The sequence below is a fragment of the Aegilops tauschii genome, chromosome 6 (genome assembly GCF_002575655.3).
Source record: "Aegilops tauschii subsp. strangulata cultivar AL8/78 chromosome 6, Aet v6.0, whole genome shotgun sequence".
Taxonomy (NCBI): domain Eukaryota; kingdom Viridiplantae; phylum Streptophyta; class Magnoliopsida; order Poales; family Poaceae; genus Aegilops; species Aegilops tauschii.
The window spans coordinates 291,206,995-291,278,925 of NC_053040.3; the positions used below are offsets into that span (position 1 = coordinate 291,206,995).

Consider the following 71,931-nt stretch of genomic DNA (forward strand, 5'->3'; position numbering starts at 1 on the left):
AAAACAGCAAGGTAGCAAATAGTAAACGGGCACAAAAACGGTATTGCAATGCTTGAAAATGAGGCCTAGGGTCGGTACTTTCGCTAGTGCAATCTCTCAGCAATGCTAATATAATTGGATCATATAACCACCCCTCAAAGTGCGAAGAAGAATCACTCCAAAGTTCCTATCTAGCGGAGAACATAAGAATAAATTGTTTGTAGGGTACGAAACCACCTCAAAGCTATTCTTTCCGTTCGTACTAAAATAATACAAAGCTATTCTTTTCGTCCGATCTATCCTAGAGTTCGTACTAAAATAACACCAAAGCAAATTCATATTCATAATACTCAATCCAACACAAAGAACTTCAAAGAGTGTCCCAAGATTTGTACCGGGGAAACAAAGACAAGAACGTGCATCAACCCCTATGCATAGATTACCCCAATGTCACCTCGGAAATCCGCGAGTTGAGTGCCAAAACATATATCAAGTGAATCAATATGATACCCCATTGTCACCACGAGTATTCAATTGCAAGACATATATCAAGTGTTCTCAAATCCATAAAAGTATTCAATCCGATAACAACGAAATCTCAAAGGGAAAATCTCAATTCATCACAACAAGATAGAGAGGGAAAACACCATATGATCCGACTATATTAACAAAGCCCGCGATACATGAAGATCGTGACATCTCAAGAACACGAGAGAGAGAGAGAGAGAGAGAGAGAGATTAGAAACATAGCTACTGGTACAAACCCTCAACCCCGAGGGTGGACTACTCCCTCCTCATCGTGGTGGCCGCCGGGATGATGAAGATGGCCACCGGAGATGATTTCCCCCTCCGGCAGGGTGCCAGAAAGGGTCTAGATTGGTTTTCGGTGGCTACAGAGCCTTGCGGCGGCGGAACTTCTGATCTAGGTTAACCCCGAGGGTTTTCAGAATATTTGTGAATTTATAGGGTAAAGAGGGGGTGCGGGAGGCCACCGAGGTGGGCACCCACCTGGGCGCGCCTGGGCCCCCAGGCGCGCCCTGGTGGGTTGTGCCCCCCCCCGGGCACCCCCAGGTGCTGCTCTGGCCCATCCTAGGTGTTCTGGTCCATAAAAAATCTCCAAAAAGTTTCGCGGTGTTTGGACTCCGTTTGATATTGATGTCCTGCGATGTGAAAAACAAGCAAAAAATAACAACTGGCACTAGGCACTGGGTCAATAGGTTAGTCCCAAAAAATGATATAAAGTTGCTATAAAATGATTGTAAAACACCCGAGGATGATAAAATAACAGCATGAATACTTCATAAATTATAGATACGTTGGAGACGTATCAGCATCCCCAAGCTTAATACCTACTCGTCCTCGAGTAGGTAAATGATAAAAGAAATAACTAATGAAGTGTGAATGCTAGCAAAGTGCACAATTTTAATCAATGAAAATTTCAATCACTTTTCCTAGCATCCTAACAGCAATTCTTTCTTATAAAACTTCTCATGTTATAGTAGGAGCCAATTCACATGTTAAGGTTCAAACAATGAATTCTCTTGAAACTCAACAACCTATGCTCTTAGTCACCAAGCAATTGCAATTCTACTTATTCAACGGAGTTTAAGTAAGAGCTCCACATACTCAACCATCTTATAGTCTTCTATGATTGCTAACACTCACCGCATACACATGAACAAAACATTTCAACAAGACACATAGAAAGATAGGGGCTTATTGTTTTGCCTCCCAACGTATTCACCTCAAGGGTGATGTCAACAATAATAACTCATGCTACCCATATTCAACTAGACATATGTGCCTAGATCTTTCCTCACCACATGATGCTAGCCAAAAGAGAAAAAAGAAGAAATAGAAAGAAAAAACTTTGACTCTTTGCATAAAAGTAAATACTGTAAATTAAAAGATAGGCCCTTCGTAGAGGGAAGCAGAGGTTGCCATGCGCTTATTTGTTTGTATGCTCAACCCCTTAGTGCAAAAGAACGTCACGTTATATTGCCCCTTATGATAGCAACCTTTATTATGTAGTCTGTCGCTTTTATTCTTTGCCATCACAAGTTCGTACAACGCTTGATTTTCTCTTACACTAAATGATCTCACACTTTTAGAAGCAATTTTTATTGCCTTATTGCACCGATGACAACTTACTTGAAGAATCTTATTCAATCCTTAGGTAGGTATGGTGGACTCTTGAAAAATAAGATTTGGGTTTAAGGGTTTTTGGATGCACAAGTAGTATCTCTACTTGGTGCGGAGTTTTTGGCTAGCAAAGATGGGGGGCAAGCACCACATGTTGAAGGATCTATGACAATATAACTTCTGTGTGAATATGAACAAACATAAATCATTACATTGTCTTCCTTGTCCAACGTCAACAATTTTTGCATATAATATTTTGATGGGGGCTCACAATCACAAAAGATTTCCATGATATTGTATTTGCATATGAAAGTTCTCTTCCTTCTACTAATCATTCACGAATTGCTTGTATGACAAATATTGTGATTGTCAAGCTTCAAAAGATTTCACTTTCTAAACCCAGTGTGAAGGTACCACTAGGCATGATATGATTTCAACTTCATGACATTCAATTTATTCAACAATTTACTCATAGGATATAAGTGAAGCACAATAGTAAATGACAAACTACTCCAAAAAGATATAAGTGAAGATCAATCGAGTAGTTAAGTAAATAGATAGCTATGCGAGGACTCTCACTTATTTAAAACTTTCAGATCTAAGTATTCTATTAAAACAGCAATCAAAACAAAATAAAATGACATTTCAAGAATAGCACAACTCATGTGAAGAAGCAAAAACTTAGGCTCAACCGATACTAACTGATAATTGTTGAAGAAGAAAGGTGGGATGCCTACCGGGGCATCCCCAAGCTTAGATAACTGAGACTTCTTGAAATATTATCTTGGGATGCCTTGGGCATCCCCAAGCTTGAGTTTTTGTGTCTCCTTAATTCCTTTTATATCACGGTTTCCCTAAATCTTAAAAACTTCATCCACACAAGACTCAACAAGAACTCGTGAGATAAGTTAGTATAAGCCAATGCAAAAACCTTATCATTCTCTACTGTAGCAAATCACAATAATTATTATTCAACATTGCATACTAAATACCTCTGCATATTTAATACTCATATCCTCAAATAGAATCATTAAACAATCAAATATATGCAAACAATGCAAACATAACAGCAATCTGCCAAAACAGTACAGTATGTAAAGAATGCAAGATTCATCATACTTCCCTAACTCCAAAAATTATGAAAATTTTACCACACTGTAGAAAATTTATCAGAGCTTATTATGCAAAAAGTTTCAATATTTTATCACATTCTGACTTTTCTAGGGAATTTTTGCAACAGCGGTAAACTTTCTGTTTTCAAACAACAACATGTATACTTGCAAAATAAGCATGGTGAAGGCTATCCTTGACATTTTTATTGAAAATAAAGATGCAAAACATTATTCTAAATAACAGCAAGCAAATCCTAACAAACTAAAATGACGCTCCAAGTAAAACTCATATCATGTGACGAATGAAAACATAGCTCCAAGTGAGGTTACCGATAATGTTGGAGACGAAAGAGGGGATGCCTTCCGAGGCATACCCAAGCTTAGTTGCTTGGATATTACCTGGATATTAACTTGGGGTGCCTTGTGAAGGAAATATGCCCTAGAGGCAATAATAAAGTATTATTTATTTCCTTATATCATGATAAATGTTTATTATTCATGCTAGAATTGTATTAACCGGAAACATAATACATGTGTGAATATATAGACAAACAGAGTGTCACTAGTATGCCTCTACTTGACTAGCTCGTTAATAAAAGATGGTTATGTTTCCTAGCCATAGACATGAGTTGTCATTTGATTAACGGAATCACCTCATTAGGAGAATGACGTGATTGACTTGACCCATTCCGTTAGCTTAGCACTCGATCGTTTAGTATGTTGCTATTGCTTTCTTCATGACTTATACATGTTCCTATGACTATGAGATTATGCAACTCCCGTTTACCGGAGGAACACTTTGTGTGCTACCAAACGTCACAACGTAACTGGGTGATTATAAAGGTGCTCTACAGGTGTCTCCAAAGGTACTTGTTGGGTTAGCGTATTTCGAGATTCGGATTTGTCACTCCGATTGTCGGAGAGGTATCTCTGGGCCCTCTCAGTAATGCACATCACTTAAGCCTTGCAAGCATTGCAACTAATGAGTTTGTTGCGAGATGATGTATTACGGAACGAGTAAAGAGACTTGCCGGTAATGAGATTGAACTAGGTATCGAGATACCGACGATCGAATCTCGGGCAAGTAACATACCGATGACAAAGGGAACAACGTATGTTGTTATGCGGTCTGACCGATAAAGATCTTCGTAGAATATGTAGGAGCCAATATGGGCATCCAGGTACCGCTATTGGTTATTGCCCGGAGACGTGTCTCGGTCATGTCTACATAGTTCTCGAACCCGTAGGGTCCGCACGCTTAACGTTACGATGACAGTTATATTATGAGTTTATATGTTTTGATGTACCGAAGGTTGTTCGGAGTCCCGGATGTGATCACGGACATGACGAGGAGTCTTGAAATGGTCGAGACATAAAGCTTGATATATTGGACAACTATATTCGGACACCGGAAGTGTTCCGGAGAAGTTTCGGATAAAACCGGAGTGCCGGAGGGGTTACCGGAACCCCCCAGGGAAGTATTGGGCCTTAGTGGGCCTGAGGGGAGAGAGAGGGCAGCAGCCCAGGAGGTGGCGCGCCCCCTCCCATGAGGAGTCCGAATTGGACTAGGGGAGGGGGGCGCGGCCCCTCTTTCCCTCTCCCTCTCCCTCTCTTTCCTTCCCCCCTCTCTTCCTAGTTGGACTAGGAAAGGGGAGTCCTACTCCTACTAGGAGGAGGACTCCCCCTCTCCTTGGCGCGCCCCAAGGGCAGCCGGCCTCCCCCTTGCTCCTTTATATACGGGGGCAGGGGGACACCTCTAGACACACAATTGATCAACGATCTTTTAGCCGTGTGCGGTGCCCCCCTCCACCATATTACACCTCGATAATATCGTAGCGGTGCTTAGGCGAAGCCCTGCGTCGGTAGAACATCATCATCGTCACCACGCCGTCGTGCTGACGAAACTCTCCCTCAACACTCGGCTGGATCGGAGTTCGAGGGACGTCATCGAGCTGAACGTGTGCTGAACTCGGAGGTGCCGTACGTTCGGTACTTGATCGGTTGAATCGTGAAGACGTACGACTACATCAACCGCGTTGTGTTAACGCTTCCGCTATCGGTCTACGAGAGTACGTGGACAACACTCTGCCCTCTTGTTGCTATGCATCACCATGATCTTGCGTGTGCGTAGGATTTTTTTTGAAATTACTACGTTCCCCAACACCTTGGGCATCCCCAAGCTTAGGGTATTGTCACTCCTCATTCTCCTCATATCGATATCTTACCCAAAACTTGAAAACTTCAATCACACAAAACTTAACGGAACTTTGTGAGATGGATTAGTATGATAAAGACAAATAATTCACTTTGGTACTGTCAAGGACAAGATTCATAATTGTTTCCACACAATTCCTACTGTAGCATACCATTTCCACAATTTATATTGAGCAATATAGGCCAGAGAAACTAGAAAACAAGCAAACTATGCATTGAAAACAGAATCTGTCAAAAACAGAACAGTCTGTAATGATCTGGATAACTACCATACTTCTGCTACTCCAAAAATTATGAAAATTTTTGGACCACGTGAGAAATTTGTATATTAAACTTATTAAAAAAGAATCAACTCAAAAGCACTCTTCTGTTAAAAATGAGACTTATTTTCGTGAGCGCAAAAGTTTCTGTTTTTCAGCAGGGTCAAATCAGCTATCACCCAACATGATCCCAAAGGCTTTACTTGGTACTTTATTGAAACAAAAGCAATAAAACATGATTACTACAGTAGCATAATCATGTGAACACACAAAAACAGTAGGTAAAAGTGTTGGGTTGTCTCCCAACAAGCGCTTTTCTTTAATGCCTTTTAAGCTAGGCATGATGATTTCAATGATGCTTGCATAAAAAATAAGAATTGAAACATGAAGAGAGCATCATGAAGCATATGACTAGCACATTTAGGTCTAACCCACTTCCTATGCATAGGGGTTTTGTGAACAAACAACTTATGGGAACAAGAATCAACTAGCATAGGAAGGCAAAACAAGTGCAACTTCAAAACAATCAACACATAGAGAAGAAACTTGATATTATTGAGATATGTAAGAGCATAAATTCCTTCCTCATAATAATTTTTGGAAACATCATGAACGGATTCAACAATATAACCATCACATACAACACTCTTTTCATGACACAAAAGCATAGAAATTTTGTTACTCTCCACGTAAGCAAATTTATTCTCATGATTAGTGGTGGGAGCAAACTCAACAAAATAACTATCATGAGAGTAAAAATTAAAATCATGATGGCAAGTTTTATGGTTATCATTATTCTTTATAGCATAAATGTCATCACCTTAATCATCATAGATAGCAACTTTGTTGTCATAATCAATTGCAACCTCCTCCAAAATAGTGGATTCATCATTAAATAAAGTCATGACCTCTCCAAAACCACTTTCATCAACATAATCATCATAAATAGGAGGCATGCTTTCATCATAGTAAATATTCTCATCAAAACTTGGGGGACTAAAAATATCATATTCATCAAATATAGCATCCCCAAGCTTATGGCTTTGCATATCATTAGCATCATGGGTATTCAAAAATTCATACTAACAACATTGCAATCATGCTCATCATTCAAATATTTTGTGCCAAACATTTTATTGACTTCTTCTTCTAACAATTGAGCACAATTTTCCGAACCATCATTTTCAAGAAAGATATTATAAAGATGATCAATAATATGACGCAACCTCAATTCAATTTTTTATGTAGTTTTCTTTTATAAACCAAACTAGTGATAAAACAAGAAACTAAAAGATTCAATTGCAAGATCTAAAGATATACCTTCAAGCACTCACCTCCCCGGCAACGGCACCAGAAAAGAGCTTGATGTCTACTACGCAACTTTATTCTTGTAAACTCGTGTTGGGCCTCCAAGCGCAGAGTTTTGTAGGACAGTAGCAATTTTCCCTCAAGTGGATGACCTAAGGTTTATCAATCCGTGGGAGGCGTAGGATGAAGATGTTCTCTCTCAAACAACCCTGCAACCAAATACAAGAATTCTCTTGTGTCCCCAACACACCTAATACAATGGCAAATTGTATAGGTGCACTAGTTCGGCGAAGAGATGGTGATAAAAGTGTAATATTGATGGTAGAAATATATTTTTATAATCTGAATAAATAAAAACAGCAAGGTAGCAAATAGTAAACGGGCACAAAAATGGTATTGCAATGCTTGAAAATGAGGCCTAGGGTCCGTACTTTCGCTAGTGCAATCTCTCAATAATGCTAGTATAATTGGGTCATATAACCACCCCCTCAAAGTGCGATAAAGAATCACTCCAAAGTTCCTATCTAGTGGAGAACATAAGAATAAATTGTTTGTAGGGTACGAAACCACCTCAAAGCTATTCTTTCCGTTCAATCTATTCAAGAGTTCGTACTAAAATAACACAAAGCTATTCTTTCCGTTCGATCTATCCTAGAGTTCGTACTAAAATAATACCAAAGCAAATTCATATTCATAATACTCAATCCAACACAAAGAACTTCAAAGAGTGCCCCAAGATTTCTACTGGAGAAACAAAGACAAGAACGTGCATCAACCCCTATGCATAGATTACCCCAATGTCACCTCGGGAATCCACGAGTTGAGTGCCAAAACATATATCAAGTGAATCAATACGATACCCCATTGTCACCACGAGTATTCAATTGCAAGACATATATCAAGTGTTCTCAAATCCATAAAAGTATTCAATCCGATAACAACGAAATCTCAAAGGGAAAAACTCAATTCATCACAACAAGATAGAGAGGGGAAAACACCATATGATCCGACTATATTAACAAAGCCCGCGATACATCAAGATCGTGACATCTCAAGAACACAAGAGAGAGAGAGAGAGATTAAACACATAGCTACTGGTACAAACCCTCAGCCCCGAGGGTGGACTACTCCCTCCTCATCGTGGTGGCCGTCGGGATGATGAAGATGGCCACCGGAGATGATTCCCCCTCCGGCAGGGTGCCAGAAAGGGTCTAGATTGGTTTTCGGTGGCTACAGGGCCTTGCGGCGGCGGAACTTCTGATCTAGGTTAACCCCGAGGGTCTTCGGAATATTTGTGAATTTATAGGGTAAAGAGGGGGTGCGGGAGGCCACCGAGGTGGGCACAACCCACCTGGGCGTGCCTGGGCCCCCAGGCGCGCCCTGGTGGATTGTGCCCCCCTCGGGGCACCCCCAGGTGCTGCTCTAGCCCAACCTGGGTCTTCTGGTCCATAAAAAATCTCCAAAATAGTTTCGCGGTGTTTGGACTCCGTTTGATATTGATTTCCTGCCATATAAAAAACAAGCAAAAAACAGCAACTGGCACTAGGCACTGGGTCAATAGGTTAGTCCCAAAAAATGATATAAAGTTGTTATAAATTGATTGTATAACACCCAAGAATGATAAAATAACAGCATGAATACTTCATAAATTATAGATACGTTGGAGACGTATCATCCTTCAACACCGCCTTTCACCCATAGACCAGTGGACAAATAGAGTGAGTAAATCAGATAGTCGAGGATATGCTAAGAACTTGTGTCTTAGCTTATGGAGCCAAATGGGAAGATTGCCTTGGCAGAATTTTCCTAAAATAACACTTACCAGTCTAGTATCCAGATGGCACCATTTGAAACTTTATATGGATGGAAGTGTTGGACCCTTCTCAACTGGTCGGAGCCCGAAGAGAGCACCATTTTCGGGCCTGACATTAAGCAGAAGAACAAGTGCAGCTGATTTGGGAACGTGTGATGACCGCCCAATCAAGACAAAAGGCCTACACCGATTCTTATCGTTGCCCCATAATCTTCCAGACCGGAGATCACGCCTACCTAAAGGTCACCCCGCTCAAGGGAAATCAACGCTTCCATGTCAAAGGAAAGCTTTCCCGAAGATATATCGGACCCTTAAAGATCACCGGAAGGCAGGGAGAAGTTGCCTACCAACTTGAGATACCTCCAGAACTAGCATATGTGCACAACGTCTTCCATGTCTCTAAACTTCAAATATTTCTTCAAGTCCCCAAGAAGCCAGATCTCTACAAAGAGATCGATCATCACACCATCGATCTTCAGCCAGATCTCACTTATCGCGAAATCCCAATTCGCATTCTTGACGAAGCCGAACAGCGGACGAGAAGACGCACCATCAAGTATTTCAAGGTTCACTAGAACAACCACACTGAAGAAGCTACGTGGGAACGCAAAGACTATCTCAGATCTGAATTCTGTCTTTCTTTAGTGTCTAGCTAGGGAATCTCATGGATGAGGTTCTTCTTAGGGGGGGAAGGTCTGTGACACCCTGAGTTTTATGATCTTGTCTTGAGTCAATAAAGAAATTTTTGAATATTTATGATATTTTAGTTTCAATTTCCATTTATTTTGTTTTTCTTGCATTGCTTGAATTGTTTGATTTCCATGTGCTCGTAATCCATAGAAAATCCCTAGGACAATTCCCTTCACCTTGTCTCAAACATCACCCAAAGATCATCACAAGTGGTCAGGACCTAAAAGTATTTTATTTACAAATCATTTTGGCCCCAAAAACTTTAAAGTCATTTTGTTGCCTAAAACCATAAAACTATGGTTTGAACTACAAGTATTTATTTTTACTTAATAGATGCTCCTTAAAAAAATCATATTTAGGGTCTACTATATATAAAGACCACTATTTCCATGATAAAATATGTTTGAAAAGTTTAAAACCCCCCTTCTTAATTATTTCTGGAATGGCCAGAAATGGCAAATAAAGGAAAATATTTTTTTGTATACAAAATATTTGGGAAAATTTGGAGACACTCATATGGTACTTGGACATGAGTATAAGTGGACCAAATCACCCATAATTTGTGTATGCAAAATTCAAATATTTGAAATACTTACATAGGGATGTTTCTCCAAACATTTCCAAGTAATTCTCATAGCCATGTTTTGACCTCATCTCCTAACCTACCAAATTTCACTTGATTTAGATAAGTATTGCTATTACTTTTGTGAAGTTCAGACGTGTGCCACGCCGACTCAACATTTAATGTCCCTTTGTTGAACCATTGAAGTTGAGAGCATACTCCTCCACACACTCCGTTTCTTCAAGAATCACCCTCATCTTCGTCGTTTCATCCTCATATTCGTCATCATTCAACGAATATGAAGGCATGACGTCGGTGTAGAAGTACTCCTCATCAGAAGCCAACATGTTTGTTTTAAAGTAAACAACGAGAACATAAAAATGCACTTTGGCATTTGTCTGTAAGATGTCTGTCATGGACGGCGTGGCAGGGGCCGAGGGTACCTAGGCGATGACCCGATTCAGGGGAGTACGACGTCCGTGTGCGGCAAGGCCTGGGCAGTGTTTGTCTTGAGAAAGGAGTGTAGGATTGTGAAGAAAATGTGAGCTGCATGGGATTTTGGGTGAGACATAGCTGTCGGAATCCAACATGGCAGATGGCTGGAGTTTAAAAGGTTTCGTTCAATTTGATGCCAAAAAAATGTTTGAAGGATTTTGATTTCCAAACCAGTCCAACCCAATTTGATGAGCCGCCTTGAAGGCGTGAAAGTGTCTAAGGCCAACTCCACCGCGCGACCCCATCATGTCCACGCGCGTCCGTTTGGGGTAAAACTGACGAACCAGACGGCCCAGCGCGCGGGCGCAGACGGACTTTTGTTCGTTTTCTGTCCACTTTCGACCCATCCCCGGGCCAAGTTTGCGCCGCTTTTGGGGTGAAACGGATAGCACGCGGACGGGTGGGGCGTCCGCGCGTGTCCTCCCTTGGCCTGCCCGTCGGTGGCACAGGGACGCCTTTTTCTATCCGCCCCCTCCCTCCCTCCGGCCGCACCCCCTTCACTCTTCTCCACTCTTCCCCACGCCGCTGCCGCTGCCATTGCAGTTGTGCAGCTCGGACGCGCGCTCGCCCTGCCCCTTCCTCCCGGCGCCCCTGAGCTACCCAACCACGACCACCTGATTTGCGCACCCGCCGGCCAGATTTGGGGCGGATCCGGTCGGTCTTGAGCTCGCCCGACTGTGGGAGGCCGCGCCGCGCCATGGACTGGCCGAGCACCAGGCCGGAAGGCCCTGGCAGGGCCGCAAGGCCACATGCAGGCAGTGGCTCCTCCTCTAGCCGTTCGGATCTACACTGTCGGTGGTTCGCCGGTAGATACACGAATGGCGGTCGGCCGGGCTCGGTGCTAGCCCAAAAGCTCGTCGGCGCTCCGTTGCCACTCATTAAGTGCGACCACTGCCCAAAGAAGGCCGTGCGTCGCGTGTCTACAACGCCGGAACATCCCGGATGGGTGTTCATCAAGTGCTTAAACGATGGGGTATGTGCTCTTTTTAGCTTCGGTTGTGCTCTTTAGATTTGACTAGTTGTGCTAACTTAAAAAATTTATTGTGTAGCATGGATGCAAGTTTTGGTATTGGGAAGAAGAGTACATCAATATATTGATAGAGCGTAATTTAGTAGATGTTCGTGCACTTTTAGATAGCATAGGCTAGAGATGAGACTAGTGCACTTGTTGCTAGATTAGAGGCCAGACATGAGACTAGATGCGAGGAAGCAACCTCTACTTCTTTAGACTCAAAGAAAAAAGAAGCACACAAGATCGAGCCTCCTCCGCAGATCAATAATGAATACATCGAGAAGGCACTAATCCAACTTACAGGAGCAGTTATGGAAATTGGATATCTTCTAAAATGTATTCTTGTGGTTCCTGTTTTCTTTAGTCTTACTTTTCTAGTCAAAATTTGATGATGTATTCCCATATATCAAAAATGAATGATGAAAAAAGTTAAGGACTTACAAAGAAAAATGTACGCGCACAGAATGCGGCCAGGATGCGTCCGCGCGTTGGGCGCACGGCCACCTCATTTTAAAAACAGCCTAAACATGACCCCATTATTCTATCCAAACGAACAGAATCCGAACAAAACAAACGTCCGTTTGGGTCGCGCCGTCGAGTTGGCCTAAACAACCCGACTGGGCCTAGTCGGCTCTCGATCCTTCTTCCACGTGTACGGGGGAGGACTGATTTGTCGCTTGTGTAGTACAGATCCACTATGCCCGCATGTGTTGTGGCCTTAAGTGGCGTGCTGGTAGGTCCTGGTACAGCCCAAGCCCATGAAGCTAGCCGGTCCGGTCGGGTCGGCGGAGCAGGACAAGCACAAATGTGGCAACGGAATTGGGTGGGCGCACAGTCGTTTTTTCTATAATCACTTCCCCACTTTATTAAATTAAACCAGGAAGTTCATCAGACACAATACTCAGAATACAATCTGAAGGATAAGTCTCCCACGGAACTGAAACGCTATTACAAAAGCCGAACCGGGCGACCTCATGAGCCGCTTTATTCGCCTCCCTCCGCGCCCATGTAGCTTTGAACTCCCCCAAATTTGTAGCCAACCCCTTGATCTCTTCCACTATGATGCCCACCGCCGACAGATTTTGATCTTTCTCGTTCAGCATTCGGGCCACGTTCAGACAGTCGATCTCCAGGTGGAGTTTGGGTACTCCTCTTTGTAGAGCTAATGCCACCGCCCTCCTGCATGCCCGTAACTCGGCCATTTCTGCCGTTGTGATGTCCGGAAAGAAAACAGCGTTCGCACCTCTAAAAGCTCCCGCTTCATCTCTGAACACTACCCCAGTGCCTCCTCCCTGCCCCGTCCGCGACATAGCTCCATCAACACTGGCCTTTATCCTGCCCGATGCCGGTGGCTCCCATCTTGCTCGTTGGGTTGGTGCAGTCAAGCTTTCTGGCCGCATCCGCACTTTCTTCCATTCATCCATAAGCACTGCTACTCTTCTCGCCACCATCTTGGCCTCTTCTATTCGTTTCCCATCTCGGGTGTCATTTCTAGCCAGCCATATAGCATATAATCCTTGCACCATCGCTGACTTGTCATCCTCCGAAGCATCGGACATCCACTGAAGCATCCATGATGCGACCGAACCCTGAGTGCACATCGAACTAGGTGGGTTCGCCACCCTCGCACCCAATACCGAGTTCAGCTCCTTCCAGAAAAGCATGGAATGATAGCAGCCCCAAAATCTGTGATACATAGTTTCTTCACGTCCACACGCTGGGCAAAACACGCCAGGCTTGATCCTTCTACGAAGAAGTTCAGATCCGACCGCCAAGCCGTTCTTGATCAGCCGCTGCACGTGTATCAACACCTTCCCCGGCGCGTCGGTACCCCACAGCGCCAGCTAACTCCGGTGGTTCACCGCCGTAGATGACGAGCCCGGCTGTCCAGTTCTCGCCCTCTTCTTCTCCATGCATAAGTGATAAGCTGATTTTACTGAGAATTTCCCATCCTTCGTAAAGTTCCATGCTAAGAAGTCGTCTGTACCCAGGCCACCCACACAAATCTGAAGTATATCTGAACATCATCTTCTGTAAACATTGCTTCTAGCTTGTGTCGATCCCATCCTGATGCCGCGTCATTTAGGAGGTCGCTCACCCTCGTCATCCCCGTCACATACCCTTGGCCCGGTGGCCTTAGGCTACCCTTACGAGGGATCCAATTATCATGATGAATGCGGATGGACGACCCATCACCCACCCGCCATATAAGACCATCCAAGAGAAAGTTTCTGCCATGCAAAATGCTCCTGAAGGTATATGATGCACCACCGGGGCAGGTTGCATTGAGGATAGACCCATGGTCATAGTAGCGGGCCTTGAGGACGCGGGCGCATAGAGATGAAGGGACCTGCAACAGTCGCCAGGCCTGCTTAGCAAGTAAGGCCTTGTTAAAAGCTTCCATGTCTCAAAATCCCATTCCTCCCTCCTGCTTACTGTCACACATTTGCTTCCATGCAATCCAGTGAACCTTTTTCTCACCATTAGCTTCACCCCACCAAAAGTTAGAAGAGATAGATGTCAGATTCCCGCACAATTTCTTGGTGAGCTGAAAGCAACTCATGGTGAAAGTTGGGGTTGACTGGAGCCCCGATTTGACCAAAACCTCACGAGCCTTCTTAGATAGATCTTGCCCCTTCCATCCCGTGACCTTCCCTTTTGCACTCTCCCGGGCATATTTAAAAGTTCCCTCCTTTGATTTCCCCACAGCTGTGGGCAGCCCCAAATATTTCTCACTTAGAGCTTCGGATGTGATCCCGATCACTGCCTTAAGGTGGTCTTTGGTATCATCTGTGCTTCCTTTGCCAAAGAAAATAGAAGATTTTTGCAAGTTAACTTTCTGTCCCGATGCCACCTCATAGTCTCCGAGGATTGTTTTAAGGGCGAGAAGATTACTCTCAGAACCTTCAAGGAACACAATGCTATCATCCGCAAAGAGGAGGTGGGTGACCATGGGGCCAGTGCTCCCAAAAGACACCCCCTTAATGTCTCCAGAACTTTGTGCATTCTTAAGCAGCGCCGAGAATCCCTCCACACAGAACAAAAATAGGTAAGGCGATAAAGGATCACCTTGCCTGAGACCCCTTGTCGGCAGAAAAGAATTTGACACCCCCCCATTGAGTTTCACCGTGAACCTTGCCGACGTCACACACCTCATAACCATTTGAATCCAATTTGCATGAAAACCAAACCTCTCCAACACCCTCCCCAGAAAGCTCCACTCCACCCTATCGTAAGCCTTCATCATATCTAACTTAACCGCGCACAACGGCTTCCTCCACCTCCTCATTCTGATAGCATGCACACACTCATATGCCACCAGAACATTATCCGTGATGAGCCGTCCCGGTACAAAAGCGCTTTGCTCTTCTGAGATCAAAACCGGAAGGATCCCCTTGAGCCTATTGGCAAGAACCTTTGTTGCTATTTTGTAAAGTACATTACACAAACTGATCGGTCTAAACCGAGACATCAACTCCGGTGAATTGATTTTAGGTATCATCACAATAATAGTGTCATTGAAACATTCTGGTGTCGCTATCCCATGCAGAAACTCCTTCACCTGACTTGCACACATCCTCCTTGACTAACGACCAGTGTCGTTGATAGAACAAGGCCGGAAAACCGTCCGGGCCCGGTGCTTTCGTAGGGCCCATCTGAAATAGAGCAGTCTCTATCTCAGCATCAGTGATCCCGGCTGTAAGCTTCCCATTCATCTCGTCCGAGACTACTGCAGCAATGTGTTGTAACACACTGGCCGCTGCATGTGAGCCCTCAGACCTGAACAAAGTAGCATAGAAGTTCGCAGCCAAAGCACGCATATCTTCATCAGAATTGCAGAGCGTGCCATCCTCCCTACGAAGAGCTTTCACGTTTTTCCTTCTTCGATGAGACGCCCGGTTCTGGAAATATTTTGTGTTTTGATCGCCCCACTACAGCCAGTCAATACGTGAGCGCTGTTTATAGTAAATCTCCTCCATCTCATACAAATCATGTAGCTGACTCTCCACATCCTTGACCTCCTGAAAGTAACCGGTCACCAGCGCCCTTTCTTTCGCGTCTTTTAGCTGTACCTTTAGCTTGCTGATCTGTTTGCGGAGAGAGCCAAAAACCTCGCGACTCCAAGTCTGCATGGCCTTTGACAAGGTGCCCAACTTGCTGCACATCCCCGCCCGCTCCCCATGCTGCAGTTTTGCTTGCTCCCAGGCCCTCAGGATCATTTGTTCATAATCATCGTGCCGTGTCCAGGCCTCTTCAAACTTAAACCCCGTTTGTTTCTTAAACCTCCTAGCATCCAGTGATGCCGCCGCCCGGATGACCAATGCCGCATGGTCGGACTCCTCCGTGAGAATGTGCTTGACCATCGTTTCAGGGAAGAGGCTCAAGAACTCATCATTGCATGTGTCCCTGTCCAGCGGACCTGAATATTTGGGGATGCAGGCCCGCCCAATGCGATGTAGGAGCAGAAGCGCACGTCCGGACACCCCGGCCTCGCCCCTTGCTCCTCTGTACGTGGCACCGTTGGGCTGCCCGCATCGCCCATTGGCCAACGGGACCTATGCGGTGGGTGTACTCACTTTGTCGTTTCCTACTTCACCTCCTTCACTCCTCTCCTGCCTCGTCTGGTTTTGGTTGGCGCACACACTTGAGGCCAACTCCACTGCACGACCCAAAATTTATACCCATTTTGTTCGGATTTTCTCTGTATGGATAGAAATAATAGAAATAAGGAGAACAAACGCCGGATAGAGACCGGACAAACTCACTCCACCCAACGCTGCTACCTTATTTTCATCCCATTTCACCAGCTGTCCGTCCTCGTCATTTCTTCGAACACGTAGCAGGCATAACGAACTCGCCGCCACGGCCGCTCCTGCTCATGCACGCCCTCGCCCCCGTCGCGACCGCATGCCCGCCGTCACGCCCGACGCGTCGCCGTGCTTGTGCCCTCGCTCTCGCCGCGCCCGCGTGCACGCCTCGTCCGCCCAAGCTCGCTGCCACCCGTGCGGCCGGACCCTCGCGCCTCCTCGTCGCACGCGTCTTCCGCGGCCGGCCCGCCGCAGCGGCGTCTTGCCTCGCGCCCAAGCACCGGTCCCCCACGCGCTTGCGCTCCGCTCGGGCCGCGCCCCTCCGCGTCCGCGCGTCGCCCCCGCGCGCTCAGCCCCACCGCCCGTCGCCCACCATCGCGCCCGCAGCCCCGCCCCGCGCCCGCGCACGCCGCCCCCTGCGCGCACCCGCGCCATGGCCGCCCGCTCGCCCTCTCGCCGCGGCGCCCGCGCGCGCTCGCCCGGCCCCTCCTGAGGCCGCGCCCGCTGGCCCTCTCGCCGCGGCGCCCGCGCGCGCGCCTGCTCGCCTCGCCGCGCCCGCCCTCGCCCTCGCCTCCCCGCCTCGCCTCGCCGCTGCCTCTCCTTCGTCCTCCCTCGCCTACCATAGAAAAGGAGAGTGTGACAGGTGGAGTCGAGGGCGGACACACACGGACGACGAGGACGCGAAGACGTCCGCTTTATGTCTGCTTTGGCCCCAAACCAAGAGCAATCTTGATCTGGAAATGGGGCAAAAGCGGACACAAACCGGACGAAACGTCCGTATGCTCTCATGCATTGGGTTGTTGGGTTTGTCCGTTTTACCTCAAAAGGACACAAACGGACGATTTGGGGTTGATTTGGGTCACGCGGTGGAGTTGGCCTGACATTATTATAGTCTGATTTGAAGTGCACTGATTTAGCTCCCAGAGCTGTTAAGTGGCGTGTCCAGCCGCGATGTTCCTTATCAAGTTTGTTGAGAAAAGCATTAGTATTATCTTTTGGCAAATCCACACAAGATATCACAGCATTTTTATCAAGCACAAATGGAATTCTTTTTGCAAATCCACACAAGAAATTTGGCGCTCCAAGACAAGACCATGGTGTTGATGTGTCACTGTAGCATAAGATGCATTCCTCTTCCTACCTTTATACTTCAACCGTTTCTTTTTAGTCTGTATATAAGATTTGGTCAGAGCCAAACATTGTAAAGTTTGACTAAATTTATAGAAAAAAGTATCAACATCTACAATAAAGTTATATGTTATGAAAACTAATTTCATCATGCATCTAATAATATTGATTTCATAGTGTGAATGTCCATATCTTTTCCTACAAAGCTAGTTAAATTTTACAAAGTTTGACTTTGACCAAATCTTATATGCAAACTAAAAAGAAACAGAAGGAGTACTCGTGGGGAGACTAGGATACCACGCATTAATATGTCCACGCTCGCTCTCACAGCGTTCAAAAACTGTCCTTTTATTTGCTTTCTTTTACTTTGTTCAATTCCTACCCGACCAATTTTCAACAAGTTTGTGTGTCAGAGGCGAACGAACCCGTGGTTGGATGGTTAGAGGGACAGTGATATCCCTAGCTCATCAGGGTTCAAGTCCTGGTGCTCGCATTAGATTTATTTTATGATTTCCGGCGATGCGCTTTCACTGGGAGGAGACGTTCCCGTCGACGACGAGGTGCCTACGGTGACTTCGTAAATCTCAAGATGATATGCCGGCTCAGTCTCTCGAAGGTCCTCATAGGGGTGAGTATATGCGCGTATGTATGAGCGCCTGCGTCTGTACTATGTTAAAAAAAAGCATGTGTGCCAGAGCTAGAAAATCAAAAATGGGACGAGAGGGGTTACAAATTGACAGGAAGCATGTAATTTTTTCTTTTCTTTTCTTGTTAGAACTGCAAAGCAACTTACTGCTGACCGTCAACAACTGCTAGTAAGCAGGAGTACCACTTACTGAAATTGTACGAGGGCCAGATCAATTTTTTTTTAGAAAAGGCCAGATCTTTTTATTAGTGAATTCAAGTCAATGTATTCAGTTTTTTTTTGCAGAAAAAAAACCTTTTTTTTCAAATGTATCGGCAGATCTAATACTGAATCTCCGACAATAGGCTGTCGTGACAGGACTATTCAACTGTCCAACACTAGATGAACCTGGACACAGAGAAAGAGGTTCCTAAGGGACTTGTTTTTGAAGTGTTTGTTAGAGAGAAAAAAAGTACTCCCACCGTTTCAAAATATTTGTTTTTTTAGAGATTTCAACTAGTGACTATATACGGAGCAAAATGAGTGAATCACACTCTAAAATATGTCTGTGTATATCCGTATGTAGTAGTCCATTTGAAATCTTTTAAAAGACAAATACTCCCCGCCCCAAAATTCTTGTCTTAGATTTGCTTAGATACGGATGTATCTAATACTAAAACGTGACTTGATACATTCATATTTAGACAAATCTAAGACAAGAATTTTGAGATGGAGGGAGTATTTAGGAACAGAGGAAGTACTTGTAGGTTCTCTACATCACTTAGCATACTAGATGACCTGGTTGCGCCAACGGCGCAAGAAGCGAATTAGAAAGAATGTTAGTAGTGAGTAAGTAGGAGATGTAACTGGAAATATAATGCAATGTGGATTGTATTACGTCATGTATTAACCACAAATCATGAAATCAATACCAAAGAACCAAATAATGTCACCACCTCTGTACTAACAACCAACATTGTAGCATAAGGAGTATCACAGGAGTGTTTACTTGCACATCAGGAGTATCACAATTACAACTAAAGAGGCATAGTCCTCACTGCTGTCCCTGAGCCCTTCACAAGGAGAGTTCCAAGCCTCGCAACTTCTTCCTCCAGCTCTTCACATGACCCTCAGTTACGAACCTCGTCCCTCGGCTATGATTATTTCAAGATGAAATCAACATGTTATTTCTCTCACATGGAACATGTTCAGAATTTAGTCAGTCTCACTAATCCTTCAGCTACAAAGGCAGAAAGAAAAATGGCATGATCAATAACTAAAAAAAACTGGAACAATAACGCTTGTAGCATTAAAAAACCGAGAAAGTGAATTGAGAACAACAGAACAATTATTTGTAACAACGGCAAGCTTGGCTGATGTAAAATGATCACTCAGAAACTATATCTTTAGAACCAAATTAAAAAGGAACAAAATAATCTAATACTCCCTCCGTTCAAAAATAACTGTCTCAACTTTGTACAAAAACATCATGTATCTTTAGGACCAATTTTTAGACCATGGTCCCACATAAATCAAGAATTAGACATATCAGATTGCAACATATTCATGGTCAGTTACCAATCATGTCACACCAAGGATTTGCACATATAACCTGAAATAACTGCAGCTAGCTTGAAGTCTAAAATCTACCGGGTGACAGACAAAAGCAATACCACCAAACCTTATTCTTATTGGACGAGCACAAGATTTATGAGAAGATAACACATAAAAAATCCTATTTGGTTTCTGGATGCATGCACTTTCTGGATTGTGCACATCAAAGCATGGAAGGACATTCCTAGGAGAGCCATTGTAGCACAACGAAGTAAACCAAAAATCAAAAAAGAGAAGTGAGTTTGTATCATGTAATTTAGCAATGTATCAGCCCATATCACCATTTATTTTTCAGAGACCAAAGAAAATGACAGAAGTTTCCCTATTCTTTCCTGTACCTTTCTACCAGAATGCTCTCTATTTACGAGCGCCACACAGACTATTTCCACTTGGCGGCTAGCCACTTGGCGGCAGGTTGGACACAGCAATCCTCGCCGCGAGCTGCAGAAGAACCACACACGCACATACGTCAGGCCAGGAGACACGAACACGGGCGCCGTGAGGGGGGAACGGAACGGACCGGAAGGGGAGAGACAGATCGAAAGAGGGAACGTACGGAGGCATAGTCAGGCTCGGAGACGTGGAGGGCTTTCTCCTTCCTAGCAGTTCTTGAGGGTTTCTCCTTCCTAGAGATTTGCATAAATGGACAACATAGCCATGCCCTTCGTTTGGTGGGCATGTTTTTTTTTCAAAAATTGTGTTGCTGGTGCTCTCAAATAATTAAATGGATTAGTTTGAAATTCCAGATTAATCTAATGAAACTCCCAAATATATCTATAAATATTCCAATTTACCGAAGCTTAGCTTTGAGCCATAGGTTTTACATAACATTTCAGTAAACGTTCTTTTACACAACTTCCATAGTATACATGACTTAAAAATAGCTTGAACCGACAATAAGTTTTCAGCCCAAGATAAAGAAACACACAAAAAAGTACTATGAGATCAATGGAAACAACATATTGATGTATAGGTTAATAAATAAAGAATCGTCTACTCAAAAGGAAAAACATGGCATCATTATATGGATGTGAAAAGCGTAGATAGGATATGTATGTTAGTTAACGAATCTCGAAGGTGACCTAGTAAATACCAAGAGGCCTATGCAGAAACAACTAAAAAAAATTTCTTTTAGTAAATTATGTATGGATGTAGATCGACACTTTGGGTGAGTGTGTTCCGGTAATCAGCTGCAACACACCGAATCAAAAATCATGAACTGAGAAGTAGGTGATCTAAAATGCATTTGTTTAAACTAAGCCAGCAAGAATAACACATTAGATTTTAATCTGGATCCTTCATGTAAAGAAATAACATAAAAAGAATCAAGAATTTCTCAATTTATTCAACAAAGAGCAGTGAAAGTGAAACATAGCAGGCACACCAAATAAATCTGGGCACATATAGAAACATTCCTAACATTCTCACACATAAAAAAGCAGCTAACCACCCGTTGCGCCGATGGTGCAAAGGGCGACAGCAAACCAAGCATTCAAATCATGCACGTAAAATTTGTTTAAGGACTGATAATAAGATCCTTAATGTATAAAGAAATAGATACTTAGGTAGCATGTTAATACATAGTGATATATGTTACAGTGCATGCTAGCATGATAGCCCAAAACAAAGTTGTCAGCAGTTCATGATAGGAAAGCAAAGCTATACAGGTAGCCTGAACCATGATTGGACTTGGTCCAGTGGGGTTTGTATAAGCAGCATGCCCAGCATTTACAAAAACATTAGCCTACAAAATAAAAAAGCTATAAGAATACTTAAACCTTGTGAATCACTTGTGTGATAGTGACATAGTAGAAAAATGCATACAGGAGATGGCCCCATTCTAAGCGTCATCATTGTCCGTCCAAGCTCAAAAGCATAGCCCCCAGATGTTGTATCGCTATTCCCAACTCTGTCGACTCATTCTGGATCTGGCTTCGCACAGATGTATCACCAGTGGCAGCATCTCTCTGAATACATTGTGCGAGATGCTGAAATAGAAATCAGGTGAATGGAGGTAAGTCTACACAAAAGTACGCATTTAGCTCTTCCGTTGTCTAATAAATTATTTGTGAGTAAAAAATAATTTAGAAGACACAAAGCTACATCATAGCACTGCATAATCAGTTGCCGAAAAACAAAGCATGAAATTCTAACAGCAGAAAAGCATCAACAGTCCTATGAGCATTGTGTTCAGAGAGTAAGATGTGTTATCAGGAAAAAAAACACATAAAACTGAAAGAGGCATGATTGTATATAGATAGATCGATACAACCTTGTACAGGCGGTCTTCGGGCAAGCATCGCCTGCAGGTTCACTTCAATTACAGCGCCTCACATGAAACCAACGATGAAAAGTCTACCATCAACTGCTAAGCTATCCAGAGTGCCTTGGAGGTAAGATCTGCCTACGTTGTCCAGAATGACATCAAGGTCTTGTAGAGATATTCCACATATTACAGTTATAATGTATATGAAATTGACGGGTATAACTTGGTAAAGCCAAATAATTTTATTTTACTTTTGCATCAGGGCATCAAGCGTCACAAGAGGATGGCAGGATAATACCATTTCCATTAGTTTCTTCTTCGATACGTGCTACAAAGGTTTTGTAGTTTCTGCATATATCCACACCTTAAACGTCGCAAGCGGTTAGTTTCTCTTTGGCTTTCTAGAGCGGCATAACAGAGTTGCTTCCGGAAAACAACTTTGTACCATATATACTGTATCTATCTGAACCAATAAACCTGCAGTGACAAAAATCTTGATTCCAAGGCGCTTTGCAATCTGTATAGCAAATGTGCCAATTCCGCTTGATCCACTGTGGATCTGCATACGACTGGAGATAGGTCGACATGGAAAAAAACATAGGCATGAAAATTCCGTTCCAGTTCAATTCTCACAACATCAAATTGTGCACCTCTTTTTGCATACAAGTGATTACTAAACCATTTCATACTCCATTCGAGTAGCACCATTCAATACTTTGTTGTTTTTCAGTTAGTCAGAGCATGTCAATTTGGTGATGACTAAGGAAGATTCACGTTCTGCAATCCTAACAAACAAATTAGCTAGATAGATTTTCCTAAAGGGAAGGGATTCACCTGGGGAGATGGCTGGTCATGAAGACGTGCAGGCCACCTCGGGCAAGCCGGCGGCATCGGTCAGCGACGCCCTCTCTAACACCGGGAGCAACAGCCTCGGCGGCACCACCACCTTCTCCATGTACCTGCGTAAGCAACGAGAGCAGCTGCATGACCTCAAGCCAATACAAAATATTCAAGAAATCAATCAATCAATCAGTACACAATATTCTCTTAGTTGTCCCAATCAATCAGGAATTGTGTACCTTTTGAACAGTTATCGGAAAATCCTCTTCTAGCCACTTTGTATCTTTGATGACTTCTTTTACTGGCCTCCCATTAATTTTGGCATTCAAGAAATTAGGAACCTACTCAAGTGGAAATCATCAAATCAGTACTCCAAAGCACTACCAACAGAGTAGCCATGTTTGTAATCATATCTTCACCTGAGTTGTTGAATGGTTTCCCCAAATAGTCATATTTGTCACTCTGTTATAAAACACATCAGCTTTTAATGCTAGCTGCAAAAACATTGTGAATGACAGATTAGTCTTGTCATTTGTTGAAATAAAATAACTGAAACATATCAGAAATAATTAAGATTCATTGAGAGTATAACACAGCAAGCAAATGGCAGTGCCTGGTCCTTTCAACTATCTACTATTTTTTTTACTGACGACACAAGTCATAAGTTTCTTTTGCAGCTAGATGAACATACACAAGTTATCTGTTGGCCTACATATGACAAAAAATTTAACATATGGCAGAAAAATTAACATTAGGACCAAGGCAGAATAAAAGGACTAGAACTTGTAGTTTTGGGAACCTGGCTGGCAAAGACTAATGCAAACTTTATCCATGACTGCAGGATAAAGTTGGCAGTGGATAAATTCAAGAGATAACAGAGTCTCTGCATGGCAGCTCAGAAGCAGGTATACACCATTAACCTGTCCGTGGAAATTGATAAGCGTATGATTATTCGAAACAAGTGTATGATCATTGGTCACATAGCTGACACAAATTTGATTTTGCAAAAATGGAGGGATATTAGGAGATAAAGTTTCAGTTTTTTTGTCACACCTAACCTTCTAATTCAGCCAGAGCAAAGAGCAGAGCATGAGAGACTTGAAGAGTCGGAGAGGAGCGGCGCTCTTGTCCTGTAGGTGGTGCTGACCTCCATTTCCAGATCCAGCAATCTCCTCTCTCGTCTCCTCACTGAAGAAACCAACATGCCATGTAAATGCTTCAGTTTTGAGAATCAGTGCACATGAACTGCACATGTTCGCTTGCATACTGAAACTGAACAAAAGGGAGGGTGCTACCTGCAGCAGGGAAGGGAGCAGGGACCTTGTGCGGTGCATTGTGCGGGACATAAGAGTATTGAATATTGTGCTGAAATATGGAACATTGGATAATCTGATGTTAACATTGCACAGCAAAGAGGAACCATCACAGTTTTAGTGGCACACCACTGAATTTCTACTTCTGAATATTGACAGTACAATATACTCAGAAGTTTAATTTCTGCTACTGAATATTAACAGTACACCAGTATTCAGTTTATATAAACAACAATATATTCTCTGAAGTTTTAGTTGCTTTCTTCAGTCAATCTTACCCGATGCAGTCAAAATTTTCAGTTTTGACAAGTCTTGTGATAATTCTAGCAAATTAATTGTCAAGATTGATGGCACTGCTTACCATCTCTCTCGGGAGCACATTGTCTTCTGCTTCCTTTGCAGTTTTTTCAGATATACCCACCGGCATTGACGAACATGACACATTCATCTTCATGAGAGCAGGCACTGAAAGGGTAATAAGAACAGGGAGCAGTATAAGATGAAGGTTTCTTCGCAGGGAGCAGTACACAAAAATGAACCTGATCGGAGGGAACAAAAATGAAGGCTTTTTAGCAGGGAACAAAAACTTCAGTCATAGCGTGTGAAATAGCCTAAGAAAGGTTAACTCTAAACCTAAATCAGGGCCATTTTCAAGCAGGGGAGCAGCCAAGGCTAACTCTGAACCAACTCAAGGATTTGGGGGCTGCACCATTCCTAGTGCTTATCAATCCGAGCCAACTCAAGGATTCCTATCCAGATTCTTATCAATCCGACCTTATGAATCCACTTGTCAACTCATGGACCGCAACAGCCTAATCCACGGCAAGACCAGCGAAGGACGGTAACTTGACATGGTGGAGAGCACGACCTGCGCGGCAGTCGGCTCGCCTCAGCCCGGAGACGGCGACGCGCGGCCCGGAGACAAGCATCATGGACTCCGCCTCCACCTTCTGCGGCGCCGGGTTGGTCGGGGTCGGGGTTGCAGGCTGGCGGCGCCGCCTCCCAGCCCGCGTTCCAGGCGAAGTCCATGGGGTGGCCGACGGATCCGGCGACCCATCGTCTCCTTGGACCGAAAGCACAACCTTTTCGGTGGCAAGCCGGAGCAGAGCGCGGTGACGACAAGCCAGAGCAGAGCGCGGCGAGGACGAGCCGGAGCAGAGCGCGGCAGAGGCGAGAGGAGCAGAGCGCGGCGTCGGCGAGAGCCATCCTCCTGTGTCTTGTGACGAGAGCTCTCCGTGCCGTCCACCTGCTAGCCTGAGGCGCGGCGGACGAGAAAGGCAGAGGTACGGCGGCACAAGAGCAGGACGGAGCCGGCCGCCTCTGCGTCCCGCGCTCCTCCTGCTGAGGACGACAGTGATAGCGCCGTGGACCACCGCGGGGAGAAGACTGGAGCTGCGGCCTCATCCCGCAGGACGTACCCGCGAGCGCCGGTCGGCGTCACCTATCCCGCTTCACCGCGCACCGCGGATCTGCTTCTCCGGTGCCGATGCCTCACCACCGCGCACCCCCTTCTCCCATCTCCTCTGCAACGGCTCGCTCCCTCCTCGATCTCCCATCCTCTTCTTTGCTACACCATCATCGATCCACACCTCCCCTGCCTCTGAACTCCGACGCGGGATTGGGATGGGGGCTCCTCCGTCGGCTGGGAAGGGCTCGAGATGAGGAGGGAAGGGAAGAGGCGGCGGCTGTGTGGGGGGAGGGTGGGGAGTGGAGAGCGGGGGAGGAGGATGCACGCGGGGCTCGAGGAGCACCCCACGTTCTCGTCGTCCCCACTGCAGTAAAATTCCCTCACGTACGCAAAATCGAAGCAAAACCACCTAATTCTCTCGACCCCACAGCCAACGAGCCCCACCCGTCACTGACCTATGAAGCTGCTGCTGATGTACAGAAGGACCAACGGTTGACCAAACGCCAGCAGACAAAATCGATGAACAGTAAAAGATTGAACGGACGACGAAGCTCAGCGCGCGCAAGGCCTCCAGAATGGCGGGTTGCCTAGGAGGGTTTATATGTTCAATGACGTGCAAATGGGCATAAATCTAAACGCGTAAAGGTCCACGAGCTTGTGCTAGGTGCAGTGTGCCTAAAATCGTAGGTGGTACATGGGGCATCCATTCGCATAATAAGGGACCAACGGTAGCTCGTGGCCGTGTGGGGGATACAGCAAGCAATGAGAATAAAGCAAACGGAACCAAATACAGGTATGCAGACATTTAGCCAGACGGCTTGTCGACTGGGCAGTTGAGGACGTGGCCAGCCAAAGGCTGGCCAATCTGGCAAGTGACCAAGTGGTTGGACATTTTGATGAGACATAAACAACGCTGACGCTGAACAAGTACCCCAATTCATGTCCATTCCCGGACACAAAATTCGAATCCAACTTGGCAACTTAAGTGGCAGAAGAACGAAGCAATCGCAGACATTGAATTCAGCTCACGACAAGAGGCAGCTGCAGCGTATCAGAAGGGCGTACACAGCATGTCAATGCAAAGGAGTAACCACATGATTCTCCGGTTCCGGGGCTCACAGCTTTGAAATGAGCTCGGTTTGGATGTCCTTTGGCGTCTCAGCTTCCTTGGCGTCCACATCGGATGCAGGAGGAACATCGACAGCAGGCGAACAGTTGAAGAATCCATGAGGCTGCACAATGTTTCGTTTGTGAGATCCCTGCTATATATTACTCCCTCCGTTCCACGACAATTATTTTGGGACAGGGAGAGTAACTTATTAAGTAGTCTAGACTCTGAGTTGATCTAGTAGAGAGAACTATCTATCTCAAAACGCTTAAGAGAATAATGCAGAAATATCTAAAGGCTGATGCACTACCATGAGCATGAAGCCGCTGCGTTCCACTGGCATGACAGGCCAGTCTTCGAGCCTTGGGATATGGGTGATCCCGAAAACATACCTGTAGTTGCAGCATGTAAATGTTTTAAGAGACACTGCAGATAGGTGTTTCAAACCAAAATGAACCTGAAAATCAATACCAGCTGGCAGGTGGCGACAAACATACCAGAGAACTATGTTGGTTTCTTCCAAGGATCTATCCTTCTTGACCCATGTAGCTAGACCCTCATGGATGCGCGGGTTCTGATTAGGAAATTCTCCTCCAGGGAATATCTCATCACTTTTGTATGATGTAACCCAAAGATTATGCTTTAAAAATCCAGCTCTTCTCAGGAACTTTGCCTCTGGCAGGCAGAATGGCAGACAATTTGAACCAGGTATGAGCTTGTAACCTGTTGGCTGCCCAGTACGATTTACAGTCCTTGTGTTCCTTACCTGATCAACATGCAAAGTACAGCTTATCAAAACAAAATATGCAGGCAATAGCGTGACAAAAAAGTTCAATATCCAAATTCTTGATGTGTGGTTCAGAGACGGAAAACAGCAGACTGAGATATGGCACTCCACATGCTCTCTTACATACACACATGCTTGTGAATGTTCAATAACAACACAATGAAGTTACGACTTTGGAAAAGGAAAGACATGCACCCTTACAATCCAATGTCGTGCAGAGGAAGGGTCACAATCACGCATGGCCTGTAACTCAGATTGCAGAAGCTCTTCTTCAGCGTAGAAGCCATTGTTATGCACATTATTTGGGCCTGAACTTTCAACTTTAACATTTACCTCAACCACCTGCAATGGAAAAGGTAGCAATAGTATCAAAATCATAAGCCAGATTTCAAAGAAATGCATATTCTTCATGCAGAGTACACATCGATAAAGTTAATCTTAGATCCTCATTTTTAAATAATGGCCGGTTAGACAACGAATTCATGTACTACAAACTAACAAGTCAAAAGGCATGGCCGAATATTATGCTGAAGCAGCTAATGGAAGTGGATAGGTAAGATTGCAAGATCATGAAAGCAAGGTTCCTTCTATCACCACATAAAATGCCTAACACAATATGGCGGGCAACAAACCTACCTGATTATAAGCTTCGTTTGGTTTGCAGTCCACTGCCATGTCCATACGGGCAACAAAGAAATGTTGATGAACTGGTGCATACAAACTAGGAGCAATAGTTGTGCCATATTTCCTTTGTTCCCCAGGCATTAGAGCTCCCAAGCTTAGAATTCCGGTAAGCTTTACTTCAGATTCTATTTTACCATCCTACAAAGAAGAAGCAAATATCTATCACATGAGGAAGAGAAACTATAATAGAACTTGCAAAAAGAAAAAATCAGTTTCTGAACTGGAGTTAAGTAGAATATAAATACACTATTACAAGAAAAAAGGTAATGCTGATGCTCACTTGATAAAAGTGCCAATAGAATCCATATTCGTAGTTAGCAATTGTGCATATAAATGAGACAGTAAGCCTGCGTGATCGTCTAACTTCAGCCAATCCTGTTCTCCAATCTTGATGTTTCCAGAGGATTCCATGGTCCTCCTCATGTAAACAAACACAATTTTCAATTGTCTCCACACCACCAGTAAAATTCGTAAAATGCGCATCAAAGTATTTTATGTATCCCAAGCAATCACATCCCTACAGAAAGCAATTTGTAACATAGTCAGATAATTAAAGTATAAAAGGTACAAATACAAAAATAACAGGAGGTTGAACAGCCCGTTGGATGCAACAGTGCAAGAACTTCTTGACAAGGGCACAAAACCAAATGAAAATTCAGCTACATTTTGATTAGTACACGGTGTAATCAACCAAACAAACAACATTCTATACATAACTCAGTTTATGTTCAGAGAAATAAAAATGATGTATTATCAGAAATCTGCAGAGGAAAAGCTACTATTGTAATAAATTACTCTTGTCGTTTCAGTCTGCACATGTAAAGAAACTTTGAGTAGTAATTTTAAATTTTAGTACTCTACTTACTATTGTACACTGAAGCTAAACTTCAGAAATTTCCAAGTTGATTTGACATGTAACCAAGATGATTTGATTGTACTATATATCTCCCAGAATCAAAATGAAGACAGTATTCACAGAAAGCAGCTAACAGACCTTCTTAAGAGAGTGTGCATTTTTTCCAAGCCCATCTTCTCCAGCATCAAATGCATTCTTCCTGTAATGTGGTTCGTTCGGATCTCCATAAGGAACAACCATTTCAACAAAACTCAGCCTGTGAGCGATTGGACGACGTCCACGGTTTCCATCAACATATGCAACAGAATGAATAACTAAACCTTCCTTGGGTGTAAAGCCAACACGGAAATTCCACTGGTCAACAGAAAATATACAAGTGACATTTCTAGACTAGGTCTTGTTTGATATTAGCTCAACAGTTGAAATATTAGATACTACAAACCACTTTACCTTCTGCCACTCCACAAAAGAGCCAGTAATACGGAAACTTGGGCCTTCAGGTTGACTGATAATAAGAGGCTTCACATCGCTTCTATCGACACCACCTCGTGTCTCCCCAGTAGTATAGTTTCTCAAATGATCTGGTGGAGGAAGAGGGACAAACTTCCTATCTTCGAACTCTATTACAACATTATTCTGCATATCAACAATAACATGGATCCCTTCAACAGGACGAGCATATCCATTCTCCATAGGGTTATCACTTTCAGTTCTACAAAAGATTAGAGGCTTGCCAAGTCTTCGGTTGGGAGCATCAGCATCACTATAATAGCCTGCACACCTATAATTTTTAGCAGAAAAGTTCAGGTTCAAAGTTTGATTTTACCACAAAAGGCATAGAAACAATTTAGACATAGCTTACCATGCATCTACCATGACAAGCTCCATGTCATCAATGCCTCTTTTCTTCATGGCTTCAATAAAAGGGGGGAAATCTTTTACTGTAGCTTCACATTCAGCATATTCCATCGCGTCCTGCAAACCAAAAAGCCGTATGGAACTTGACCAATATAAGTAGATGGTGCAAATGTTTTATGATGCACCACCACCTTAACAAGCCTATGAATTAATTTTTAGAGTCAGCCATTCAGGCTGTTATGTTAATGTTAGTGCAAGAAACTGCTAATACCACAATTCACCAACAAGAATTTTGATGAGATAACCACATGGTCGTTACACAATAAACTTGCTGACCTAAATTGACGTTCTAAAATGCTCAAGCAATAAAAGAGTAGCTCCTTCAGTTCGAAAAGGGTGGATTCGACCTCCTAAAGTTCAACTCCCCTATTCCATTTTCCATACCAGAGTTGGTACGTCCGTCCACAGCAGAATGGAGTCACCCGTGCAAGGGTCATAGTTATTTTAGAGCAAATAAGAGTTTGGTAGGCTTTTCAGGGTGAGCATATGGTGGGTTATTGAGCAAGGATTACGAAAGAGAATGGTGGGATGATGTCCAACAATATATGGAAACAAAAAATATACCATTGCAGGCTGAACATCTGGAACAACTTCTGATGATATAACCTTGCCTCTGTGGTGTCCGCCCCTAGTAGCAGCATGCACTTCAGACAGTTCAACAACCCAAATGCTAGTCTCATTTGTTTGCTTATTGTAGACAACAAGTCTGGCCCTCCTAGGTGGGAGCCTGCTTGGGATCACAGGACCACCTTTGGTTCTGGGAAGAAGAGATGGTTGGAATGGTGGAAAGAAGTATGCATCAGCTAATGCCACAACATTCTTTTCTGGCTCCAGGAGCACAACTTCAACAAAACGCATGCTGTCTCGTACCTATAATTTTTGGAAGTGACCTGTTAATTATATATTTGAAACATATGTTCACAATTTGAGAAAAGGAATAGGTCGACAAACTTCAGGAGTTCTTCCAGCAGCTCTAACAGTTGCTACAGCCACAGCAATTTCAGCAGCAGATAATGGGTCTAAAGGGTGGCTTCTCTGGGCCCTCGTCATGATTGGGATTCCTGCTTTTAAGATAGACATTACTATACTTTTTAACAAGACAGAACATTACACTCTTACAAGTCTGCAGTGAAGTAGGTGATGATTTTTACAACCTGGCTAAACACCAAGGTTTAACTTCAATAGAGATCTATTAAACTTTCCAAATATGCAAATTGTGGTAGGTGCAAGAAATGGCATAGGAATTGCTAGTTGCACTTTGTTGAAGTCAATTAGGAAATGAAGCAAACTGTGTACAAATAAAGGCTAATGACACAAGCATCCCTGAAGTATGCACATGTGCGCCAGACAATAAACACAATGAACTAGCTCCCTGGAGTATGAAATAAGCGTGTAGAACTCGTTAATTGTCTGTATCAAGCTTTCCATTTGGTAAATTGGCAAATTGATACCACTGAACTAGTTTACATGCGTATTGTGGTTATCTGTAGACCTCTAACTGCAACAAATGATAAGCTAAATGAGCGCATCATACATGTCATCGTATCAATGCAAATCTTAAATACTATAGTATCCAACAGTAATCCACATCTTCCTTCCTTAATCCCCTTTCAACTCTCATTCATCCAATTTCAAGTTGCTCAGTGCAAAGTTAAAGAAGTAGGGTAACAAGGGGCAATGTAAGAGAAGAATACTATTGCCAGTCACAAGCTAAAAGCCATTTTCTATTCACTACATTGGCACAATAGTTTAATTATGGCATAGCCTAATTCAATCATCGGATCCAAGTAATGGCTGCACATTACCAATTCCCTCCAATAAATTTAGAACTTGGTCTTTTCAGGGATAATCCAAACATAGTCAAAACCAGTGAAATGACAGATATAGCTTTGAATTTATAATCACAAGTATAACAAAGTCAAGCTTCTCAGTTGGAATGGCACTCCTGATTTCTATTCCAATTATCTGTTGACACGATTCATGCTAAACACGGATAAGATGAAAAACCATATAATTAATTTTGTGATCATTACATGATTTCCTTTTCAAGAAAATTAGGTATTTTAACCACACATCCGAAACCTGCAACTTGAAGCAGGTGGGCAGTTATGTTTCTCGAGCACACATCTCAATGCATGTCAGCAGGTAGGTAATTATGAAAAGACTAATCCACATGGGCTGGTCGTAATGGTAGTATCATAAGCGGTATCATGCATGCCAACTAGACTTTTTGGATGACGTGGCGCACAATTAAATGAGGAAAGAGAGGATGTAGTTCTTAAGCTTCATGCACTAGCCAACGCAACCAAAAGTCCGAACTGATGGAAAAGGCTAGTGCAGTCCACATATAATGTAACACCCCCTCTCAACAACCCAAATGCTAGTCTCATTTGTTTGCTTATTGTAGACATCAAGTCTGGCCCTCCTAGGTGGGAGCCTGCTTGGGATCACAGGACCACCTTTGGTTCTGGGAAGAAGAGATGGTTGGAATGGTGGAAAGAAGTATGCATCAGCTAATGCCACAACATTCTTTTCTGGCTCCAGGAGCACAACTTCAACAAAACGCATGCTGTCTCGTACCTATAATTTTTGGAAGTGACCTGTTAATTATATATTTGAAACATATGTTCACAATTTGAGAAAAGGAATAGGTCGACAAACTTCAGGAGTTCTTCCAGCAGCTCTAACAGTTGCTACAGCCACAGCAATTTCAGGCCTATACGTGGACACAAAGGGGGGCAACAACAATTTTTAGATAAATTGCGCAAACCAGGACTTGAACTCAAGACCTTAGCTCCGATACCATGTTAAGCTTCATGCACTAGCCAACGCAACCAAAAGTCCGAACTGATGGAAAGGGCTAGTGCAGTCCACATATACTGTAACAGTAGTATCATATCATGATACCGTATCATATTAAATGTTGTACTACTTTGTGTCATGCATGGTAATTAATAAGACAACCTATGATACTAACTTATGATATTAGGCATTACGAAAGTAGTATCATACACTAGTATCATATTCGTGATACTAGTATATGATACTCTCCATTACAACTAGCCTCATGTAATTAAGCAACCACGACTATTAATGCGCCAGTGGTTTGGTCTAACAACATCCCTACTGGCCCCACACTCACTACACTGATATAATATGTGCACAGCATGTGTTTGAGTCATCTGTGTATCATTTGGTGCTATCTTCCATGCAACATTCTAGTATTGCCATAATGGACATATCTCCAATAGACAAAAAGGTTCTCGTGCCTTGATAAAAATACATCACTATCTCAATCCAGATAGTCCTCTTCCTAGCCATATCGCAAAAATTAGTAATTACTGCAAGGATTATCCAAGTAGATAGTTGCTGGGTAAACATTTAGCAAAATATCCCTATTCCAAACGCTCACTACTCTATCACAGGATAAATCTGGAAAGAAAAATAAATATGTTCCCAGCCTAGCACCATCACCAACCTTCAGTGTGCTCCGGGTGTGCAGCGACATTCTATATGGGCTATTGTACTAACGTTATTTTACAGCATGTTGCAGCAAACAAACACCATTGTCCTCGGTTATCACACAATTATCTGAACTAGTAATTTACATGTCAAGTGCATCCATGGATCCACAACCACCAGGCATTGTTTGCAATGCTTCAACAACACAACCACAGAGGCACAGACCCAACAATAAATTCAAACTGAACCTTTAAGATCCGTGTTTTAAGTTCTACGATTCATGCCCCAAAATTATTACAGCAACCGTATGCAACATATCTTCACGCACGAATCGGATTTTATGAGAGTGATCGCGATCAACAGAAGATTAGTGCACATACACCTTCTATAATGCATCAAGCCCCCCCCCCCCCCCCCCCCCCCCCCCTAACATTTCCTGGAGGAGAACCCCCCAACAAGTTCAGAAATGGTCACAAATTCACGGCACCAGGTATCTCGTATTACCAAATCCAGCAACGGGCACACGAGTAGCAGCGCGATCCAAGTGAACGCACAGCAGATGCAGAGCAACACAGCAGAGGGAGGCGATGACGGTTACCGATCATACCGTATATACCTTTGGACGAGGCCTTAGCGGTGGTGGACGGGGAATCCGTGATCTCCTCCATCACAGCGCCGCTGTTGGGCTTCACGGGAGAGGCGGCCTTGCCGGCGGCCGCGCCGCTGCGGCATCCCTGCGCCTTTTCCTCGGAGACAGCCATGGGAGAGGGTGATCGTCCCCGTTCGTCGCCCCACTCCTCCTATTCTCCACCCCCGTTGGCAACGATCGGACACGCAGCACTGGCCCCTCCGCCTCCTCCACGGCCTTACCTGCCCCCTTCCTCCTCCTCGGCTGCTTCTACTTCCTCGTGTGGGCGATGCGCGATGGGGGGTTTTGAGATCGGGAATTCGGTGCTCCACGCCGCGGAATGGGGCTGGCGTCTCGGCCGCGAGCGGGCAATCTAAGGGGAGACGGGAAGAGGAGGAGGGGGTTTGGGGTTTTGCGTGGGTGTTTCACTGCTGTGCTTCGCTTTTTTGGGGTGCCGGTGATGCCGTGATGCTGATGACCGGTGAGTGTCGGAGGTGGGGGCTTGAGTGCTGCCACAGCGTGCCTTTTGACTGCGCGAGTGTTCTTCTTTTTTTAAAGAAAAAATGCAAGTAGCTTGCAGCTTTAAATTAATATAAGACCCACATACTAAACAGAGTTAACATAGTTGGATAGACCTTAACAACAGAAACAGTCTGATCTTGTCCCAAAAGGAAAGAGCACATAGACTTCGGAACTAGAGAAACCCCTTTGCTATGACGAAGATGATGGCTGATGCGCCACTCACGGAATGATATGAAGCTTGCCCATCACGCGTTCAACGTCCCGGTATTTCCCTCAATGATGCAAAAATATATTTCATTTGAAGATAACATTTTTTTGCAGGTTTATTTGAAGATAACATTAGTCGGATGTAACGAGAAAAGGGATTCAATAGTGATTTGATTACCGATGTGCCACAATGCCCACAACATTGCACCCACACAGTGCCACATAATATTTTTGTTAGCACCCTGCTGCGTACGGAGAATCTCTAGCAAGTCCCTACACGAGAGAGGATTCCATGCTTGGCCGAAAGTTTCTCTCACTGCACTCCACGCAAAACGTGTGAGATGGCAGCGAAAAAAGACATGGTTAGCATTTTCCGGAGCGGCATCGCACAAGTGCCTGTGGCTGGCCCCTGCCTCTTGGCCACGTTGACGATGGTTGGAAGGCGGTTCCTAAACAACTGCCATAAAGAGATTTCACTTTAAGTGACAACGTCGTCTTTCAAAGTCGCCAAGCCACGTCTAGCACATGACTTTGCGTCAGCTTCTCGACATAGATCTGATCGAAAATTGCCGAGAAGCGGAAAGTTTCCAAGATGCAAGTAGCCTCCGCTTTAAATTAATAAGACCCACATACTAAACAGAGTTAACATAGTTCACCGAATCGATAGACCTTAACAACAAAAACAGTCTGATACATGGCTCTTGGCCCAAAAGAAAGAGCACACATACTTTGGAACTAGAGAAACCCCTTTCGTGAATATGCAAAAGACTTGTGTATAATTGTATTGATGGGGGGAATAGAAAGTGATTGTGACAGGGTTGATCTCGTAAGCACATCCGCAAAAGAGATGGTGTGAATGAGATAAACAAGGGCGCAACTATGGGGGCTGCGCGACCCGAGAATAGAACACACTACGTCTCGTCAATCAGTTGGCCAAGCCCCTTGGCCTCGGCGCGCACCCAAGCACGGGCGTCTTCCTTGATGCAGTCGGAGAGTCTGGCGACATAAGGGCTGACGGCGTTGAACATGCAGTCATTACGGTGCTTCCAGAGTCTCCAAGTAGTGAGGATGATGAGGTGGCAAGCCCTCGACGAAGGGCGGTCAGAGAGTCATGTATGGAGGTGGAGAACCACTTGCGGAACTCGCAGTCCGGGCTGGGTAGGGTGGCAGTGGCGTGGCACTGAGGATCTCGTGTCATACCTGATGCGAGAACGAGCAGTCGACTAGAAGATGTTGCATAGTCTCCGGCTCCTGGTCGCGCAGCAAGCAGAGTGGTGCGTATGGTAGGCCATGGCGCGCCAACCTATCGGTCGTCCAGCATAAGCCCTGGTAAGCAAGCCAAAGGAAGATCTTGACCCGAAGAGGCGCCCAGGATTTCCGAGTAAGTCTCCAGGCCAGCTCGATGGTCGATCCGGAGAAGAGTGCCTGGTAACAAGACTTGGAAGAATACGTGCCTGATGTGGTCCATCGCCAAGTGATTCGATCCGGGCCGTCCGAGAGAGAGAAATCATGAAGTTGGGTCCAGAGCAGGACGTACCAGACCAAGGCCTCGGGGCCCAGAGTGTTGTGGATGTCGCGGATCCAGGCGCGGTGTAGGAGGCCATCGCGGACAGTCCTCGGTCGTCGGCGCCTGCTCAGGACCATAGCGTGAAGCAAGGGGGCAACCTCAGAGATGGAGTTGCCGTGGAGCCAGTGATCTTCCCAAAACTGACAGGAAGTGTTGTCGCCAAGCTCCCAGCGCGTGGAAGCCCGGAAAATCGAATGAACCTCAGGCGCGCAGGGGATGTGAAGATGCTGCCATGGCCTGGACGGGTCAGTCTTGCGAAGCTAGAGCCATATGGCCTAGAGAGCATGACCGAAGTGCTGGAGATCCGGGATGCCCAAGCCATCGAACGCAATCGGGGTGGCAAACCCGACCCCAGCTGATGAGACAGTGCCCACCATTGGCCGTTTTGCGGACATGCCAGAGAAAAGTGTGAACCAGGCGGGTGATCTGCTGGAAGGATCGAGGGATGCAGTGCCATGGTAATAAGGATGTGTGTTTGCATGGCGGAAAAGACATGCCTCACGAGAGGAAGCCGCTCGTCGCGGGAAAGCTTGGAGGCCCACCAGGGGGATAGCTTCTTCTCCAGTTTGTCGACGAAGGGCTGCAATGCCGAGGCGGAGACCTTGCAGATGGAAAGGGAAGGCCGAGGCACCTCGTGGGGAAGCCGAGGATCGGACACGAAAAGTGGCCGGCGATGACGACATGGTGGGCAGGCGTGCACTGGATAGGGAGTGCGGAGCACTTTGCCAAGTGGGTGTGCAGGTCGGATGCTTCGCCGAAGATCTCGAGCAGTCGACCGACGATCGTGAGGTCCGGCACATCGGGGTGGCAGAAGAGGACGACATTGTCGGTGTAGAGGGACATGCTAGAAGCCATGTGTCTGTCGGTGAGGCACTTCATGATGCCCAAGTCCATGGCCCTCCGGAACAAGTGGTTCCGGACGTTGATGACAATGACGAAGAGCATCGGACAGACAGGGTCGCCCTGTCGCAGTCCTTTGTGATGATACACCGGCGGTCCAGGCGTCCGATTGATGAGCACGCGAGTGCTAGCGGTGGCTAGGAGGATGCACAACCACATTAAGCTTGGCGGCTACTAGGCTTCGCGCTTGCCACTTAAAAGCCATTAACAGGTTACATCGATCCCTTGATCTGGTGTTGCCACCCAACTAGTGGCTCGGGGGCTACTGCATTGACGATTCAGTGCAGACAATTTACAAAGTGCAAATAATTTCCGAGGAGATTACGATCCTCGGGTTGGTCGGGTTTCTCGAGGACTATGCACACCAAGTTTCCATTCTTACGTATGCTGCCGAGCTAGGAGTTGATCTTGAGGCCGATTTTGCAAATCGACCTGAGTCTCAGGGGCTACTGGGATCAGCAGTTTCATGCTTCCTTTAGGTGCATCTCAGATTTTAGGCTGACACACACCTTGAGGGCTATTGGCTATATATCTCGGCAGAGAATAAAATGCACCAATCGAGAAAAATATGTCCACAAAAAATTAGCCCAAGACCGAGGTGGTGCAGCAGTCCGGCATAAAGCTCGGATGCAAGTGGCTGGCTCTATATATGGCATTTCTGGCATTAAGCTCGGCTGAACTCCTGCAAAGTTTTTCAAGAGTGAGGTAATTTATGACACCTCGGACGCAGCTCGGTGTTGGAGCTTGATAATCCCCAAGTGCAAGGAATCATCGTAGCAATTTCCAAAGGTGGAAGTGACAAGTATGGAGTGTCGAACCCACAAGGAGCTAAAGGTAAGATCAATATTCTCTCAAGTCCTATCTGCCACTGATACGACTGTACGTACACCGAACTTTTACTTCCATCTAGAAATGAGAAATAAAACTACGTTGTGGGTATGAAGAGGACAACTTTCCATGATATCGGAGAACTAAAATACAAAAGTCGGTGCTGTTAATATAAAGTTAGAATATATTACTATATATTATAAATAGCGAGTGTGGAATAATGATGGATCGGCGTGCGGAATTGTCCTAGGCAATTGTTAACAAGATCGGTAGTCGTCATTGCAATTTTATATGAGGGAGAGGCATAAGCTAACATACTTTCTCTTCTTGGATCATATGCACTTATGATTGGAACTCTAGCAAGCATCCGCAACTACTAAAGATCATTAAGGTAAAACCCAACCATAGCATTAAAGCATCAAGTCCCCTTTATCCCATACGCAACAACCCCCTTACTTGGGTTTAAGCTTCTGTCACTCTAGCAACCCACTATAAGAGAATCATGAACGTATTGCAACATCCTACAATGGGAATCCTTCACGTGTGCGCGACACGGAAGGCACCATAGGATAGCACCAGAATTAAACATACAACTCAAACCAATATAGATCATCAATCAACCCAAAAGACAAAGGAAATCTACTCAAAACATCATAGGATGGCAACACATCATTGGATCATAATATGTGGCATAAAGCACCATGTTCAAGTAGGGGATTACAGCGGGGTGCGGGAGAGTGGACCGCGTAAAAGAGATAAGGAAGGTGATGAAGATGGTGATGTTGATGAAGACGATCACCACGGCGATGATTCCCCCGGCGGTACTCCGGCGCCACCGAAAGAGAGGGGGAGAGAGTCTCCCCCTTGTGCTTCCTCCTCCATGTCCTCCCTCCTAGATGGGGAGAGGTTCTCCCTCTGGTCCTTGGCCTCCATGGTGATGATGGCCCCCTCCGCGATCCTCCTCCATGGCCTCCGGTGATGATGCCCCCCCGGCAGGGTGCCGGAGAGGGCCTAGATTGATTTTTCGTGGCTACAGAGGCTTGAGGCGGCGCAACTCCCGATCTAGGTTTATTTTGGGGGGTTTTGGTATTTGTAGGAATTTTTGGCGTCAGTCTCACGTCAAGGGGGTCCACGAGGCAGCAACAAGGTAGGAGCACCCTCCCGGGTGGGTAGGGCATGCCCCCTTCCTTGTCGTCACCTCGGGACTCTACTGGTCCAACTCTTGTGCTTCGGGGTTCTCTTTTGGTCCATAAAAAATCACTGTAAATTTTCAGCCCATTCCGAGAACTTTTATTTCTGCACAAAAAACGACACCACGCTAGTTCTGCTGAAAACAGTGTCAGTCTGGGTTAGTTCTAATGAAATCATACCAAAACCATATAAAGTTGTTGTAAACATGGCATGAATACTTAAAAAATTATAGATACGCCGGAGACGTATCAGAGCTCGTCCGCAAAAAGACACCTCGGATGCAATCCGGCGTTGGAGCTTGGATGCAGTTCGACGTTGGAGCTCCGCTACAAAAAGACACCTCGAATGCAATCCGACGTTGGATCTTGGATGCAATGCGGCATTGGAGCTCGGACGCAAGAGGACACGACCACACAAGAAGCACTTCAAACCCGAGGTGTGGCGTAAAAATAACAAGGCATTGATAAAGGCCGAGAACTTAAAGGGGCTCCTCGGATACCCGACGTGTAAACTCTTCGGATTCACTTCAGCGATCCTCAAGATTGAACTGAAGGAAATATGCCCTATAGGCAATAATAAAGTTGTTATTTATATTTCCTTATATTGTGATAAATGTTTATTAGTCATGCTAGAATTGTATTAACCGGAAACTTAGTACATGTGTGAATACATAGACAAAACAAGATTGTCCCTAGTATGCCTCTACTAGACTAGCTCGTTAATCAAAGATGGTTAAGTTTCCTGACCATAGACATGTGTTGTCATTTGATGAACGGGATCACATCATTAGAGAATGATGTGATGGACAAGACCCATCCGTTAGCTTAGCATAATGATCGTTAAGTTTTATTGCTATTGCTTTCTTCATGACTTATACATATTCCTCTAAATATGAGATTATGCAACTCCCGAATACTGGAGGAACATCTTGTGTGCTATCAAACGTCACAACGTAACTGGGTGATTATAAAGATGCTCTACAGGTGTCTCCGAAGGTTTTGTTGGGTTGGCATAGATCGAGATTAGGATTTGTCACTCCGAGTATCGGAGAGGTATCTCTGGGCCCTCTCGGTAACGCACATCACTATAAGCCTTGCAAGCAATGTAACGAATGAGTTAGTTGCGGGATGATGCATTACGGAACGAGTAAAGAGACTTGCCGGTAACGAGATTGAACTAGGTATGATGATACCGACGATCGAATCTCGGGCAAGTAACATACCGATGACAAAGGGAATAACGTATGTTATCATTGCGGTTTGACCAATAAAGATCTTCGTAGAATATGTAGGAACCAATATGAGCATCCAGGTTCCGCTATTGGTTATTGACCGGAGATGTGTCTCGGTCACGTCTACATAGTTCTCGAACCCGTAGGGTCCGCACGCTTAACGTTTGATGACGATTTGTATTATGAGTTAAGTGTTTTGGTGACCAAAGTTTGTTCGGAGTCCCGTATGAGATCACGGACATGACGAGGAGTCTCGAAATGGTCGAGAGGTAAAGATTCATATATTGGAAGGTAGTATTCAGACATCGGAATGGTTTCGAGTGGTTCGGGTATTTTACCGGAGTACCGAGGGGTTACCGGAACCCCCCGGGGAAGTATTGGGCCTACATGGGCCTTAGGGGAGAGAGAGGGAAGCCCGCGAGGGGTGGCGCGCGCCCCCTCCAAGGGAGTCCGAATAGGACAAGGAGGAGGGGGCGCGGCCCCCCCTTTCCCTCTCCCTCTCCCTCTCCTTCCTTTTCCCCTCCGGTAAGAAAGGAAAAGGGGGGGGGGGGCGAATCCTACTAGGAGTGGAGTCCTAGTAGGATTCCCGCCCATGGCGCGCCCCTTGGTGGCCGGCCTCCTCCTCCCCTCCTTTATATACGGGGGCAGGGGGCACCCCATAACACATCAATTGTTCTCTTAGCCGTGTGCGGTGCCCCCACTCCTCCGGTCATAGCGTCGTAGTGATTAGGCGAAGCCCTGCGCAGATCACATCATCATCACCGTCACCACACCATCGTGCTGATGAAACTCTCCCTCGACCCTCTGCTGGATCAAGAGTTTGAGGGACATCATCGAGCTGAACGTGTGCTGAACTCGGAGGTGCCGACGTTCGGTACTAGATCGGTTGGATCGTGAAGACGTTCGAGTACATCAACCGCATTAACCTAACGCTTCCGCTTTCGGTCTATGAGGGTACGTGGACACACTCTCTCCCTCTTGTTGCTATGTATCTCCTAGATAGATCTGGCGTGATCGTAGGATTTTTTTTTAAATTGCGTGCTATGTTCCCCAACAGTGGTATCCGAGCCAGGTCTATGCGTAGATGATATGCACAAGTAGAACACAAAGAGTTGTCGGCTATAATAGTCATACTGCTTACCACTAATGTCTTACTTTGATTCGGCGGTATTGTTGGATGAAGCGGCCCGGACCAACCTTACATGACCACGTTCATGAGATTGGTTCCACCGACAGACATGCAACTTGTTTTGCATAAAGGTGGCTGGCGGGTGTATGTTTCTCCAACTTTAGTTGAATCAAATTTGACTACGGCCGGTCCTTGTTGAAGGTTAAAATAGCACACTTGACGAAAAATTGTTGTGGTTTTGATGCTTAGGTAAGAACGGTTCTTGCTAGAAGCCCGTAGCAGCCACGTAAAACTTGCAACAACAAAGTAGAGGACGTCTAACTTGTTTTTGTAGGGCATGTTGTGATATGATATGGTCAAGACGTGATGAGATATAAGTTGTTGTATGAGATGATCATGTTTTGTAAAAGTTATCGGCAACTGGCAGGAGCCTTATGGTTGTCGCTTTATTGTATGAAATGCAATCACCATGTAATTTCTTTACTTTATCACTAAGCGGTAGCGATAGTCGTAGAAGCAATAGTTGGCGAGATGACAACGACGCTACGATGGAGATCAAGGTGTCAAGCCGGTGACGATGGAGATCATGACAGTGCTTTGGAGATGGAGATCAAAGGCACAAGATGATGATGGCCATATCATGTCACATATTTTGATTGCATGTGATGTTTATCTTTTATGCATCTTATTTTGCTTAGTACGGCGGTAGCATTATAAGATGACCCCTCACTAAATTTCAAGGTATAAGTGTTCTCCCTGAGTATGCACTGTTGCTACAGTTCGTCGTGCCGAGACACCACGTGATGATCGGGTGTGATAAGCTCTACGTTCACATACAATGGGTGCAAGCCAGTTTTTGCACATGCAGAATACTCAAGTTAAACTTGACGAGCCTAGCATATGCAGATATGGCCTCGGAACACTGAGACCGAAAGGTCAAACGTGAATCATATAGTAGATATGATCAACATATAGATGTTCACCATTGAAAACTACTCCATCTCACATGATGATCGGACATGGTTTAGTTCATATGGATCACGTGATCATTTAGATGACTAGAGGGATGTCTATCTAAGTGGGAATTCTTAAGTAATATATTTACAAGAAAGTGAGTGGGAGCTCTGTAGCATTTCTAATATTATATGTGGATGACATATTGTTGATTGGAAATAATACAGAATTTCTGGATAGCATAAAAGGATACTTGAATAAGAATTTTTCAATGAAGACCCCGGTGAAGCTGCTTATATATTGGGCATCAAGATCTATAGAGATAGATCAAGACGCTTAATTGGGCTTTCACGAAGCACATACCTTGATAAAGTTTTGAAGAAGTTCAAAATGGATCAGTCAAAGAAAGGGTTCTTGCCTGTGTTGCAAGGTGTGAAGTTGAGTCAGACTCAATGCCCGACCACTGCAGAAGATAGAGTGAAAGTCATTCCCCATGCCTCAGCCATAGGATCTATCATGTATGCAATGCTGTGTACCAGACCTGATGTGTGCCTTGCTATAAGTTTAGCAGGGAGGTACCAAAGTAATCCAGGAGTGGATCACTGGACAGCGGTCAAGAACATCTTGAAATACCTGAAAAGGACTAATGATATGTTTCTCATTTCTGGAGGTGACAAAGAGCTTGTCATAAATGGTTACTGTTGGATTACGGGTTCCGTAGACCCTTGAAAGGTTCAAACTCTGGGGTGCGCACGAAGAACACTCTCTCCCCAGCTTGCTCGCTAAACGATCCCATGGCCTAGCTTGACAAACCCAAAGAACAAGGGACACGGGGGTTTATACTGGTTCGGGCCACTTTGCGGTGTAATACCCTACTCCAGTTTGTGGTGGATTGCCTCGAGGGGCTGAGGATCAACTAGCACAGTGGATGAACAACCTCAAGAGGTGAGGTGTTCTTGAGCTAGATGAGCTGGTAGGTGTGAGGATGATCTGAATGATCCATCCCCGCTACGGTGGTGGCTAGGTCCTATTTATAGTGGCCTTGGTCCTCTTCCCAAATGTTTAGGCGGGAAGGGATCCCGCAACGGCCAAGTTTGAAGGGGGACAACTAGTACAAGCTATCCTGACAAAAGTAGTCTTCGCCTGCCAAAGGCTATGGTGGTGACGCTGCTGTGGGCTCCGCGATGACCTCCGTCCTGCTGGTCTTGGTCCTGTTGCACCGATATGGAAACCTTTGCCTGATGCCTCGGGACCCCGCGCCTGCGCTTGCCTCCTTAGCACCAAAGAGGAAACTGGTACGCTGCGCCCGCTGGCACCTGCCTGGCCTTGGTCGTCATGGCTCATGTCACACGAACCTCGCGAGGTACACCCTGCATAGATATCTCCGCTCCTCGGGAGCCAGCCTAGTGAGACTGCCCCCAAGGAGATCTTGGCGTCGTCCGCCTCGCGAGGCTTGGCCCCTCGTGAGGGTCTTGAGTTGTTGCAGCTGAAGCTGGGCCATACCGGGCCGTTGATGGAGCCACGCCACGGGCCGCAGGCAGGCAAGTCTGGGCACCCCCGGCCCAGAACGGCGAAAGTAGCCCCCGGGCCTAAGGCGCGCTCAAACTTGGCTTCGAGGCAAAGCCAAAGGGCAAGTGCGGAGCGCCGCGGGCCCCAACCACCTGCGGCCCCGGTTGATGCGTGTCGATTGATGGGACGTGGGCGCCTCTGCTTCCCCATGCTGCCTCGGCAACCGTTTGACTTGACGTGACCCTGCTGCATGCAGAAGAAAATCATCATTACATGCGATCATGGAGGCCGGCGGTTGGCCTCCTCCAGGCTATAAATGAGGAGTGGGGAAGAGCCCCCTCGCTGATTGTTCCTTCTTATTCCTCCTCGCCTCGCCATTTTGCCACAACCCCCATGGCACCGATTAGGAGGTTCTCCGCTGCAGGGAAGGGAAAAACCTCTCGTGAGGAGCAGGGGCCGCTCCCGCCGAAGAAGAGGTTCAGATGCTCCCCCGACGTTGGCGTGAGGCTGGAGGTGACGCGGCCTTGGTACGAGCGGCCGTCGCCTGGCTACCCGCTTCCTCTGTGCGCCCATGCGCAGGGCTTCGGAGAAGGAGGGAGCACCCCGCGCCGTGCAAGCCGCGGCCTTGGAGGTTAGGCTGTGGCGGTACATGCCGCTGGCCCACAGACCCATGCCGAGGGCTCCTCACGCGAGTTCGTGGTGTGGGCGGTGATGCCACCGCGCACATGGATCAGACTTCCGCAATTCTTTGCTGAAGAGATGCCGCCGAGGGGGGCGCTCGAGCTGTGGTTGCAGTACGCCGAGTGTAGCACTCCGGCCACAGGGGCGGAGGTTGAGGTCGTCTCCCCGGGCAAGATCTTCATGACCCGCGGATGGGGCGAGGTCGCCCGCGCCTGCCGCATGGAGGGGCCCCTTGCCATCCACTTTGAGTACGATGGCGCCTCCACGCTTCTCTTCAAGGTCTTCGATGAGGAAGGCTGCCGCCTGGAGTGCTGCCCTGGAGGGAACCGCCGAGAGGGCGCGACAGCAGGTGCCGAGCCTGCCCCTGGGCCTGCCGATAGCCCCTCCAGCAGCAGCGATGACTCATGGGAGTCCAGTGACTCTCCCAAGCCTAGTGGATCTCCGAAGACGAGCGATGACAGCTACGCGCCACCAAGCTCCCGCGGAGCCCGAAGCGCGGTAGCGGCGTCTGCCCGTCGTCGCCGATGACCTGGACGGGGTTGGCGTCGGCCCCTCGTGGCCCACTGTTGATGATGGCGTCAACGACGACATCTGTAGTCAGGGCTTCTTGGCGTTTTTCCTTCTTTTGTTCCCTGCGAGGAATCAAGATGAACCCCGTGGGGTGTGTAAAGAAACGGTAATGCTTTTGCTCCGATGTTTATTATTCCTACTATAAGATTTTTGGTTGCACGTCTTGCTTCGGCACTGTCCCCCTTTTCATCCTTGCGGTAGCTTAGCGCTCTACGCTGGCAGGTCCCAGTCCTTAGGCAGGCTTCAGCCGTCGCTGGTATGCCAGGTCGCGATGCCGTGGTCAAGGCCAGGAGGTGAGCGGCCCAAGGTCCGGTAAGAGCTCCCGAGGTGCGATGCTCAAGAGGTCCCCTTTGGCGTGCAAGCAGCGTCCCGAAGGCTGAAAAGGAAGGCGGCATTGCCAGAGCAAGGCTGACTGAACCGAAAATTCCAATTGCAACGTCATGCCAACGCGAATATGTGACTTATCTTGTCAAGCCCGAGGTGGTTCCTTGTACAACGTCTGATTTGCGCTTCAGCCGCATTGTTACTAGGTGAGGCCCACGCCGGCTTCCCCCTTCCTTGCTCATCTAAATGCTCTGCGTCCTTGGGTCCCGACCCTCGAGCAAGCTCAGCCGCCACTGGTATGCCAGGTCGCGATGCCGTGGTCAAGGCCAGGGGGTGAGGGCTGGAGAGTCAGTAGGAGCTCCTGAGGCGCGATGCTCAGGAGCCCCCCTTTAACGCGCAAGCGGATCGCGCGAAAGGAGGGCAGCCGGCGAGGCCACCTGTAGCTAAGCTCTGGAGATCCCTACGGGTTTGTTCGAGGGGAGAATACATCTTGTAATCGCGTTTGCTGCCCTGCCACTGATCTTTCCGCAAGAAGATAAAGGCACTGATGATCTGGTGAGGTGACGTGCATGGGCGGGCTGCGAGTCAGAGCTTGATCGCTCAGGTTTGTCAGCGTTGCAGGGACGGACCCGAGCACAAGCGTCGTGCCAGCATGTGTAGCCCCCGTTGCGGGATGAGCAGGAGGCCGGTCAGCAACGCGGGAGGCCGCGAAGGGTAACAGGCAAGTAGGCGATAATCATAAGGTTACTCAAGGGAGGAGGCCAGCTGGTTTGGATAAATGCAAGAACAATACATGCCGCAGGGACGGACCCACACGACCTGGGGATGATGTAGCCCGAGGGGCGCCCCCAACAGAGTAAGTTAAAGATGCGAAAGGTACACATCGCAGGGACAGGCCCGTGCGACTTGGGGATAATGCTGCCTGAGGGGCGCCCCCAACTGAATGAATCGGAAAGAGTCACCTGGCACCATTGCTGGAGGGATGTTGAAGCACCTGAAGACGCATGTTGAAGAAGTTTCTCCTCATGAGTCGCCTGGGTCCTAAGCCTCGGGAGGCTTTGGGGGCCCGAGAGGCTCATGAAGAACCGTCGCCATCTCCGCCAGGACTGCGTGATGCCTGGCCTCCTGAGCCGCCGGAACGCTCCGCAAGTGGCGTTGGAAGGTGACAACCACGTTCGGCAGGCCGAATGGCATGCGAACATAGCTGTGAGGCAGACCCTCGCACCGACCAACGCGCGAAGGCCAGAAACGCTCCTGGGATGCGGCCCTGTTGAGCCATGGGATGTTGACGCAGACGTGCAACTCGTTGTCCTCGCCAGGACAAGGAGCTGCGCCAGGTGGTGGGCGGCGGTCGCCGCGCATGGTTCTCGCCTCTTGAAGCTCCTCGGTCGCCTTGGTGATGAACTCGTGAGCAGCAGGCACTCCATGCATTGTGCCCTCATGAGGGAAGCGTGCGATGAAGCATGCCTCCACGTGGTGCCCGAGCGCCTCCCTCGTGACATTGGCTAAGTCAGAGGCCCTCCAGGAGAGAGCCCCCGAGCCCAACCTGAGGAGGGCGCTGGGCGCGCCTTCCTATGTGAGAGAGGGAGGCGCCCCATCCGTGGGCACTGGTCCTGAGGTGGTGCCACTGGAGACACCGCTCTCCTGAGGCTCTTAGCAGCGCAACTGCTTCTTCTTCTTGGGGACAGCCTCAGGAGGGTGGATGGCACCTTCGTTGTCCGGGTCTTCGGCTGCCGCAGCCTGGTAGGCGCGCTCGAGAGAGCACACCGCATCCTTCTCCTCGCAAGCGACCGTGACGATGCCACAGCTCCCTGGCATCTTGAGGACATTGTAACCATGACAGGTCACCGCCATGAACTTGGCCATGGCAGGATACCCAAGGATGGTGTTGTACGGAAGGCGAATATGGGCGATGTCGAAGTCGATGAGCTCAGTGCGGTAGTTGTCGCAGGTTCCGAAGGTGACATGGAGGTGGGTTTGCCCTATCGGGGTGGTGGAGCCATGGTTACTCCCGAGAAGGGCTTGGTTGGCTGCAGCTAATCATATGGCACTTGGAGGCGGTCGAACGTCTCGACGGAGAGAACATTGAGCCCTGCACCACCGTCGATGAGGGTTTTGGTGACAAGGACATTGCTGATGATGGGCGAGCAGAGCATCGGGAGGGCGCCGGTAGTTGCCGCGCACTTGAGCTGGTCGGACGAGCTGAAGGTGATGGTGTACTTGGACCACCTGAGCAGGTGCGTGGCCTCGAGCCTGGGGAGGGCCGTGTTCACCTCACGAGCAAACTGCTTGAAGATGCGCTGGGAGGCTGGGGCCTGAGCGCCACCCAAGATGAAGGCGATGGCGCGAGGCTCCTGGAAGCCCCGAGCCCCCTCGCCCTGGTGGTGGTCGTCGTTCCTCCTTGGTGGTGGTGGCAGCGGAGGGAGGCCAGCGTTGCCCTGAGGGCGGTCCTCACGAGGCTGGTCCCTCCAGGCACCCTCGCGAGGTTGGTCCTGCCAGCGGTCCTCACGAGGTTGGTCGCACCACTCCTGACGGGGGCCGCGGTCGTCCCAGCGCCCCCCACTTCTGCCTCCATGGTCGTAGCCTCAGTCGTTGCGCTCGGGGCGCCGACCGAAGCGCCCGTCGCGGATGGCCCTGAGCTCCTGATAGTCGTTGGTGTTGTGGCTGTGTACGTTGTGGAAGGCGCAGAACGGGCGGTTGGCCTTGGATGACTCTGGATGGTCGCAGCCGCGCTTCATCTCTGGTTCCGCTGCGAGCACAGCAGCCCCCTTGCGTTTCACGTCCCTGGTATTGGCCTTCTTGTCTTCTAGGTCGGCAGCTAGAAGCTCGAGGAGGGAGAGGCGTCCCACCTTAGCTCTCGCGCACTTGGTTGCCATGTTGAACATCTCCAGAGCCGTGCACAGGTCCTCGCGTATGGCGAGCTCCTCCTTCATCTTGACATCACGGACGCCATCGAAGAATGCTAGCCTAATGCATCCCTCCTAGGAAAGATTTGCAGCCCAGCGGGGCGGAGAATAACAAGTTGACCCGGATTGTGTACAACTGTCGGCCAGTTGCATTGCTGACGTTGAAAAAAGGCCTGTGTAGTACATTACAACCTTACATGGCTACTCAGCCCACATTCAACGACGCCGGGAAGGCCCAAACAAGGCTTTTGTACAACTTTTTGAAGTCACTGAGCTCAATTAATAACTTAAGAAAAAAGTTAGAGTACAGTGGAACCTAATTAAAAGCTGTCACGAGCGAAGAAATAATTCAACGGGTCCCACTTGTGCGCGCATGTGTGGTTGTGTGTGTGTGTGTGAGTGAGAGAGAGAGACCCATCGGTCGATGCTCGTAAATACATCTTTCAACCATATGCATTGATGATGCTCAGTAAAAACTTATATAGTTGACATATCATATAGAACATCATAGCACACTGAATTTGCATACAAAAATTTCACGCAGGCGGCACAATCAGGGTGGAAGCAGTGGATCGCTACGGGTAGGGCTATATTGAAACTAACGAACTCGTACATAACGGTTCATCGTCTTTATCAACAACGGGGAAATATCTTGAATGCCGTGCAAAGAAAACAGACAAACAACACAATATATAAGTTCTGCTAGAACATTAAGTTGACATACAACCCTTTCTAAAAAAGTTCAGGTAAAAAAATAGAACAGGTCACAATCAAATGTACTGGCACATCAGTGCTTCACACCCATAGCTCGGATTTAACCAGTATCTGATAAGATTCAGTTGTTACCTCAAATTAGAGCACATCCAGGCAGCCAGCCCTGCCTCTTCTCCCAAAGAAGCAGTGGCCTCCGCCGCGCGATGGAGTAGGCCCTGTGCCATCCATCGTTCCGAGAAACACAGGGAAATTCTGATGTTGACTCCTGTAATGGACGTCGTTGACGGACCCGGGCACCAGCGGCGGTGGCAGGACTTCGATTGATGGATTGGCCACTTCTTCGACATGCACGAACACTCGATACAGGTACATCCCTAACGTGGTCCACGACGGCCTTGGTGGCGACGAATAGTACAACCCCGATTCCTGCACCGGTATCTCAACACCAATCACCTTCGGTATGGTGGACGGCTTCTTCATCCATGCCATAACCGTCAGAGCCCAGCTGTCTGGAGGAACAAACATACTTACGAGCTCACCTCCAAGGTCGTTGATAAGCTCATTCATGGACTCGCGGTTCCAAGCACGTCGAGGCATGCTGTGGAAGGTAAGCTTTGTTACAAACTCAAGCTCAGAGGGCACAGAGCCCCATCCTGGGTGCCACCAATCAAAGCTCACCAGTGAGCCATCGCAGAACAAACACCGGGAAGATTCGAACACACGACTGCAGTCAAAAGTTGACCGAAACCTGATGAAGAAATCAGCCGGTGGCGGACAGACTTCGACGAGCAAGTCACTTATTTGGATGCCGTGCGCAATGCCAAGAGCTTTGACAAGGTCATTCGGCGAGACGGGAGGCCGGTCGCCGTTGATGGTTACCATCAGCACTTTGCCGGAAAATTGGTCGTCAAGCGCCGCCATGCCACTGTTGAGCGACAGCACGCAGCGCCCGAAGGCAGGACGGACCTCAGGATTTCTGGCTCGGAGATCCGCGTTGACCGGCGACATGATAGTGCGCTTGAGTACAGGGAGTACAGGAGGGGGATTTGGGGGAACTGGAGTAGGAATCGAGATTCCAGAGGTGGGGGAGGGGCGGGAGATTGGGGATGAAAAGGTAGCATGAATTTCGAACACGCGCCAATATGCTCTCAGCGCGCAAGCGCATGAAAACACCGGTGGCGCCCACATGTCGGCCTAAGAGTCCCTATTCTTTTTTTAGAGCCCAGCCTTTTTTTAGGATCTTTTGAGAGCCTGGCCTGAGAGTCATAATTGACCTATTTGGCATTGCGTTACTACTCGGCCCATATTCAACGACACCTCACTGGCCCAAACAAGTGTACATCATCGAAAAGACACTAAGCTCAAATTATAACTTGAAAAAGGAGGTATATTCTGAACACTGGAGAATGGTGATGCCCTCATTTAGCCCACCAGCAGTTCGAGACAATAAAAAGTTCGAAACAACGATATATACAACATTCAAACACTGACTAGTGACTACTACTGACATAAACAGCAAGACATGATAGTTCATAAGAAGTCTTGCTACACCACAAAACGCACCCATCTACAGCGCTCAGACTCTCATGATCCAGACGAGAATGACATTCTAAATAGAGGCAACTATTACATAGTAAGAGTGACATAGACGAGGATGACCAAATGACAAGGAATATGCATAACAAAAGAGAGAACTACCCATCCAGAACAAGCAGCAAAGACAACAAGTCATTCGAAGAGGGATGATCCAACACCATCATAATTTGCAGCCCCGGTTCATCCAGCAGTGATCCGGAGACACCGGTACTCCACCCTTTCGATGCAACAGCCCAATTACCTATCAACCTGAAGGCTTGAACCACATCACTGCCTGTCGGACTCGACACATCCAAGGATCAAAGTTAATCTAGATGCCTTTGTCATTCTCACCTTCTTTTGTCTGCAGGTTGTATCGTTGACAATCAGGGGAGTTTGCTCCCGAACTCCTAGGTCTCGCCATGTAGACACGGTTTTCCATAGCAAACAGAGCCTCTCTGCCATCAAGGTCCTTGCCAACGGTGATCTCCTGGTTAATCGGATAATTGAGTCCGAGAAACAGAGAGTGTGAACCAAGGCTGTTTACCCGCCTCCAACTCAAAAATCCTGAAGGCCCCAACAAGATGGTATCCTGCTCATAGACGTAACAGCCACTGTCCGGATACTCACTTATTTCACGGTGCTTGCATACAGTGGGGTTTTTGCAATATAACTTTTCTGGCTCATGTGTCCGAATGATCCTCAGTCTTTTGCCATCGTCTGATCGAGCGAGGAACTAGTTGTGCTTCCCTGTTTTTGGCAAAGGTCGTGTGATTACAAAGGGCAGTAACTGTAGGGACACTACATCATATCAAAAAGGACATGCACTGTTAATGTAAGATCAGCATTGTTTAGAGTGTGAGTAGGATAATGCAAGAAATAGCATTGATATGTCCCTGTTGGAACTGGGAGGAAAATACAGGGAAATGTATACTGGTTTCGAAAATATAGAAGTGCCATGCATGGTTATACTCATGTTATCTCACAATCGATTCTTCACAGGAAACTACCATGTCCTGCATGTTATGTAATCATGTTCTGTCCTCACAAACAAATTCTTCAAGGAAACTAACAGACCATGCATTGTTATATACTCATGTTCTGTGGGAAAAAATTTGTGAGCATATTATTCTAGCCATTGATTGCTGAAGGGCGAACATAGGTATGTACACATGGTAAGCATTACAGGATTTCACTACTTCCAAATATAGAGTTCTCCATATGCACATTTACTTCCCTAATGTATGGTTAGATGAAACCAACAGTGTGATGCATGTTTCTACATCATGAAAATGAGGAAACTAACATGGCCATTGATACACACTCATATTTAGTAGTATATAGATTAATATAAAATAAGGAGAATACCAATATCTTCCTAACCGTTTGATTATTCGGGGGTACAAATTGGCTGTAATGACATGGTCACAATCACATGAATTAACTCATTCCAAATATAGTTGATTTACGGCGTCTCTAATACATTGCCATAGTTCTACTCAAATTCTGCTCAAACAGGGATATGTCAATCATCACAAAAAGTTCAAACAGTATCATGGCGTCATCATTAACATCAGACGGAAACAACTTACTCGCGCCGTCCCAGCAATACGTGGTGCCATCTGCTTTGTCGATCGCGTAGATGATGCCATTGTGTTCAATAGCATCACGGAAGTGTGTATCAGCTTTGACGACGATCCACTGCGAGATGAGCTGTCTCCAGCTAAAGAAGGCACCAGCGAAAAGATAGGCGAGTCCCTTGTCGAACAAGGTAATTAGCTTGAAGTCTGCGTAATTCGCATGTCGTGTGGGCACTTGGCAGATTACAATCTTCTGCAAAACAAGGTGCGTCCAACTGATGACATAATCTAGATGACTTGGACCGCGACGGTAAAACTCTATGTCATGCAACGGAGGAAGGATAATCTCATGGGAGGTCAGTAAGTTCACGAGCACCAACTTTTTCCCGTCTTCTCTGATGGCAGCCATCCAGTGGGAGTTCATGCCGACCCAGTACATACCTGCAAGAAGTTTCGGGCGATGGTGATCGGATCGAAGTCGAGGTAAATGATGTACGGCGACCCACTACATACCTGCAAAGAAGTTTCGGCTAATGGAGGTCGGATTGAAGTCGAGGGGCATCATGTACACCTCTGTATAATGGTGAGCAAATCTCGCAAGACCAGATAGCAGCAAGCAGGGTGTCTTGAAAAGCTTAGGCCTCGCTTCGATGATGGCCATGTGCATGCCCCTCGAGCATGCAGCCAGCCGCAGGGCGCTCAACATATCCATACATGAACAACAGAGGTCGAGGACGTCACTGGGGAGATTGCTCCAATCGCGGCTGATATGGATGATGCACGGTTCGCGTTCGGCCATGGTGGAGTTTGGAAGGTGGGGTTTTGGGGGGCTTGATTTACGGGGGAGAAGGCTCTCGGTGCCGGAGCGGCTAGCGAGGGAATAGTGGTACTGGGGGAGGCGAGCAAGGCGAGGGTACGTCGGGGCACAATGAGATGATGAAGAGTGACCTCAGGATCTCCGACGAGACAGAGATGGAGATGGAGTGGTGCTAGGGTAGAGGGAGACAAGGCAAGGCATGCTATACAACGGCGGTGACAGTGACTGCACAATGCACAAGGTGAGTTTGACTTTGGTAACCCGGACACGCCGCCTGGACTGGTGTCATCTCGGGCGCAGGGTCTTGTCACTTCACTGTGAGGACCGGATGAATAATAGTATTTTGACCATCAAGTGTACCATAGTTGTACTACTACTACTACTAGTAGTAGGAGTAGTAGGAACATGAGTAGTACTCCCGTGCTAGCATGCCTCTGGGATCACTTCATCCTCTAGGTATCATCCATATTGCGAGCAGAACCAAATTCTCGTGCATGCGGAAGCGCGAACAAGGACTTTTCTTTTTTGAGGATAACCACATATTCCCTAACTAGAGAATGTTGTGTCTCCCACGCACGCGCCAATATCCATCCGAACTAGCTGCTACACATTTTTTTCCGTTTGCATAGGTCCCACCTGTCAGGAGGGGTGTAGAAATAAAAAAGAATCATAAAATGTCTCGCCACGGTGATTCGAAAGAGTGACCTCAACTAGCCAGTGGCACATGTAGCGCCAGAAGGATGGGCACGTACAGGGATAGGCCCCACTCCTCAGTCTACCCGCGTATCCTTTTCGTTTAGTCTACCTAGCCATCTAATCAACTGCCTGCAGGCCACTTCTCCCATTTACTTCTCCATCGGTAACAGATTTTCCTCGGCTTCTTCACTACTCCTTCATCTTCATTTGCATCCAAACCACACTGCATTCACATTGTTTTAACCTCTTCACGTCCTCCTGGAGTAATTTCGAAGCCCCTTTAAATAATCATCTTCTTCAATTAGACTAGCCATCTAATCCTAATTCTCCAAACCATAGCCCTCCGGTCCAACGGTTCCAAATGGCGAAGGAGATCGAGATGCAGGTTTTTAGCGTCCAACATGTCCTCGTCGAAGGCTCGTTGAGCATAGTTGCCACAGTCACCGACCACCCAAGGGTTGTTCGGAAGTGGATCAACAATGTATCCAACTCCCTCCAAAAGGTGGAGATGAAGGTCATCGGTCTCGACACAGAGTACACGGAGTGTGCCACTGAGAAGATCCAACGCGCCGCCGTCCTTCAGCTGTGCCTCGAAGATGATGTTTTGGTGTACCACATTATACACGCGCCCTCCATACCAGGTGAGCTTCACGATTTCTTGTCTCGGGTGGACACATACTTCTATGGGGCAACCATCGCAGGGGACAAACAGAAGTTGGAGCCGTACAACCTTGATTTGAAAAGCATCGCTGACGTACAGACCAAAATAAAAATTCCCGTAGAAGATTGTGATAAACCGACACCATCCCTATTCGACGTAGCAAATTTTGTGCTCAGAACAAATCTTCAAATGGGTGGCGAGACGCTGGCATTAAGGTCGCCTGGATGGGAGAATTATCCCTTGATGTACGAGCGGATAAAATATGCTGCCCTCGATGCCCGTGTGAGTTTCGAGATAGCTGCAAGGTCCAGAGAGCTTGTTGCGAAGCCGTCTCCCACAGAAAATGAGAACAAGAACAAGAAGAAGAAGAAGAAGAAGCACCAGCAGTAGGGCATTATGGATGGATGAACTATTTCCTCTCTTGTAAAAAAGATATTCCCTCTCTGTGTATATTGATATAGATGGACTATTTCGATGGTGCGCATGTCTTTGGAACAAGTAGTAGCGTGGGTCCGCTTGATTATAAGGAACTATTTATCTGCCTATCTTTCTCTACTACTCCTTCCAGTGATCGGTATGCAATGCATGTGTCCGTAGACATGGCAGCTTTTCCAGGGAAGTTCAACTATAGCGACCATCACGTTTCATCCACTGCCACTCGCGATTCCCACGACGCCGCTCCAACCCACGGCACCACGTCCCCCGACGTGCGCCTCACCCCTTCGGCCGCACCGCCCCCTGCCTTTGTGTGCATGACATGTGGGCCAACTGAAATGCAGCGAGCATCATGTTTCTACCACAGCCACACATGCGATTCCCATGACGCGGCTCGACCCATGACACCACACGTCTCCCGACCTGCGGCTGACCCCTCTCGGCCCCACTGCCCCTCTGTCAACATGTGATGGGGAGCTCTAAATTTGAATTTGAAACTTATAAAACGAAAACAATCAAAACTAATAAACTGGGAGAGAGGGAGTATACCGTAGGATGTGTCCCATATGAAACAAGTCCCCTGGTTTGTCACCGCGAAGATACGGTTAGAAAGGACCACAGCATCTTCGTACTCGTATGGCAACAAATCGGCCGCAGACAGCATCGTCCACCTTTGACCTGTTGGGGAATGTAGTAATTTCAAAAAAGTTCCTACGCACACGCAAGATCATGGTGATGCATAGCAACGAGAGGGGAGAGTGTGTCCACGTACCCTCGTAGACCGAAAGCGGAAGCGTTAGCACAACGCGGTTGATGTAGTCGTACGTCTTCACGATCCGATCGATCAAGTACCGAACGTACGGCACCTCCGAGTTCTGCACACATTCAACTCGATGACGTCCCTCGAACTCTGATCCAGCCGAGCTTTGAGGGAGAGTTTCGTCAGCACGACGGCGTGGTGACGGTGATGATGTTGCTACCGACGCAGAGCTTCGCCTAAGCACCGCTATGATATGATCGAGGTGGATTATGCTGGAGGGGGGCACCGCACACGGCTAAGAGATCAATAGATCAATTGTTGTGTCTATGGGGTGCCCCCCTCCTCCGTATATAAAGGGGGGGAGGAGAGGGCCGGCCAAGGGGTGGAGGCGTGCCCAAGGGGGGAGTCCTACTCCCACCGGGAGTAGGACTCCTCCTTTTCCTATTTGGAGAGGGAGAGGGAAGGAAGAGGAAGGAGGGAGGAAGGAAAGGGGGGGGGGCGGCCCCCCTCCCAATTCGGATTGGGCTTGGGGGGGGGGCGTCCCTTGCTCCTTTCCCCTCCTTTCCACTAAAGCCCATTAAGGCCCATATACCTCCCAGGGGGTTCCGATAACCTCCCGGTGCTCCGGTATTATCCCGATCTCACCCGGAACCATTCCGGTGTCCAAATATAGTCATCCAATATATCGATCTTTATGTCTCGACCATTTCGAGACTCCTCGTCATGTCCGTGATCACATCCGGGACTCCGAACTACCTTCGGTACATCAAAACACATAAACTCATAATATAATCGTCATCAAACTTTAAGCGTGCGGACCCTACGGGTTCGAGAAGTATGTAGACACGACCGAGACACGTCTCCGGTCAATAACCAATAGCGGAACCTGGATGCTCATATTGGCTCCCACATTTTCTACGAAGATCTTTATCGGTTAAACCGCATAACAACATACGTTGTTCCCTTTGTCATCGGTATGTTACTTGCCCGAGATTCGATCGTCGGTATCTCAATACGTAGTTCAGTCTCGTTACCGGAAAGTCTCTTTACTCGTTCCGTAATACATCATCCCGCAACTAACTCATTAGTTACAATGCTTGCAAGGCTTATAGTGATGTGCATTACCGAGTGGGCCTAGAGATACCTCTCCGACAATCGGAGTGACAAATCCTAATCTCGAAATACGCCAACCCAACAAGTACCTTCGGAGACACCTGTAGATCACCTTTATAATCACCCAGTTATGTTGTGAAGTTTGGTAGCACACAAAGTGTTCCTCCGGTAAACGGGAGTTGCATAGTCTCATAGTCATAGGAACTTGTATAAGTCATGAAGAAAGCAATAGCAGAATACTAAACGATCAAGTGCTAAGCTAACGGAATGGGTCAAGTCAATCACATCATTCTCCTAATGATGTGATCTCGTTAATCAAATGACAACTCATGTCTATGGCTAGGAAACATAACCATCTTTGATCAACGAGCTAGTCAAGTAGAGGCATACTAGTGACACTCTGTTTGTCTATGTATTCACACAAGTATTATGTTTCCGGTTAATACAATTCTAGCATGAATAATATACATTTATCATGATATAAGGAAATAAATAATAACTGTATTATTGCCTCTAGGGCATATTTCCTTCAGTCTCCCACTTGCACTAGAGTCAATAATCTAGATTACACAGTAATGATTCTAACACCCATGGAGTCTTGGTGTTGATCATGTTTTGCTCGTGGAAGAGGCTTAGTCAACGGGTGTGCAACATTCAGATCCGTATGTATTTTGCCAATCTCTATGTCTCCCACCTGGACTTTATCCCGGATAGAGTTGAAGCGTCTCTTGATGTGCTTGGTTCTCTTGTGAAATCTGGATTCCTTTGCCAATGCAATTGCACCAGTATTGTCACAAAAGATTTTCATTGGACCCGATGCACTAGGTATGACACCTAGATCAGATATGAACTCCTTCATCCAGACTCCTTCATTTGCTGCTTCCGAAGCAGCTATGTACTCCGCTTCACATGTAGATCCCACTACGATGCTTTGTTTAGAACTGCACCAACTGACAGCTCCACCGTTCAATATAAACACGTATCCGGTTTGCGATTTAGAATCGTCCGGATCAGTGTCAAAGCTTGCATCGACGTAACCATTTACGACGAGCTCTTTGTCACCTCCATAAACGGGAAACATATCCATAGTCCTTTTCAGGTATTTCAGGATGTTCTTGACCGCTGTCCGGTGATCCACTCCTGGATTACTTTGGTACCTCCCTGCTAAACTAATAGCAAGGCACACATCAGGTCTGGTACACAGCATTGCATACATGATAGAGCCTATGGCTGAAGCATAGGGAACATCTTTCATTTTCTCTCTATCTTCTGCAGTGGTCGGGCATTGAGTCTTACTCAACTTCACACCTTGTAACACAGGCAAGAACCCTTTCTTTGCTTGATCCATTTTGAACTTCTTCAAAACTTTGTCAAGGTATGTGCTTTATGAAAGTCCAATTAAGCATCTTGATCTATCTCTATAGATCTTGATGCCCAATATATAAGCAGCTTCACCGAGGTCCTTCATGGAAAAACTCTTATTCAAATATCCTTTTATGCTATCTAGAAATTTTATATCATTTCCACTCAACAATATGTCATCCACATATAATATTAGAAATGCTACAGAGCTCCCACTCACTTTCTTGTAAATACAGGCTTCTCCAAAAGTCTGTATAAAATCATATGCTTTGATCACACTATCAAAACGTTTATTCCAACTCCGAGAGGGTTGCACCAGTCCATAAATGGATCGCTGGAGCTTGCACACTTTGTTAGCTCCCTTTGGATCGACAAAACCTTCTGGTTGCATCATATAGAACTCTTCTTCCAGAAATCCATTCAGGAATGCAGTTTTTACATCCATTTGCCAAATTTCATAATCATAAAATGCAGCAATTGCTAACATGATTCGGACAGACTTAAGCATCGCTACGGGTGAGAAGGTCTCATCGTAGTCAATCCCTTGAACTTGTCGAAAACCTTTTGCAACAAGTCGAGCTTTATAGACAGTAACATTACCGTCAGCGTCAGTCTTCTTCTTGAAGATCCATTTATTCTCGATGGCTTGCCGATCATCCGGCAAGTCAACCAAAGTCCATACTTTGTTCTCATACGTGGATCCCATCTCAGATTTCATGGCCTCAACCATTTTGCGGAATCTGGGCTCACCATTGCTTCTTCATAGTTCGTAGGTTCGTCATGGTCTAGTAACATAACCTCCAGAACAGGATTACCGTACCACTCTGGTGCGGATATTACTCTGGTTGACCTATGAGGTTCTATAACAACTTGATCTGAAGTTTCATGATCATCATCATTAACTTCCTCACTAATTGGTGTAGACGTCACAGTAACCGGTTTCTGTGATGAACTACTTTCCAATAAGGGAGCAGGTACTGTTACCTCATCAAGTTATACTTTCCTCCCACTCACTTCTTTCGAGAGAAACTCTTTCTCTAGAAAGGATCCATTCTTAGCAACGAATGTCTTGCCTTCGGATCTGTGATAGAAGGTGTACCCAACAATTTCCTTTGGGTATCCTATGAAGACACATTTCTCTGATTTGGGTTCGAGCTTATCAGGTTGAAGCTTTTTCTCATAAGCATCGCAGCCCCATACTTTAAGAAACGACAACTTTGGTTTCTTGCCAAACCACAGTTCATAAGGCGTTGTCTCAACGGATTTTGATGGTGCCCTATTTAACGTGAATGCGGCCGTCTCTAAAACATAACCCCAAAATGATAGCGGTAAATCAGTAAGAGACATCATAGATCGCACCATATCTAGTAAAGTACGATTACGACGTTCGAACACACCATTACGCTGTGGTGTTCCGGGTGGCGTGAGTTGCGAAACTATTCCGCATTGTTTCAAATGTAGACCAAACTCGTAACTCAAATATTCTCCTCCACGATCAGATCGTAGAAACTTTATTTTCTTGTTACGATTATTTTCAACTTCACTCTGAAATTCTTTGAACTTTTCAAATGTTTCAGACTTATGTTTCATTAAGTATATATACCCATATTTGCTTAAATCATCTGTGAAGGTGAGAAAATAACGATACCCGCCGTGAGCCTCAACATTCATTGGACCACATACATCAGTATGTATGATTTCCAACAAATCAGTTGCTCGCTCCATAGTTCCGGAGAACGGTGTTTTAGTCATCTTGCCCATGAGGCATGGTTCGCAAGTACCAAGTGATTCATAATCAAGTGATTCCAAAAGTCCATCAGTATGGAGTTTCTTCATGCGCTTGACACCAATATGACCCAAACGGCAGTGCCACAAATAAGTTGCACTATCATTATCAACTCTACATCTTTTGGCTTCAACATTATGAATATGTGTATCACTACAATCGAGATTCAACAAAAATAGACCACTCTTCAGGGGTGCATGACCATAAAAGATATTACTCATATAAATAGAACAACCATTATTCTCAGATTTAAATGAATAACCGTCTCGCATCAAACAAGATCCAGATATAATGTTCATGCTCAACGCTGGCACCAAATAACAATTATTTAGGTCTAAAACTAATCCCGAAGGTAGATGTAGAGGTAGCGTGCCGACGACGATCACATCGACTTTGGAACCCTTTCCCACGCGCATCGTCACCTCGTCCTTAGCCAGTCTTCGCTTAATCCGTAGTCCCTGTTTCGAGTTGCAAATATTAGCAACAGAACCAGTATCAAATACCCAGGTGCTACTGCGAGCTCTGGTAAGGTACACATCAATAACATGTACATCACATATACCTTTGTTCACCTTGCCATCCTTCTTATCCACCAAATACTTGGGGCAGTTCCGCTTCCAGTGACCAGTCTGCTTGAAGTAGAAGCACCCAGTCTCAGGCTTAGGTCCAGACTTGGGTTTCTTCTCTTGTGCATCAACTTGTTTGCTGTTCTTCTTGAAGTTCCCCTTCTTCTTCCCTTTGCCCTTTTTCTTGAAACTGGTGGTCTTATTGACCATCAACACTTGATGCTCCTTCTTGATTTCTACCTCGGCAACCTTTAGCATTGCGAAGAGCTCGAGAATCGTCTTATCCATCCCTTGCATGTTATAGTTCATCACGAAGATCTTGTAGCTTGGTGGTAGTGATTGAAGAATTCTGTCAATGACGCTATCATCCGGAAGATTAACTCCCAGTTGAATCAAGTGATTGTTATACCCAGACATTTTGAGTATATGCTCACTGACAGAACTATTCTCCTCCATCTTGCAACTGTAGAACTTATTGGAGACTTCATATATCTCAATCCGGGCATTTGCTTGAAATATTAACTTTAACTCGTGGAACATCTCATATGCTCCATAACGTTCAAAACGTCGTTGAAGTCCCGGTTATAAGCCGTAAAGCATGGCACACTGAACTATCGAGTAGTCATTAGCTTTGCTCTGCCAGACGTTCATAACATCTGGTGTTGCTCCTGCAGTAGGTTTGGCACCTAGCGATGCTTCCAGGACGTAATTCTTCTTTGCAGCAATGAGGATAATCCTCAAGTTACGGACCCAGTCCGTGTAATAGCTACCATCATCTTTCAACTTTGCTTTCTCAAGGAACACATTAAAATTCAACGGAACAACAACACGAGCCATCCAACAACATAGACATGCAAAATACTATCAGGTACTAAGTTGATGATAAATTTAAGTTCAATTAATCATATTACTAAAGAACTCCCACTTAGATAGACATCCCTCTAATCATCTAAGTGATCACATGATCCAAATCAACTAAACCATGTCCGATCATCACGTGAGATGGAGTAGTTTTCAATGGTGAACATCACTATGTTGATCATATCTACTATATGATTCACGCTCGACCTTTCGGTCTCAGTGTTCCGAGGCCATATCTGCATATGCTAGGCTCGTCAAGTTTAACCTGAGTATTCTGCGTGTGCAAAAATGGCTTGCACCCGTTGTAGATGGACGTAGAGCTTATCACACCCGATCATCACGTGGTGTCTCGGCACGACGAACTTTGGCAACGGTGCATACTCAGGGAGAACACTTTTATCTTGAAATTTAGTGAGAGATCATCTTATAATGCTACCGTCAATCAAAGCAAAATAAGATGCATAAAAGATAAACATCACATGCAATCAATATAAGTGATATGATATGGCCATCATCATCTTGTGCTTGTGATCTCCATCTCCGAAGCACCGTCATGATCACCATCGTCACCGGCGTGACACCTTGATCTCCATCATAGCCTCATTGTCGTTTCGCCAACCATTGCTTCTATGACTATCGCTACCGCTTAGTGATAAAGTAAAGCAAATACAGGGCGATTGCATTGCATACAATAAAGCGACAACCATATGGCTCCTGCCAGTTGCCGATAACTCGATTACAAAACATGATCATCTCATACAATAAAATATAGCATCATGTCTTGACCATATCACATCACAACATGCCCTGCAAAAACAAGTTAGACGTCCTCTACTTTGTTGTTTACGTGGCTGCTACGGGCCGAGCAAGAACCGTTCTTACCTACGCATCAAAACCACAATGATAGTTTGTCAAGTTAGTGCCGTTTTAACCTTCTCAAGGACCGGGCGTAGCCACACTCGGTTCAACTAAAGTTGGAGAAACTGACACCCGCCAGCCACCTGTGTGCAAAGCACGTCAGTAGAACCAGTCTCGCGTAAGCGTACGCGTAATGTCGGTCTGGGCCGCTTCATCCAACAATACCGGCGAACCAAAGTATCACATGCTGGTAAGCAGTATGACTTGTATCGCCCACAACTCACTTGTGTTCTACTCGTGCAAATAACATCAACGCATAAAACCTGGCTCTGATACCACTGTTGGGGAACGTAGTAATTTCAAAAAAATTCCAACGCACACGCAAGATCATGGTGATGCATAGCAACAAGAGGGGAGAGTGTGTCCACGTACCCTCGTAGACCGAAAGCGAAAGCGTTAGCACAACGCGGTTGATGTAGTCGTACGTCTTCATGATCCGACCGATCAAGTACCGAACGTACGGCACCTCCGAGTTCTGCACACGTTCAACTCGATGACGTCCCTCGAACTCCGATCCAGCCGAGCTTTGAGGGAGAGTTCTGTCAGCACGACGGTGTGGTGGCGGTGATGATGTTGCTACCGACGCAACGCTTCACCTAAGCACCGCTACGATATGATCGAGGTGGATTATGGTGGAGGGGGGCACCGCACACGGCTAAGAGATCAAGAGATCAATTGTTGTGTCTATGGGGTGCCCCCCTCCTCCGTAGATAAAGGGGGGAGGAGAGGGCCGGCCAAGGGGAGGAGGCGCGCCCAAGGGGGGAGTCCTACTCCCACCGGGAGTAGGACTCCTCCTTTTCCTATTTGGAGAGGGAGAGGGAAGGAAGAGGAAGGAGGGAGGAAGGAAAGGGGAGCCGACCCCCCTCCCAATTCGGATTGGGCTTGGGGGGGGGCGCCCCCTCCCTTGCTCCTTTCCCCTCCTTTTCACTAAAGCCCATTAAGGCCCATATACCTCCCGGGGGGTTCCGATAACCTCCCAGTGCTCCGGTATTATCCTGATGTCACCCGGAACCATTCTGGTGTCCAAATATAGTCGTCCAATATATCGATCTTTATCTCTCGACCATTTCGAGACTCCTCGTCATGTCCGTGATCACATCCGGGACTCCGAACTACCTTCGGTACATCAAAACACATAAACTCATAATATAATCGTCATCGAACTTTAAGCGTGCGGACCCTACGGGTTTGAGAACTATGTAGACATGACCGAGACACGTCTCTCGTCAATAACCAATAGCGGAACCTGGATGCTCATATTGGCTCCCACATATTCTATGAAGATCTTTATCGGTCAAACTGCATAACAACATACGTTGTTCCCTTTGTCGTCGGTATGTTACTTGCCCGAGATTCGATCGTCGGTATCTCAATACCTAGTTCAATCTCATTACCGGCAAGTCTCTTTACTCGTTCCGTAATACATTATCCCGCAACTAACTCATTAGTTACAATGCTTGCAAGGCTTATAGTGATGTGCATTACCGAGTGGGCCCAGAGATACCTCTCCGACAATCAGAGTGACAAATCCTAATCTCGAAATACGCCAACCCAAGAAGTACCTTCGGAGACACCTGTAGAGCACCTTTATAATCACCCAGTTACGTTGTGACGTTTCGTAGCACACAAAGTGTTCCTCCGGTAAACGGGAGTTGTATAATCTCATAGTCATAGGAACTTGTATAAGTCATGAAGAAAGCAATAGCAGAATACTAAACGATCAAGTGCTAAGCTAACAGAATGGGTCAAGTCAATCACATCATTCCCCTAATGATGTGATATCGTTAGTCAAATGACAACTCATGTCTATGGCTAGGAAACATAACCATCTTTGATCAACGAGCTAGTCAAGTAGAGGCATACTAGTGACACTGTGTTTGTCTATGTATTCACACAAGTATTATGTTTCCGGTTAATACAATTCTAGCATGAATAATAAACATTTATCATGATATAAGGAAATAAATAATAACTTTATTTTTGCCTCTAGGGCATATTTCCTTCATGACCGCCATGTGCAAGGTTTGTGCTATCTTCTTCAATCTCACCGTGGTTCCATCGTACCAATTCAGTCGGTGGCCCGTTGCATGGCTGATCCCAATGTTGGACAAAGGTTCTACGGGAACGGTGCCACCATTGTAAATGTTGTGCAAATTGATGTTGGTACCCTCCCGCACATATGCAAGCCAATCTCCACTCGCACCGAGCCTAACCTGTGAAACAGTGGGCAGGGGGAGAATTAGGAAATGGACATGGAAGTAGTCTTAGAATGCATTTACTACGTGATCAAACTCATCTTACCTGCTCATCGGACAAAATCCGAGTGCCCCTCAACGTCGGCATCTCAAGGGGCGTCAACTTGCAACTACGGCCACGCCGCGCTGGAGAGACCCCCAAGGAAACATCCTCGTGCGTTGCACGAAACATCAAGATGCATTTGTATGAGTAGTTTATCTTATGAGAGAAAAGGATGAACGAGGGAAGGCCTTATTTGCAAATGTGGAGAGGGGTGTAGGTTTGTTTTTGCAAAATTGCCACAGTTTTCTTCCTATCCATCAGATATAAATTGGACGGCCTATATTGCAGGGTGGCAGGCACACAATCATCACCAACTCTGTTTTTATAAGAGTAGAGACTAGCAAGATGCCCGTGCGTTGCACGGAACATCAAGATCTTGTGGGAGAAAAGGATGAACGAGGGAAGGCCTTATCTGCAAATGTGGAGAGGAGTGCGGGTAAATTGTCGTAGTTTCCTTCCTATCCGTTAGATATAGATCGAACGGCCTATATTGCAGGATGGCAGGCACACCATCATCACCAACTTTGCTTTTTATAAGAGCTCTTATGAAAAGCAGAGTTGGTGATGATGGTGTGCCTGCCATCCTGCAATATAGGCCATCCAATTTATATCCGACGGAGAGGAGGCAAACTATGACAATTTTGCAAAAAGATACCCACACCCCTCTCCACATTTGCAAATAAGGCCTTCCCTCGTTCATCCTTTTCTCCCACAAGATAAACTACTCATACAAATGCATCTTGATGTTCCGTGCAACGCACGGGCATCTTGCTAGTATAAGAGGGGTGTGGGTATTTTTTTTGCAAAATTGCCGTAGTTTCCTTCCTATCCGTCAGATATAAATCAGACGGCCTATACTGCAGGATGGCAGGCACACCATCATCAACAACTCTGTTTTTTATCTATACCCCTATATAGTGTGCGAATAATTTTGAAAGACGGTCATTGGATGAAGCCAATCCGACGGTGCAGAGATGGCAAATCCGAGCACTACCGACCATTGGATACCATCTACATTTAACCAGATTCTGCCACATGTAAAATACTCCATGGTTGAACTAAAGCATAATGCACAAATCTCAAAACACAAGCACTTCTCCTTTGTTCTAGAATCTTCCGTATCATAATTGCCCAATTTTTTTGCTAGATGAATTTCCATTATTTGTTTTTACTTTATGCTTTGCAACGCACAATTCCATGAATCTTAAAATAGATTAACTTTTTTTAATATAAAAGCTGATTGATTTTGAATGAGATGAACTAAAAAAGTTAAACGAACATCTACATCATGCATATATGACGCAAAGCTTACATGCTATAGTGTGGTGTTTATTCATAATTTGGTTGCCAAATCTCATGCGTGCAATGCACGTGTACCTTACTAGTAAGAGTAGAGTGGAGATAGAGACTACTACTACCAATGTGCTGGCCCGTGCGTTGCAATGGATCCAAAGTAGTAGAATAATACTTGTTCACGGGCTTGAAATATAAACACTCTAGTTTTTATATACATATATCAGTAAAAGTAAATCATGCTTCACTCAAAATATATTCCTCGGGCTGTTTTGATGGTTTGAAGATAACAGGTTTTAAAAAATGGAGCTGTTTTTTTTTCATTTTGTAGCGTGGCACGACATCCGGTGCACCTAAGCGTCTGAAAAAAAAATTGAGTTTAGATCGGGTGGCACACCCTGCGGCAAGATGCCCGTGTGGGCTTTTCTGTAACTAGCAAGATGCCCGTGCATTGCAGGGAACATCAAGATGCATTTTTTACAAAACACCTATTGTGATTGACCCTTGCAGGAGTAATCCCATGTGTAAAAACTAATGATATCTCGAGAATTTTATCGGAAAAATGGTATCTTTGGAACCAGTTTTCTCTACTACTGCTCCTTGCAGTTAGCGGTACGCAATGCATGTGACAGCAGACATGATAGCTTGTCCATGGAAGTTGAACCATGGTGACCATCACGTTTCTTGTTTCTACCACTACCACACCCACACACGATTCCCACGACGCCGCTCCAACCCACGGCACGACATCCCCCGACGTGTGCCTTATCCCTCTCGGCCCCACTGCTCCTCTGCCTTTGTGTGCATGACATGCGGGTCAGCTGAACTGCGGCGACCATCAACTTTCTACCACAGCCACACCCGATTGGACGCGGTTTGCCTGCTCCGCTCCTGTGCTCCGATCCGTACTCCCGCACCATCAAATTTTCATCCAGCGGCTGTGACACATTTCGTCCCGGGCATCAATCCTCAGCTGGAGTACTTCTGTACTACAGGGTGTGGCCATCTACGCCTCGTAACACCTCGACGCCTAGTTGTGGCACCCTCGCCACGGCCACGCCACCACCGACCGGTTCATATCGAACGAGTGAGTCACGAACCACGCCACCACCATGAGAATGACATGTGGGCCAGCCGCATTTAAGATCCGCATGTCATTGATGAAGGAAATATGCCCTAGAGGCAATAACAAAGTTATTATTTATTTCCTTATATCATGATAAATGTTTATTATTCATGCTAGAATTGTATTAACCGGAAACATGATACATGTGTGAATACATAGACAAACATAGTGTCACTAGTATGCCTCTACTTGACTAGCTCGTTGATCAAAGATGGTTGAGTTTCCTAGCCATAGACATGAGTTGTCATTTCATTAACGGGATCACATCATTAGGATAATGATGTGATTGACTTGACCCATTCCGTTAGCTTAGCACTCGATCGTTTAGTATGTTGCTATTGCTTTCTTCATGACTTATACATGTTCCTATGACTATGAGATTATGCAACTCCCGTTTACCGGAGGAACACTTTGTGTGCTACCAAACATCATAATGTAACCGGGTGATTATAAAGGTGCTCTACAGGTGTCTCCGAAGGTACTTGTTGGGTTGGCGTATTTCGAGATTAGGATTTGTCACTCTGATTGTCGGAGAGGTATCTCTGGGCCCACTCGGTAATGCACATCACTATAAGCCTTGCAAGCATTGTAACTAATGAGTTAGTCGCGGTATAATGTATTACGAAACGAGTAAATAGACTTGCCGGTAACGAGATTGAACTAGGTATTGAGATACCGACGATCGAATCTCGGGCATGTAACATACCGATGACAAAGGGAACAACGTATGTTGTTATGCGGTTTGACCGATAAAGATCTTCGTAGAATATGTGGGAGCCAATATGAGCATCCAGGTTCCGCTATCGGTTATTGACCGGAGACGTGTCTCGGTCATGTCTACATTGTTCTCGAACCCGTAGGGTCCGCACGCTTAAAGTTCGATGGCGGTTATATTATGAGTTTATGTGTTTTGATGTACCGAAGGTAGTTCGGAGTCCCGGATGAGATCGGGGACATGACGAGGAGCCTCGAAATGGTCGAGACGTAAAGATCGATATATTGGACGACTATATTCGGACATCGGAAAGGTTTCGAGTGATTCGGGTATTTTTCGGAGTACCGGAGAGTTACGGGAATTCGCCGGGGAGTATATGGCCTTATTGAGCTTTAGGGGAAAGAGAGAGGAGAGGCTGCGCGCCCCCCAAGGGCTAGTCCGAATTGGACTAGGGGGAGGGGCTGCGCCCCCTCCTTCCTTCTCTTCTCTCTTCCCTTTCCTTGACTCCTACTCCTACTACTTGGAAGGGGGGGAATCCTACTCCCGGTGGGAGTAGGACTCCTCCTAGGGTGCGCCATAGAGAGGGCCGGCCCTCCCCCTCCTCCACTCCTTTATATACGGGGAGGGGGCACCCCTTGGAGACACAACAATTGATCTCTTGATCTCTTAGCCGTGTGCGGTGCCCCCCTCCGCCATAATCCACCTCGATAATATCGTAGCGGTGCTTAGGCGAAGCCCTGCGTCGGTAGAACATCATCATCGTCACCACGCCGTCGTGCTGACAGAACTCTCCCTCAAAGCTCGGCTAGATCGGAGTTCGAGGGACGTCATCGAGCTGAACGTGTGCTGAACTCGGAGGTGCCGTGCGTTCGGTACTTGATCGGTTGGATCGTGAAGACGTACGACTACATCAACCGCGTTGTGCTAATGCTTCTGCTTTCGGTCTACGAGGGTATGTGGACAACACTCTCCCCTCTCGTTGCTATGCATCACCATGATCCTGTGTGTGCGTAGGAATTTTTTTGAAATTACTACGTTCCCCAACAATTGAGTCATAGGCCGGTGCACTAAGCCACTGAAGCTCGGTCCCGTGGGCCCCGAGAGGGAAATGTAACTCATGCGGCAGGCCTTGTGGTGCTCCCGCAGTACGAGCTCGTGCCAAACCCGGATGAGATTTTCTAACCAACTAGTATGGTACACGTGCATTGCACGCATGAGATTTGGTAACCAAATCTCTACTCTCTATATCTGTATATTTGTAAAAATATGGTCAGTGGACTTCATAATACGCTCATTGTGGTCAGCACATACATTTTCCGGTGTTTATACGGTCATTAGCACACCCTGGCTGAGTATGTGTGTGCATGCACGTGTAGGTTGAGCACTTGAGCGTGACCGTGTGTGTTTCGTCGTGTGCTCGGACATGCATGCATTAGGGCGTCGCGCGCGTTTTTGCGTCCATGTGTACGTGTGACTGTTGCATGCATGCACGAGGTTGTAGTCCCTCACATTCACATGTTCGTAAGTCAATGCTTTGTCAAAACGTTGCATGCAAGGTTTAATCATTCGTTTTTCACTCTTGCATTCCCGATATTAATACATTGGTAAAGACAATTTCTTGAGGAAAACGAGCTCATGAATTGAGTACGAAGGGGACCAATAAGCCAGGACGGAGGGAGTACTAGTAGTGAACCAGAAGGAGGGAGTAGGTACTAGTAGTACATAACAACATGCAGTAACAAAATTCCTCTATGTGCATCCTGTCTACGTGTCTCTACTCTTACGAAAAACAGAATTGGTGATGATGGTGTGCCTGCCATCCTGCAATATAGGTTGTCCGATTTATATCTGACGGATAGGAAGGAAACTATGTCAATTTGCAAAAAGATACCCACACCCCTCTCCACATTTGCAAATATAAGGCCTTCTCTTGTTCATCCTTTTCTCCCACAACATAAACTACTCATACAAATGCATCTTGATTTTCCGTGCAACGCATGGGCATCTTGCTAGTTATGAATAAATAACACTCTATCGACGAGCCCCATCAGACACCAAATTTCTTGGCTTCCGTGCTACAGCTAGATCTTTCCCTCGTTTCTGTTTTCCAACCCGGCGGCGGGCGGGGTGCGGTTTGCCAATAGTCAGTTTGCTCAACGGCGGTCCCACATGAAAGTGAAAATGCTAGGCAACACGCCTTCCCTAGCTGTGTGGCATGCCGGACGGGCCGTGGAGTACTCCCGATTCCCGGGCATGTGGGGGTGCGACGCGAACGCGGCAGGCCTTTTCCTTTTACTGGCAATGTGCCAGTGCGTTCCGACGGATCCAAAGTAGTAGAATAGTAGTACTTGTTCACAAACTTGAAAGAAATCACTCTTGTTTTGATATACTCCTAATATATTACTTTTCACTCAAAATATATTTCTCAGGCTGTTTTGATGAGGTGAGGGAGGGATGTGGTTGCTTTCAAGATAATAAGGGTTTTTTTGCAAACTGGAGCAGAGAAGTGGGCTATTGTTGCAAAAATGCCACAACTTACCTCACAACCGTTAGATGCAGATCTAATGGTCAGAAACGACGGATGGCTGACACACCACCATCACCAACCGAGTCTTTTATAGGAGTAGTAGGAGTAGAGAAAAATGTATAAACTGTAACATTTGGTTCTGCTCCTTGGCACGATCGATAGATAGAAATAAAGATTGGAAACGCTAGGGCGGGGCTATTTCCGCCAGATAAGCAGGGTACGTAGTAGCTAGGTTGGCGCATCGTCGGTTTGGTCACATGCGGTCCGACATGTTCTAGTGTTTCTAGCAAGATGCCCGTGCGTTGCACGAAGTTGATGGAAAAGGTAAGCGCAACTTATAAATTGACGGATGGAGTACTAGTTATAGTGATGCATATAATTAAGCAAAGCGATCGCACATGTCAGTATTGACTGGAACGAGAATGCAATAGCACAATAAGAATTAAGGCCACGATGATGCGATCGCAGTGGTGGTTACAGGAGGCAAGAAGAAGGATGCATCCATCAATGTACGACCTCCTCCTCCTCAACTTAGTGCGCCGGGCCACCGACCGACGGCTAAGGAGCGGCGGCTTTTGTGGCGAGGTCAAGGTGCTTCTCAGCAAAGGCATCCAAGGCTTCCAGCCGGTTGAGGAAGGCCAACATCGTAGCGTCCTCAATGGCCTTGTAGATACCTATGTACACGATTTGCCCGTACATGTGGATGTGTAGGTCGATGAATTCTTGCAGGGCGAGGCGCCTCGCGGCGAGCGCGACCTCCAGGTGGACATTCTTCTTGGCATCGGCGGGCAGTCGTAGGGCCACCAGTGCTTGAAAGAGGTTCCGACCATGGAGGCTGAGGGAGTCCTGGATTAGGGGGTCCTCGGACTGCCGGATTATATACTTTAGCCGGACTGTTGGACTATGATACAAGATTGAAGACTTCGTCCCGTGTCCAGATGGAACTCTCCTTGGCGTGGAAGGCAAGCTTGGCAATACGGATATGTAGATCTCCTCCCTTGTAACCGACTCTGTGTAACCCTAGCCCCCTCCGGTGCCTATATAAACCGGAGGGTTTAGTCCGTAGGACAACAACAATCATACCATAGGCTAGCTTCTAGGGTTTAGCCTCTACGATCTCGTGGTAGATCAACTCTTGTAATACTCATATCATCAAGATCAATCAAGCAGGAAGTAGGGTATTACCTCCATCGAGAGGGCCCGAACCTGGGTAAACATCGTGTCCCCCGCCTCCTGTTACCATCCGCCTTAGACGCACAGTTCGGGACCCCCTACCCGAGATCCACCGCTTTTGACACCGACATTGGTGCTTTCATTGAGAGTTCAACTGTGCCGTCACCGTAAGGCTTGATTGCTCCTTCGATCATCGGCAACGATCCAGGGTGAGGTTTTCCTCCCCGGACAGATCTTCGTATTCGGCGGCTTCGTACCGCGGGCCAACTCGCTTGGCCATTTGGAGCAGATCGAGAGCTACGCCCCTGGCCATCAGGTCAGGTTCGGAAACTTGAACTATACTGCCGACATCCGCGGAGACCTGATCTTCGACGGATTCGAACCCATGTCAGGTGCGCCGCACA

At 46.5% G+C, this 71,931-nt stretch overlaps 3 protein-coding genes across 53 annotated transcripts; all 3 read right to left on the bottom strand.

Annotated features, from left to right (window-relative positions):
* Nucleotides 1-12,453: 12,453 nt before the first annotated feature.
* LOC141026033 (uncharacterized) lies at nt 12,454-13,113 on the bottom strand. Its single transcript, XM_073501980.1, has one exon. The coding sequence runs from the start codon at nt 13,111-13,113 to the stop codon at nt 12,454-12,456; it is 660 nt and encodes a 219-aa protein (XP_073358081.1).
* A 5,910-nt stretch (nt 13,114-19,023) lies between these two features.
* LOC141025628 (uncharacterized) lies at nt 19,024-26,125 on the bottom strand. Of its 50 annotated transcripts, none has more exons than XM_073501428.1 (14): nt 25,050-25,932; nt 24,543-24,646; nt 24,164-24,233; nt 23,927-24,056; nt 23,668-23,788; nt 23,288-23,362; nt 23,108-23,209; nt 22,863-22,987; nt 22,327-22,597; nt 22,035-22,162; nt 21,587-21,750; nt 20,319-21,506; nt 20,101-20,203; nt 19,024-19,388 (listed from the first exon to the last, which is right to left on the bottom strand). In XM_073501428.1, exons 5-9 carry the CDS (start codon nt 23,755-23,757, stop codon nt 22,411-22,413), a joined length of 579 nt encoding a protein of 192 aa, XP_073357529.1. In that variant the 5' UTR covers nt 23,758-23,788; nt 23,927-24,056; nt 24,164-24,233; nt 24,543-24,646; nt 25,050-25,932; the 3' UTR covers nt 19,024-19,388; nt 20,101-20,203; nt 20,319-21,506; nt 21,587-21,750; nt 22,035-22,162; nt 22,327-22,410. The 50 variants fall into 47 exon arrangements, with proteins under 50 accessions (XP_073357529.1, XP_073357528.1, XP_073357559.1 ...); XM_073501427.1 differs by having other exon boundaries at nt 22,035-22,166; XM_073501435.1 differs by lacking the exon at nt 22,327-22,597.
* Nucleotides 26,126-26,386: 261 nt separating this feature from the next.
* Nucleotides 26,387-34,488, bottom strand: LOC109758651 (amine oxidase [copper-containing] zeta, peroxisomal). 2 transcript variants are annotated; one of them, XM_040392505.3, is made up of 12 exons: nt 34,012-34,488; nt 30,894-31,003; nt 30,507-30,812; nt 29,887-29,999; nt 29,475-29,805; nt 29,163-29,378; nt 28,449-28,685; nt 28,121-28,306; nt 27,686-27,826; nt 27,195-27,463; nt 27,008-27,089; nt 26,387-26,821 (listed from the first exon to the last, which is right to left on the bottom strand). In XM_040392505.3, exons 1-12 carry the CDS (start codon nt 34,163-34,165, stop codon nt 26,705-26,707), a joined length of 2,262 nt encoding a protein of 753 aa, XP_040248439.1. In that variant the 5' UTR covers nt 34,166-34,488; the 3' UTR covers nt 26,387-26,704. The 2 variants fall into 2 exon arrangements, with proteins under 2 accessions (XP_040248439.1, XP_020173105.1); XM_020317516.4 differs by having other exon boundaries at nt 34,021-34,468.
* Nucleotides 34,489-71,931: the final 37,443 nt, after the last annotated feature.

What these genes read in the sequence shown, in the direction of transcription:
- LOC141026033 (XM_073501980.1), bottom strand. Translation starts at nt 13,113, where the DNA reads ATGGTGCAAGGATTATATGCTATATGGCTGGCTAGAAATGACACCCGA.
- LOC141025628 (XM_073501425.1), bottom strand. Translation starts at nt 23,757, where the DNA reads ATGCAGAGACTCTGTTATCTCTTGAATTTATCCACTGCCAACTTTATC. An exon ending in GAAACCATTCAACAACTCAG is followed by an intron (nt 23,210 to 23,287) that starts GTGAAGATATGA and finishes CCACTTGAGTAG; the next exon opens with GTTCCTAATTTCTTGAATGC. An exon ending in TTCCGATAACTGTTCAAAAG is followed by an intron (nt 22,988 to 23,107) that starts GTACACAATTCC and finishes TTGCTTACGCAG; the next exon opens with GTACATGGAGAAGGTGGTGG.
- LOC109758651 (XM_040392505.3), bottom strand. Translation starts at nt 34,165, where the DNA reads ATGGCTGTCTCCGAGGAAAAGGCGCAGGGATGCCGCAGCGGCGCGGCC. An exon ending in ATGCACACTCTCTTAAGAAG is followed by an intron (nt 28,686 to 29,162) that starts GTCTGTTAGCTG and finishes TGCTTTCTGTAG; the next exon opens with GGATGTGATTGCTTGGGATA. An exon ending in TCTATTGGCACTTTTATCAA is followed by an intron (nt 28,307 to 28,448) that starts GTGAGCATCAGC and finishes TCTTCTTTGTAG; the next exon opens with GATGGTAAAATAGAATCTGA.